This window comes from Telmatherina bonti, assembly GCF_933228915.1.
Source record: "Telmatherina bonti genome assembly, chromosome: 16".
NCBI lineage: Eukaryota > Metazoa > Chordata > Actinopteri > Atheriniformes > Telmatherinidae > Telmatherina > Telmatherina bonti.
Window position 1 is genome coordinate 35616661 of NC_136614.1, and position 53873 is coordinate 35670533.

At 44.5% G+C, this 53873-nt stretch overlaps 3 protein-coding genes across 4 annotated transcripts; 2 read left to right on the forward strand and 1 right to left on the reverse strand.

Moving 5' to 3' along the window:
* Nucleotides 1-4944: 4944 nt before the first annotated feature.
* znf292b (zinc finger protein 292b) lies at nucleotides 4945-34186 on the forward strand (the record flags this gene model as incomplete). The annotated part of the gene is made up of 8 exons (XM_079255435.1): nucleotides 4945-5103; nucleotides 9369-9523; nucleotides 11781-11856; nucleotides 15247-15382; nucleotides 17747-17949; nucleotides 21309-21445; nucleotides 26535-26676; nucleotides 26870-34186. The coding sequence occupies 8 exons, from the start codon at nucleotides 4945-4947 to the stop codon at nucleotides 33470-33472; spliced, it is 7611 nt and encodes a 2536-aa protein (XP_079111561.1). The 3' UTR covers nucleotides 33473-34186.
* Nucleotides 34187-36865: 2679 nt separating this feature from the next.
* LOC306767262 (THAP domain-containing protein 2-like) lies at nucleotides 36866-39381 on the forward strand (the record flags this gene model as incomplete). Its single annotated transcript, XM_079255183.1, is given in 8 exon segments — nucleotides 36866-36945; nucleotides 38117-38306; nucleotides 38474-38518; nucleotides 38809-38841; nucleotides 38845-38940; nucleotides 38943-39015; nucleotides 39207-39266; nucleotides 39371-39381. Coding segments are annotated over 8 exon segments (588 nt in total).
* A 3357-nt stretch (nucleotides 39382-42738) lies between these two features.
* ddx51 (DEAD (Asp-Glu-Ala-Asp) box polypeptide 51) lies at nucleotides 42739-53336 on the reverse strand. 2 transcript variants are annotated; one of them, XM_079255028.1, is made up of 16 exons: nucleotides 53138-53336; nucleotides 51861-52138; nucleotides 50123-50292; nucleotides 49883-50033; nucleotides 49666-49811; nucleotides 48510-48581; nucleotides 48103-48209; nucleotides 46133-46241; nucleotides 45901-46040; nucleotides 44428-44617; nucleotides 44223-44338; nucleotides 44030-44146; nucleotides 43351-43452; nucleotides 43203-43266; nucleotides 42986-43120; nucleotides 42739-42911 (listed from the first exon to the last, which is right to left on the reverse strand). In XM_079255028.1, exons 1-16 carry the CDS (start codon nucleotides 53161-53163, stop codon nucleotides 42891-42893), a joined length of 1944 nt encoding a protein of 647 aa, XP_079111154.1. In that variant the 5' UTR covers nucleotides 53164-53336; the 3' UTR covers nucleotides 42739-42890. The 2 variants fall into 2 exon arrangements, with proteins under 2 accessions (XP_079111154.1, XP_079111153.1); XM_079255027.1 differs by having other exon boundaries at nucleotides 51855-52138.
* Between the last annotated feature and the right edge of the window lie 537 nt (nucleotides 53337-53873).

Genomic DNA, 53873 nt, shown 5'->3' on the forward strand with positions numbered 1-53873 from the left:
ATTATTAAAAAGTCTTTTTAAAAAACGTCTTGTTTAATAACACATTATTATTTTTACTTGCTATTTTTGACTCTGTTCCTTCAGTTGCCACACCTACCTGCTCACGTAATCTGTTCTATGTTTGGACTGATGGTGATTAAGGTTGGCGCACTTTATCGTATCTTTACACCATCAGTAGAGGTAGAACTCTGCGGGGGGATCCCGAGGCGTTCCCAGGCCAGCCGAGAGATATAATCCCTCCAGCATGTCCTGGGTCTTCCCCGGGGTCTCCTCCCAGAGGGACGTGCCTGAAACACCTCACCAGGGAGGTCCAGGAGGCATCCTGACCAGATGCCTGAGCCACCTCAACTGGTTCCTCTCGATGCGAAGGAGCAGCGGCTCTACTCTGATCTCCTCCCGGATGACCGAGCTCCTCACCCTATCTCTAAGGGAGAGCCCGGCCACCCTGCGGAGGAAACCCATTTCAGCCTCCTGTATACGAGATCTGGTTCTTTCGGTCACGACCCACAGCTCATGACCATAGGTGAGGGTAGGAACGTAGATCGACTGTTAAATCGAGAGCTTCGCCTTCTGGCTCAGCTCCTTTCTTCACCACGACAGACCGGCGCAGAGTCCGCATTACTGCAGACGCCGCACCGATCCGTCTGTCGATCTCATGCTCCATCCTTCCCTCACTCGTGAACAAGACTCCGAGACTCCTCCACTTGAGGCAGGACCTGACTCCCGACCCTGAGAGGACAATCCACCCTATTCCGGCTGAGGACCATGGTCTCAGATTTAGAGGTTTACAGCTGCTTCAAACTCGGCCGCGAATCGCTCAAGTGCGAGCTGGAGATCACGACCAGATGAAGCCAACAGGACCACGTCATCTGCAAAAAGCAGAGACCCAATCCTGAGGCCACCAAGCCGGATCCCCTCAACACCTCGGCTGCGCCTAGAAACTCCAGGACTGTGGAAAAAGAAGTGAAGATTGTTTGACACCATTGTCAGAGTACCACATTCACTGCCTCTATCCGGCGTTGGGGTTGAATTTGATGTTAGAGAAGTTCACATTTCATGAATCTGAAGTAAGAATTTTCTGGATGGTTCTGCTGTCAGCAGACATGTGGTTGTTTACACCTTCACACACCCGAACTGTTCCTGACTGGACCATAAAAACGGGCCATCACTCCTTGGTAATTCATCACCACTTCTTCCAGAAAGCCGAGGTTTCAGACAGTTTAAATATCAAACTTATCATCTGTCGTGTTTAAAGAAAGGTTTTGCTTGAACATCACAAACTGAGACAGATGTTTAATGGAGAATCTCTGAGGAAGTAAAAGAGTTCCTGTTTTCCAAACAAACTGATCTTAGAAGGTGGTTTCCACATGGTTGCTGATGTGTCAGGACGCCTTCGTCATTCCACACTGAGCAGATGCGTTTGGCCTCGACAGCTGTTTCCTCACAGTTGCGAAATGAAACCCACAGTAGCTGGAGGTAATTTTCCCAGGATTTTTTCTTTATTTGTAAACTAAAAGTCACAGATTGTGGCGCTGTTCGGATTTCTAATGAATACTCAGTGACAATGTCAGATAACAGGAACAGTATTTATTCAGGAAGCATGTAGATCTGCACCTGATGTGAGTTTTTTTCACAGGGAGACTTTAGTTTGTATTTTCTTCAGTATTGAACGATGGGTGAATGTTCAGGTGGAACTAATGATGTTCTACACTTGGAGCTCCGACTGTTGTTCCATTCAAAAGACTTTATTTGTCCATGAAGGACAGTTTCTATGAAACACAGAGAAAACAATATGATGGCAGGAAGCTAGTTACAGATGGCTGAAAAAGACCTAGAATGCAAATCTAATAACCCATATTTTATTTCCAATGGAACTTAAACATCGTATCAGATGTTGAAATGGTTTTTTTCATCATTTCATGAAGAATCTGAAGGCAGCAACTCATCTGTAGAAAAAGTTGGAGCGGACTGTAAACATATTTTGTACAAACAAAACAAAACTTGGAGGAGTATTTTACAGCCAATCAGGTCAGTAACAACTCTGTATAAAAGGAGCATTTCAGAAAGCAGAGCCTCTCAGATGGAAAATGAAAGGGTCTAAAAACAATGAAAGAATTTCAGAAAAATGTCTTGATAAAGTAAAATTGTGAAGTCTGAATTTCCTAGGATCTACAGTTTACAATATCAAGCAATTAAAAGAATTTGAAGGAATCTCTGTGTGCTCGGGACAAAACTAGTGATATTGGTTCCTGGTTGGAGCTTTGTAAAATCATAGTGAATTTCGGTGCTGATTTTTAACCTTTCAAAGACAAAAACATCTGTTTTGTCGTCAGAAATTGCTTATTTAAAGCTAATTTTTGACCCTTTTTCTTTGTTGTTATTTAGTTTTCATGTAGACTGGTTGGGCAAACTCCCATGCCCCCTCCAGGTCCACAAAGAGGGAATAGAGCTGGTCCACTGTTCTGTGACCAGGACGAAAACCACACTGCTCCTCCTCAATCCCAGATTCGACTATCCGGCGGACCCTCCTCTCCAGGACCCCTGAATACACCTTATCAGGGAGGCTGAGGAGTGTGGTTCCCCTGTAATTGGAACACACCCCCCTTCTTAAAAAGGGGGACCACCACCCCAGTCTGCCAATCCAGCGGCACTGCCGCGATGCTGCAGAGGCGTGTCAGCCAGGACACGTATTAAGGCATCCAGAGCCTTAAGGAACTCCGGGCGGATCTCGTCCATCCCCGGGACCATGCCGCCAAGGAGTTTTTTAACCACCTCAGTGACTTCAGCCCCAGAGATAGGAGAGTCCACCCCTGAGTCCACCAGCTCTGCTTCCTCATCAGAAGACGTGTTGGTAGGACTGAGGAGGTCTTCAAAGTATTCCCTCCACCGACCCACAACGTTCCGAGTTGAGGTCAGCAGCTCCCCACCTCCACTGTACACAGTATTGATGGAGCACTGTTTCCCCCTCCTGAGCCGCTGGTGGACCAGAATTGCCTCGAAGCCGTCCGGAAGTCTTTCTCGCCAAACTCCTCCCATGCCCGTGTTTTTGCCTTGGCGACAACCGAAGCCACATGCCATTTAGCCTGTCGGTACCCATCAGCTGCCTCCAGAGTCCCACAGGCCAAGAAGGCCTGATAGGACTCCTTCTTCAGCTTGACGGCATCCCTCACTGCTGGTGTCCACCAACGAGTCCTGGGATTACCGCCACGACAGGAACCAACGACCTTACAGCCACAGCTCCAGCTGGCCGCCTCAACAATAGAGGCATGGAACACAGCCCATTCGGACTCAATGTCCCCCGCCTCACTCGGGACATGTTTGAAGCTCTGCCAGAGCTGACTGGCTTCCTCCCCCACCATCTGAGCCAACTCACCACCAGGTGGTGATAAGTTAACAGCTCCGCCCCTCTCTTCACCCGAGTGTCCAAGGCATGTGGCCGCAGGTCCGACGACACGACTACAAAATCGATCATCGAACTGCGGCCCAGGGAATCCTGTTGCCAGGTGTACATATGGACACTCTTATGTTGGAACATGGTGTTCGTTATGGACAATCCATGATGAGCACAGAAGTCCAATAACAAAACACCATTTGGGTTCAGAGAGGGGGGACCATGCCTCCCAATAACTCCTCTCAAGGTCTCACTGCCATTGCCCACGTGACCATTGAAGTCCCCCAGCAGAACAATGGAGTCCCCAGAAGGAGCACCCTCCAGCACTCCCTCCAAGGACTCCAGAAAGGGTGGGTACTCTGAACTGCTGTTTGGTGCATAAGCACAGACAACAGTGAGAACCTGTCCCCCCACCCAAAGGCGGGGGGAAACTACCCTTTCATCCACCGGGGTAAACCACAACGTGCAGGCACCAATCTGGGGGCTGATGAGAATGCCCACACCTGTTCGGCACCTCTCACAATGAGCAACTCCAGAGTGGAAGAAGGTCCAGCCCCTCTCGAGGGTACTGGTTCCAGAGCCCAAGCTATGCGTCGAGGTGAGTCAAACTATATCTATATATATGTATATATGGAACTGCTCAACCTCGCACACAAGCTCAGGCTCCTTCCCCACCAGAGAGGTGACATTCCATGTCCCTAGAGCCAGCTTCTGCAGCCGGGGATCGGACCACCAGGGGTCCCGCCTCTAGCTGCCACCCAGCTCACATTGCACCCGACCCCTATGACTTCTCCCGCAGATGGTGAGCCCCATAGGAGGTGGGGTCCATGTAACCCTTTCAGGCTGAGCCTGACCAGGCCCCATGGGCAAAGGCCCGGCCACCAGACGCTTGCTCTGGTACCCCAGGCCTGGCTCTAGAGGGGAGTCCCGGTAACCAACGTCCGGGCAAGGAAACATTTATGCTCAGGCTTGTCATCATCATAGAGGTCGATGAGCCGTGCTTGGTCTGGTCCCTCCTCTAGACACCTGTTTGCCATGGGTGACCCTACCAGGGGCATAAAGCCCCAGACAACACAGCTGCTAGGATCTTCGGGACACACAAACCCCTCCACCACAATAAAGTGATAGCTCAGGGAGGGCTAGTAATTCAATGGAAAAAGGCAAATTGATAATTCATGTTCACAATTGCTTGCTTTACTTACTGAATGGGAAAGTATGGCCAAACCTTTGACTGGTAGTGTATTTATTTATTTATTTATAGATGAAGTGGTTTAAAGGTAAATGGGAACAGATACCAGTAACCGGTGAATTGAACGATAAGCAAACTGAAATGTGTCAATCAGTCTAAATGAGCAATATAGTAGAAAAATAAATAAATAAATAACACAACAGCATATCAATGAATTAGTGTTAGGAAAAGGTTAAAGTGTTAAATTTGTGGCAGTGACAAGGGGTAGCCTTGCGTAGCAGACTGTGACGGCATCACGCTGGTGACGCGTCACGTTGCCTCTGTAATGACGTAGCAGTTGTACGCGCTGAAACTGGGTGTGAAGATGGCGGACGATGAGGCCGAGCAGGACCGTAGACCTGCTGATGGTATCAGTCAAACAATTGGAAAACTCAGACAGCGTTTGGAAATATTGCAGGAAGTTGTTACAGAAAACTCTACGATCCAGTCCTCTTCTGCTGAGTATTGCCAGGAGTTCTGTAGAGTAAGTTATTCACCAACCGGCTAGCATTATTAGCAACCAGTTAGCACCATTCACCAACCAGCTAGCGTTATTAGCAACAGGCTAGCATGATTAGCAACCGGTTAGTATTATTAGCAACCACCTAGCACTATTCACCAACCAGCTAGCATTATTAGCAACCAGTTAGCATTGTTAACAACCGTTAGCATTATTAGCAACCAGCTAACATTATGACTGATACTGCCGTGTCGCGGCTACTGGGTAATTTAGTGAAAAGTCTGCTTTCTAAACGCTAGAGACGAGTTAATTATTGTTTACATTCACACTGCGAGTATGAAACTATACACATATAATCTTGAGCTTACTACGGTTATTATGTTTTTACGTTGAGGATAATTTTAAACTGTTAAGCAGTGACATGTTGTTAGCATCCGCTAGCTAAATGCTAACGGTAAGGAACAATTAACCGTAACTTCTGTTTTGGATATGTGACTGGTTTACTACTAAAGACTGGGTTTATTATAATTGTACCTGCTTATTTACTTTGCGTTAGTCTATAAAAACTATATTTACAGCTACTTTGTTAGTTTACATCATGCTAACCCTAAGCTCTGCTTAGGGTTAGCATGTCCTAGCTGCGTACGCGTGCAAGCAAGATGTCTCCAGGTTTTATGTCGCCCTCAGGTTTTATGTCACAAACGAGTCTTTAGTTGAGTGTTGTTTGTTGGAGCCAAAGGTTAAGATTCAGCTTTACATAACATCCTAACCGTATTGTTTCTGTTTGGCGTTTAAATGGAATAGTGAAGGATTTGCTGGCGTTGGACGCTGGCTTTAAGTGTACGTGCAGAATGAAACGTACGACCTTTCATTATAGCTTCATACAAAATACAGCGGTGCATCAATTGTCTTTAATACCGCATGTGCAAACCTGGTGCAAACCTTTTGCGCATTACTGAAATATGTGCTTGGTCTTGCGTTTTAAAGGAACTGTGTGTTAGTATAAGCCGGTGGTTGTTATTAAAACATGCAATCCTTTGGAGGATGAGGAGGCATTTATTACTATTTAAACTTGGTAAATATTTTTACAGCTGTTTAAATTGTCAGTGATAAATATTTCTGAAGTATAAACAAATTAGTTTTAATTCCACTTTCAAATTAGAATTATATTTACTAACTTCAAAAATGTGCTCTTAAAATGTCTGATACACAGAGCAATATTGCGATTAGCTGGAAGACAAAGGTGATAAAACATTGTAAATAGTTTATGTCAGGGGTGGAACGCAATCTAAAAAAAATTAATTAATTACAGGCTTTGGAATGAATTGATCCTGATTAATTGCATTTCACATAATCACATAATATTTGCCCCAAAAAGCACAAATTTAAAACTAAAATCAGATTTAGTGGGCAACTACATCATAATACATACATACATTGCTTTTGTAAAGTCAGGCAATATTAATGTCTGGAAAAATGCATTTAATTACATTTAGAATAGAAAATATCCCAGGCCCAAACTGGATGATCTGAAGTGAAAGTGTCATTTCAATTACTTTCAACAGTTCCAACGGTCATTAGTCATTTTAACTTTTTACATGTTTTTATACACATTCTTTAATAATAGACATGAATATCTGCAAGAAAACCAGGGCAGTGGCAACTTTGTACGTTTCATTTTCAGTCTCATGCTGAAGAGACGGTCATGTCCTGCCCTGTCTTCAGCTTGAAGCTGGATGCTGCTTGTGGAGCCTCTTGTTGATGTTTTGGACAGAGAAGGGAGGAAAGAGGCTCCTGGAAGCACCTACAGTTCAGAGTAAATATGTGCTTTCGGTCCAAAAGTGTCCTATAATGCCAGGGAAAGTTGTTTGATTTCTTTGCTAGTTGCTCTAAAAATATATCCATTGTAGCTTAATTAATCTGAGAAATTGTTTAAAAATCAATCTGAACTCTCATAGGAAACTATGGACGCTGTGCGATGAGCAGAAAATCACTGCCTTCCTCCAGCCAAGCAACAGGCGACGTTCGTACACGGGAAATTTCACCCTCGTTCACATAGACATGCACGTGGAGGCTTATAAGACACGAGAAAGTGTTCAACAAGAAAATGCTCAACTTGTGTTGCTGCCGTGTGGAACTGCAACCACCGAGCGAGAGTTTCATTGACTGTTAAAGTGAAACATGAAGTTTTCTAGATCGGCCATGAGATCTGACATCACATGATGATATTCACCACAAATTAACTTGTTTTTAAAAAGGGATCAATCCAGTTTTTTTATTTTGTAAACTAGAGTTAACAGGAAGATTTCTGTCCGTTTGAGCCCACAACGATCCTGTTTGTTGTGTCACGTCTGTCGGGTTTCACTTGGGTGGCAATTAACTTCAATTGTCGCTGTTGTTACTCCCCTTGCGTTGAGCCCATAAGTGTGTTAATTTTTATTGCATTAATATTTCTGTAATTATTTGTGTGTGTGTGTATACACACACACACACACACACACACACACACATATATATATATATATATATATATATATATATATATATATTATTATTATTATTATTGCTCAAAATATAAAGGGAACACTAAAGTAACACGTTTTAGATCTAAATGAAAGATCTAAATACTTTGTTCTTTTATTAAATACTTTGTTCTTTCCATAGTTGAATGTGCTGACAACAAAATCACACAGAAATTATCAATGAAAAACAAACGTATCAACCAATGGAGGTCTGGATTTGGAGTTCTACTCCAAATGGAAGTGGAAAAACACACTACAGGCTGATCCAACTTTGATGTAATGTCCTTTAAACAAGTCAAAATGAGGCTCAGTAGTGTGTGTGGTCTCTGCGTGCCTGTATGACCTCCCTACAACACCTGGGCATGCTCCTGATGAGGCGGTGGATGTTCTCCTGAGGGATCTCCTCCCAGACCTGGACTAAAGCATCCGCCAACTCCTGGACAGTCGGTGGTGCAACTTGGCGTTGGTGGATGGAGCGAGACATGATGTCCCAGATGTGCTCAGCTGGATTCAGGTCTGGGGAACGGGCGGGCCAGTCCATAATATCAATGTCTTCGTGTTGCAGGAACTGCTGACACACTCCAGCCACATGAGGTCTAGGATTGTCTTGCATTAGGAGGAACCCAGGGCCAACCGCACCAGCATATGGTCCCACAAGGGGTCTGAGGATCTCATCTCGGTACCTAATGGCAGTCAGGCTACCTCTGGCCAGCACATGGAGGGCTGTGCGGCCCTCCAAAGAAATGCCCCCCAACACCATTACTGACCCACTGCCAAACCGGTCATACTGGAGGATGTTGCAGGCAGCAGAACGTTCTCCACGGCGTCTCCAGACTCTGTCATGTCTGCCACATGTGCTCAGTGTGAACCTGCTTCCATCTGTGAAGAGCTCAGGGCACCAGTGGAGAATATACCAATCTTGGTGTTCTCTGGCAAACGCCAAACGTCCTGCACGGTGTTAGGCTGTAAACACAACCCCCACCTGTGGACGTCGGGCCCTCATACCACCCTCATGGAGTCTGTTTCTGACTGTTGGAGCAGACACATGCACATTTGTGGCCTGCTGCAGGGCTCTGGCAGTTCCTCCTCCTGTTCCTTCTTGCACAAAGAAGGAGGTAGCGGTCCTGCTGCTGGGTTGTTGTCCTCCCACGGCCTCCTCCACGTCTCCTGATGTACTGGCCTGTTTCCTGGTAGCGCCTCCATGCTCTGGACACTACGCTGACAGACACAGCAAACCTTCTTGCCACAGCTGGCATTGATGTGCCATCCTGGATGAGCTGCACTACCTGAGCCACTTGTGTGGGTTGTAGACTCCGTCTCATGCTACCACTAGAGTGAAAGCACCGCCAGCATTCAGACCAAAACATCAGCCAGAAAGCATCGGAACTGAGAAGTGGTCTGTGGTCACCACCTGCAGAACCACTCCTTTATTGGGTGTGTCTTGCCAATTGCCTGTAATTTCCACTTGTTGTCTATTCCATTTGCACAACAACATGTGGAACTGTTTGTCAATCAGTGTTGCTTCCTAAGTGGACAGTTCCATTTCACAGAAGTCTGGTTGACTTGGAGTTACATCGTGTTGTTTAAGTGTTCCGTTTAGTTTTTTTGAGCAGTGAATATATAATGTATATGTGTTAGAATGATAGCTGTTGCAGCTTTTGTTTATTTCGATTTTAAGTTCATTTTGGGTTAAATCCACTAATTTTTATCTGAATATTTATTTAGTTATTATTTTTATTAATAAATGGCTGACTGTTTTCGCTTCAGACGCTGTTGGAGTTTGCAGGATGTTGGAAGATCGACGAGGAGCCCTTGCCACTGGTGCAAGTGTACATTATTGCCCTGTTGAGTTATGCCCAGGCTTCTCCATACCTCTCCCTGCAGTGTGAAAATGTTCCTCTTGTCATTGAGAGGTTGTCTCTGTAAGTAAAACCATTTTAATTTTACATTTACCACAGTTTTACATTGCCTGATCAGGAAACAAATAAAAAGCTTCAGCCTTGACTGTTGTGTCCATTTACATCCATAAATATATTAATTCTTTTTATGCAGAGACTTAAGTGATTGTAGAGTCTGAATGTCTCGTAAAGTCTTCTATAGATCCCAACAGTCAGGTTAAGATCCGGACTTGGTCGTGTTCAGTCCAAGTGTAAAAATTAGCTGTTTTGCTCCCTGGAATGTGTGCAGTGAAGCCCCATTTACACAGTGACAGTAAAATGCAAAAGTTAAAATTTTTATCTCTTATTTTCCAACGGCAAAAGTTTGAGAACGGGCTCCAGAGCAACTCTTTCTCTTTCTTTTTTCCCCCAAATGCAAGATGAATCCTGTTTGTGTAAACCAAGGTCTGAAGTTCTCTGCAGGATTGCAGGAATCGTTAATAAAGCTATCAGTTCCTGCAAACCTAACACTTATAATGCTGAATCTTTTTATGTTATTTGGTTCTCGTTCAACATCTATGCTGTGATTGAAGATGCATAGATTAGATGCACCATATTATCAATTAGGGCTGCAACTAACGATTATTTTAATAGTCGTTTTTAATTTTAATCTGTAAATAATTTTTTCGATTAGTCACCATTATTTCTGTCCCATCCACCATCTGTGCTTCCAGTTGACGCAGCTCTTTTTACAGGTTCCAGTATGTTTTAGCCCACTCTCTTCATTTGCATGATATGAATGTCCCCCTGATTCCCAGTCAGTCCCAACATAATGTCCTTTAGAAAGTTAAAAGAACGACTCCTGAACCAGTTTAATAATCAATTTTAAGCTGAATAGCTTACTACTGATTTATTCTGAAACATTCAAACTTAGCTATAGTGTCATATCCAAGCTGTACAGAATTTACCTCAAAGGGAAACAAAATAAAATAAATATTTTAACATCTTCATTTTTGTAGAATTGCATTGAAATGATTATTTACATCTTGAAAAAGCCTGTTTTGTAGGTAAACAAGAGCCAGAATCCTTTAAAACATTCCTGAATCCAAACGGTGATCCGGATTACCACCTAAATTAAATCACTTCTTCTTTCTCACATTTCCAAAAACTCCTGAAAGCTTTATGAAAATATATCCATAACTTTCTGAGTTATCTTGAACGCAAACAGATAAACGGCGGTAAAAACAGAAGCTCTTTGGCAGAGGTAACAACAGCACATCGCTACTCGCTAATGCTAACTTTAGCTAATGCTAACTTTGCTATCAGGAGCACTGGAAACCATGACTCCGGGGTGCTTTCCTTCCAGATGCTCATGCATGACTGTGTGCTGCCGTGGTACGCCAACTCTGCGTGGCAGACGACACGTTTCACATGTTTGACACTTTTAGCGTGAAATATCCCCAAACTTTGGAAAAAGGTTGTCAGTTTCTTCTTCGCTGTTTAAACAAAGACGCTGCACAAAATGACAACACAGCCCCCAGTACTTCCTGTGGTGCTTTGCGTCGAGCAGCGTTTTATTAGCAAAGCCGTGACGGCGTTTATAACGTGACGCGTTGACAATGAAAGCCTTATTATCAATACATATTTTTTATTGCACAAAGGGATAAATGATGATCCAGGACCCCTCTCTGAGCCAAGTAAAAACATGTTCCCTACAGCAGCAGTCAGACTTTGGGACAAACTTTACTATTAGATTTAATTTGAAGATGTCTTCAGTATGGGCTGTAATGGTTGGCTCTAACTCCAGCTGGAATTGAGCTCAGCTATTCTTAAAACCACATTTTTATGTCTATTGTTTAACAAAAAGAAGATAAAATCTGTTGATGATCAGCAGTAGATTTAGAGAGTCAGCTGACCATGTTTGTTTTTGGGTTTTTTTTTAGAGACTTCATGTTGTTTAACCTTGACATGAAGCCTGTTGGAGGAAGCTGGCACATGTTGGTCATCCCAGCTCAACTTATCTGTGATTCACAAAAATAGGATACGCGAGAGTGGGAGATGTGTTGACAAAAGTTACCATGGAGATTTATTCTGTGGGGCTAACCTGCTCCAGACCAGGCTAAGTTTTATGACTTATTAAATCTCATCCCTCACTGCAGTCATCGGGAAATGACGTGAAGAGAAAAGGCATGTCATATGTCCACCAGAATTCCCCAGTAAACACACCAAGAAGTCACCGTTACAACCTCATAAACGGGGATATTACTGACCTGAAAGAACTTTTCTTCCTTTTGTTTGACAGGAGCTTTCTGGAGCTTCTGCTCTCGGTGAAGGATGTACCAGACGAGTTATGGAAAGAAGTCAAGACCTCTGTGCAGGTAAGGTGCAAAGTTTAAAGTTTTGTCCCAGAAGAGACACCACATTATGAAGTATAGAAAGGCCATCTAGAGGGCCAACGTTTGTGTCGTTAGCAACTCAGATGTTGTGTTTACTGATACATTAAAAACAAACAGGACAGTGCAACATGATGTGCACTCAGACAGCATGGCTGGTAAAACGATGCTGCCTTTTAATATTGTTAAAAAGGCGCCATTTTGAACTAGAACAGCACTTGGAGAGCAGAAACCTCCGCCAAGCACAATATTACAGAATCCTTTAAAAAAGAGATTCTTTACAAATGGCAAGTCTGTAATTTTTTACAATCGTGAAAAATGACAGACTGAAGGCAAATACACTCAATTTTACCATTCCACCTCTGGTCAAGTCCAAACATTTCCTCTTTTATGAACTGACCATAGACTATGTAACTGTGTTACTTGGTGTTTAGAGACCAGATGTTCCAGTAACCATGTTGCCAAAACACCAGGAGAAATCCTGATCTGTTTCAGCAAACTGGGGAATGGATGAGTCTAGTCTGCACATCCAGCTAAATGTTCTTTTGAAGTTAATGTTGATCTATGAAAGGGTGTATTTGCATTATTATGGCATTATTGTTATTTTAGTTGAAAATGGTCTAAAATGACACCAATAATCACTCAATGCAATATTATTGTCTATTGCAATCATTTCTGAGACAATTAATCGCATGGCAACATTTGTTACCGTGACATGCCTAGGCACACACATTATTTCCATCGAAGTCCTCATCTTCTGTATCTGAATTAAACAGCTGGGTAAGCATGTGGGTTCTCTGTCGTCATTGTCCGAGTCTGTCTCTTTTCTGGGCGGCTGTTCAGTAATGATAGTGGCTTTAGCGAAAGCTTGGACATTCAAAGGAGATACCTTAGCCCAGTTGTCCACAATCCCATCACATATGGTGGCATAACTCGCCTGACGCTGCCTCCCAGTCATTATAAAGGTGCGTTCGCCATCTCTCATTGATCGCTCCCACAACGCTCGCAACTTCATCGCAACTCAGTGCACACATAACGCGCGCCAAGTATAAAGCGTCAATTTCAGGGAAAATGAAAGACTTTCAAGTGCAGAAAATACGGTACCTAAGTGCTTGTTATGAGTTTTTTTTGGGCCTGATAACTGTTCCCATTTGGGCTTATTTTGACATTTTGTTTTGGTACTTCTCTTATTAAGAGCATTAAATGTTCTGCCTCCTGTCTGAAATGACATTCCCAAAATAAAGTATATCTTCAGTACCACACGGCCTGAATCTTGGTCTCAAAAGAAATCTGACACATGCAAGACTACTACAGAAGTGTCAGAATCAATGCTTATGGCCTCCTAAATGATAAATATCATTACTCTGTAAGAAACAGAGATCACCAGGAATCATTGAATTCATCCTGGAATTTCTAGCAATGAGTAAACTGATGTCTGATGGGGAACTTTGCTTCAACACAAGATAAAAAATGTGAACCTGAGACCAAGTTAATGTCTAAGGTGGCCGTTGACAGATGTTGAGGACTAAATCCACAATCTATCATCAGTCCGGAGAATCCTGATACTCCACATATACAGACAGATCGGCCCGTTATGAACTGACTCTGGTCCAGTCCGGGGCGACGGGTCGGTCCGTTATGAACTGACTCTGGTCCAGTCCGGGGGGGCGGGTCGGTCCGTTATGAACTGACTCTGGTCCAGTCCGGGGGGGCGGGTCGGTCCGTTATGAACTGACTCTGGTCCAGTCCGGGGCGACGGGTCGGTCCGTTATGAACTGACTCTGGTCCAGTCCGGGGCGACGGGTCGGTCCGTTATGAACTGACTCTGGTCCAGTCCGGGGCGACGGGTCGGTCCGTTATGAACTGACTCTGGTCCAGTCGGGGGCGACGGGTCGGTCCGTTATGAACTGACTCTGGTCCAGTCCGGGGCGACGGGTCGGTCCGTTATGAACTGACTCTGGTCCAGTCCGGGGCGACGGGTCGGTCCGTTATGAACTGACTCTGGTCCAGTCCGGGGCGACGGGTCGGTCCGTTATGAACTGACTCTGGTCCAGTCCGGGGCGACGGGTCGGTCCGTTATGAACTGACTCTGGTCCAGTCCGGGGCGACGGGTCGGTCCGTTATGAACTGACTCTGGTCCAGTCCGGGGGGGTGGGTCGGTCCGTTATGAACTGACTCTGGTCCAGTCCGGGGCGACGGGTCGGTCCGTTATGAACTGACTCTGGTCCAGTCCGGGGCGACGGGTCGGTCCGTTATGAACTGACTCTGGTCCAGTCCGGGGCGACGGGTCGGTCCGTTATGAACTGACTCTGGTCCAGTCCGGGGCGACGGGTCGGTCCGTTATGAACTGACTCTGGTCCAGTCCGGGGCGACGGGTCGGTCCGTTATGAACTGACTCTGGTCCAGTCCGGGGCGACGGGTCGGTCCGTTATGAACTGACTCTGGTCCAGTCGGGGGCGACGGGTCGGTCCGTTATGAACTGACTCTGGTCCAGTCCGGGGCGACGGGTCGGTCCGTTATGAACTGACTCTGGTCCAGTCCGGGGCGACGGGTCGGTCCGTTATGAACTGACTCTGGTCCAGTCCGGGGCGACGGGTCGGTCCGTTATGAACTGACTCTGGTCCAGTCCGGGGCGACGGGTCGGTCCGTTATGAACTGACTCTGGTCCAGTCCGGGGCGACGGGTCGGTCCGTTATGAACTGACTCTGGTCCAGTCCGGGGCGACGGGTCGGTCCGTTATGAACTGACTCTGGTCCAGTCCGGGGCGACGGGTCGGTCCGTTATGAACTGACTCTGGTCCAGTCCGGGGCGACGGGTCGGTCCGTTATGAACTGACTCTGGTCCAGTCGGGGGCGACGGGTCGGTCCGTTATGAACTGACTCTGGTCCAGTCCGGGGCGACGGGTCGGTCCGTTATGAACTGACTCTGGTCCAGTCCGGGGGGGCGGGTCGGTCCGTTATAACCTGACTCTGGTCCAGTCCAGAGTGAAAGCGTTGTAGAGATTTTTATTGTTTTGCTTAGTTAAAAGTTTAATAAACCAACACAAATGACAAAGTGCTGCATTTCATGTTTTTTCTTAACCAAAAATACTTTGCAGTGGTTCGAGCATACGTGGAACGTAGAACCACTGCTCTAGTGGAACATCTTAGATTAACGATTTTTATGTCGTTTCGTACAGGAAAGGGAAAAATTAGGCCTTATCAAGAAAAGTATTGAATCAACCAAACAGGTTTCCTTTGTGCCAGTTTCAGACGTTTCTTTTGAAAGTTTATAAACATTAAAAAGTTGCTTTTCTCTTTACCAGAAACCCAAACCTCTCGAAACATTAAACATTAAAGACTGCTTTAATGTTGTTCATTATCCTGCTATGTGTAGTTTGCAGATGGCAAACTTCAGGAGAACGGCATCACCCTGCTCCCTCCGTTATCTGCTTTGAGCAAGTATGACGGTGTTTGGACTCACCGCGTTCTTCAAGGCCTTCTAACCAACAGCAGCCTTCAACCAGAACAAGGTAAATTTACTTCATAAATCCCAAGTTAGCTGATGCAAATTATGTATGAATAGTAGAGGTGGAGCCCAGCGGTAAAATGTTTTGTCTTCTATTTGTGTTCTGTATCACAAAATGATGATGTGTGATGGAGCAGGGAAACTGAGCCAGAACCCCGCTTTGGGCTGCTGTGTAGTTTCTTCCTTACACTCTTTTAGTGACATGAATCGAGTCCAACTGGGGTTTTGTTTACTATATTTATGAATTTAATTCCCTGTAGCTTATAACCTAATAATAAACTTTTTTTTCCTCCATTGTGTTCTTTACATTTGCACCATTTGCAAAAAAGTATTTAATAAAAATCAGGGGTCCAAACTGAGCTGAAACCTTTAATCATATTATTCTGTTTATTCGATCGCAAAAAAGTACAAATTAAAATGCTAGTAATCATTTTTAAGAAGAAAAGATAAATTAAATATGAAAATGCTCAGTTTAACACATCCCTACTGGCCTGTGTGATATACGTCCAGTATTACCTGCCAGTACATAAGAAGCGCACTTGTTTGTTTGATGACAGCAAGTCATGTAATAGATAGAGCAAAGTGAAGATCTTTGGAGTGAAGGAAAATACAGAACCAGCCAGAGAACATATCCGTGCCAAGTGTTGGGTCATTTCCATTCAAACCAATAAGAGAAGACTGGGAAACAGAGCTAACATTCATGTAGCAGCATCTCTGCACAAAGCACCATGAGGTTCAGGTACGAGCTGCTGACCTTAGTTCAGGTACGTGATTCAGAAGCTGAAAAGAAGCAGCGTGTTATGGATCATTTGCTGATACTGGTAACAACAAGCCAATTCAGTTTCTTTTTCCCCTCCGAGGGTTCATGTGGGTTCAGGCTAGTGCTCATTTTACATTCTCCTGTACCCTTTGAAAGCCTTCACCATTCACATGTTTACAACTTTTGAGACTGATTGTTGCATCCAAAATAAAACACATTCTGGTAACTCTTTGAGCGTTCATGTGACTGAACACGTTCCACAGGAACACATATACATTGCTGCACATATAAAAGCCGGGATGCGCAGCTTTAAACTGACAGAACGTAACATGTAGCGGCACTACAGAAGCGCAGCTTCATCTGGTTTAAAGGCTTCTGTGTCTTACAGAATGAATAAAAATGCCTAAGAGCAATATAAAATGGATAAAAAGTGGACAGATTGCTGAGCTGCTTAAAGACGAGCAGGATCAAGCTGAACATAATTATTAGTTTTGTTCATCAATTCAGGCTGCTGTCATTTTCTGTTTATCGACCAGTTTATTCTCACTCTGATGCTCCACCAGAAATGGATACAGCGCTTCCAGTTTTCCAAGAGCTGTGTTGGACTTCTTCCTTTTAAATTTAAAAAACATTTTATTTTACTGATTTAGTATTTTTCACAACTGAACCAGCGCTGACCTGGGCGAGAACTGGTCCTGGTCTGTTGGTAATATCACAGACAGGAGGCTGCAGCGGTCAGAACACATCCAGCTTTTCTGCTTTATTTTACTCAGACAGATGAAAAACTATTGAATTAATAAATAATGACGAGAATAGACTCATGTAGGAGGGCATTCTACCATATCGTCTGTGTCAGCCTCCACCTTACTGGTGGTCTAGTGTGCGCCTGTCTTCTTTTCAAACCAAAACCCGATATGCAAACGACTTCAGATCAGAGCCACCATGTCGGGGCTTTTTTCTTTATGGTGAGAACAGCTTGGGTCAGCTGGGGAGGAAACTCAGAATACGCTGACAGGCATTCAGAGAGATGATAAAAGTCCTTTACCTGGACCTGAGAAAAGTCTGGCTCACTGGTGCCGCCAAGAAAAAATTATTAATTTTTACTTTAATTTAAACTCAACATCGTTTTGGTCACGTTTGAAACCAAAATGAAGTCACTCTAAAGCTCTGCCCTGCAAGCTGAGTTAAATCATACTGTAAACCTGCACATTATAGTCTGACCAGACAGTGTAGAAATATCCGATGCAGAAGCTGGACCAGTCCGTGACGCTCAAGTTCAGAGTTATTTGGTTGTTTTTTTTGTGTAGAAAGAAAGCAAATAGAAACCTTTATTTACAAAGGTTGTTAACATGTTGAGCTTGACTGGCCTGGTGTCGGCTGCCAGGTAGTTGGACGCTTTCTTATTAAAGTACAAAACTGAGATAAAAAATATACGGAATCATGTTTGTGACAAAATTAATCATTCTCAGTCATCTGCTTGAGAAATGACTGATGCATTTTCAGCAACTGCGACATTTCCTCGCCTGAATTCTGCACTTTTATGTGGAAAAGTGACAGAGAAAGATCCAAAAAGGATGAAACATAACTGTACGGTGCTTGTTGTTTCAGTTGAGGAGTTTCTAGAGCAGGAAGGGGTGATCCTGCTGCAGATGAGAGTGAAACAGCTGATGAAGGACAAGGACTTGAGGAAGGCTGCACTTCTGGCGAAGGCCTGCTCTGATTGTTCTGTCTTCCAAGGCAAAGGAGCTTTCAAGCAGATGTATCTGGTCTGCCTCTGTGCGACTTCAGAACAGAATCAGCTTATGGATGAGGTGAGTAAGATGTGTTTTAATTCAGTTATGCAGTTATGAGTGTAACCAGAAGTTATTGAAGACTTGCGCTGCCATTTGGTGTCAGAAAAGCTGTTGTTCTTCCATTGAAATGTTTACATCTACATGATGTATAGTAGAAAAAAAAGTAAAAACAGCAATATGTATAACTGCAAGTATTTTTTGGTTCCTCCTAATCCCTAATAGCTAGAGGACGTCTGTAACACAAGTCAAACTGAAGCTCAGGTCTCAGGCCATTGAAGGCAAGGCAAAAATATCGCATGCGGTTTGTCTGTGCAGAGAGGAGAATATAAAACTAGAAAGTTTCTAGACATCCATCAAAAGAAGTGTTGGTGGCGCCGCTACAGCTATCCCACTTACATGTAGTGTATTATAAATGCACCATCTGACAGCCAAGCAGCTGCTGTATAACTGCCTGGTTTATTAATGACTGGAGATCTGCAAACATGTAGACACCGACTGTGTGAGAGAGGGAGAATAAGAAAACGAGTGTGTTGATGTGCACTTCTATATGTAGATACTGAATAACATCACTAATGGAGAATATAATGAGATTGTTTAGGAAATTCAGATTTTTCTGGCACGTATTACAATTTTACATTTTACAATTCATAATTTTCTTCAAATTAAGCTTTAATATAATATCCACAAAGTACAATGACATTTACAATATGTCCTTCAGAGCTTGAAAAGCTGTTATTCTACTGCAGAGGTGATGCAAGTCTGAACTGAAGAACTTAAAGAGCCATTGTCGACTAGATTAACTAAAAATAAGTAGTGCTGAGTCCTTTATTGTGTTACGCTAATGTTGAATAAAATGGGGAAAAAATAAACTATGGCAAAGAAGTAATAAATACAAAAACAAAATTCAACAATTTCACGTCATCGGCTGTGCAGCATGGGTCATCTCCGACATGTTGGTATCTGCGGTAACTTCCACCAGATTTAGTGATCCTTCTGTAATCATTGTTTGTTGTGGTGAGAATTATCAGGCGCTCTCATGAAAGAAAAGAGACCTGGAGTAACTTTTCACTGCTTTCCTACTTGAACGAAGACAAGGTCGCCACATACCAAACCTAAAGATAATAACCTGATAATATACCTGTGTGCAAAATGTTTACTCCACTGTAATATCTGAATTATACTTTGTGTTACTCATCTGAAGTTTAAGACAAGAACCTCAACAGAGTAGTTTTTATAATTAGGACACTTTAAACGTTCAGATTTTTTACCATTTTGTTTGTTTCCCTCACTTTGTTGTTACTGCTTTATATATAAACAAGAACTGCAAGCGTTCCGAGCCCAGAAGCAGCATCGTCTGCTTGATGCATGTGACCCTCCGTCCAGTCGCAGGCAGGGGTCATGACCTTTTCAGCCAGAAGCTGAGGACCAAGAGGCCATGTTGAGGGATTTCTCAGTGTAAAACATTACTAAAATTGTGTTTTAAGACACACAAAAGCTGTTTATATAGCTACATTGTACACACAAAAAAATAACAAAAAACTATCCATATTCTGTTTAAACGTAACCCTCCCTTCCTGACAGATCCTTTACAGATCAACGCCGTCAGTTTCTGGCTGATTTTTATATTTCATGACTCCTAATCAGTGGCTTCAGAAAGAGAGAATTCCCGGCACCGTGTCTGGCATGCTGGGAATTATGTTGAAATGTCTCCTTGCAATATTAGAGAAATTATAAATAAATGTGCTTTTTTTGCAACTTGTAGCTTAAAAATGTAAATATTCATTAAAAATCCGGAGTGTGTGTAAAATTCATGTCAATATCGGACATGTGTTTAAAGTTCTGTGGATTTTTGGGTGGTGCATCTGAGATTTTGCTATGAAAAAAATGGTTAAACATATTCTGCATTTTATGACTAAATGTAAAACAGTTCCAGCACACGGATACTTTGATGACTCCTGACCACAGTTCACACGCTTTACAAGAACGACCGGAGCATGTTTGGTGCAAACTGTGTAATCCGGTGAAAAGATACGCGCATGTTGAGCTCTTTTTTATACTTCAGACAAAGTAGAGTGCACAACATCCATGGAGACTGCAAGTTGCACTGAAGCAAATGTCTGCTTGATTCAAGGAATATATCTTCCATAGAACTTGGAAAATTTCTTTATAAAGTATATTGGAAGATGGAAATCTGGGAATGAATCAGAACTGATTTACTGAGTTTAAGGTTATATAAGGCACTGGTTTCCTGAATCAGGAATTATCTCTTCCAGTCCCATCTGGGGTGACATTTTTAAGTGACAGGTTTCTCCTGAAACATAAGATATATATATTTATCTTTTTCCTTATTGCTAGAACACCGGTGTCCCACACAAAGGAAGCGAGCATCAGAGCACTGAAACACCCCGCCTGCAAACAAACGTAAACCCAACTCTAGTTTCATGAGGAGAGAAATAACCTGCATGTTTAGCCACAATAAAACAAAAACAAAATGGAACTGCTTAAAAAAAGAAAACTTGTGTTAATTAAGCAACAAAATAAAACAACCCCTCATGTTCAGTTCATTTACAAAACTAAAGGAAATGGAAAGAAACATGACGGTCCAGTTCGGTTCAGTCAAAACAAAGAAAGTCTGCTCAAACCTTGGAAAAATACTGCAAAACAAGAAAACAGATAGACGGAAACAGAAATAAATCCTTTTTATTTCAGTTGCCGGTCCAAAACTGTGGAATGAGCTTCCCCTCCACATTAGACAAGCCTCCTCACTGTCCATTTTTAAAACTCATATTAAAACCCATTTATGTTCCTTGGCTTTTAGCCCAACGTAAGACAGCTTCTGGTCAGTGTGCTATAGTTTTTTATTATTGGTTTTGCTCACTATTTATTTAGTTTGTTTTGTTTTAATTATGTATTTTTGTATGACCTGTTGTTGTGGTTTTTTTTTGCCTTTTAACTGTTTAATTCTGTTTTTATTTTGACCGATTGTGTACAGCACTTTGCTCCGACTCTGGTTGTTTTAAAGGGCTTTATAAATAAAGTTGAGTTGAGTTGGATGCGTTTACAATACCAGTTTCCCACCAGTGCATCGCCAGAATCCAGAAGGAATCACGGTTTAAACCCAGACTGAGGGTCCCGACTTGGATGGTGAAATCCTGCTGAACAAAAACCCGATCACTGTTTTGTTTTTTCATAGTAAAATATCTTGCTTCTCCCCTTTACAGACTGGCATCCAATCAGACTGTTAAATTCTCAGCTTTTGCTTCTACCTAAGCCCTGTCAGCTACACAGGCCAACTCAGTTGTATTGATTTTAATACCAGGTTGTTTGTGTAAATAAATAGTGAGTAGTAGTTATGTTAACGGCATCTATCTGTACAGCTTTTAACGGAGGACTGCCGCGATGCGTTGGAGATGATCTGCAACCTGGAGTCAGATGGTGATGACAACGCAGCTTTCAGTTTATGCTCCGCTTTCCTGACCCGTCAGTTTCTCCAGGGAGACACTTACTGTGCTTGGTAAGAAAACATTAAACCTTATTAACGTGACTTTGGGAGCGCAGTGTGATGCGCTTCACCAAGATGTGAACACTTTCTGCACTCTGATGTGGCTGCACACTGCGTTAAGACCAGAAAGCTAAAGGGAGGGGAAACTACTGTCCTTTTTAACCACTGTTGGTGCCAGCTTCGACGTGCCACAGTAAAGGAAAGGGTCTGCGTCCCTTTTATCTACAGCAAGTTCAGCAGTATCTCTGATAACATTTCATATCAAACCCGCTGCATACTGATGCCACGGCTTTGTTGTGGCTCGGCGACGAACACTGTATACTAACACATTCATGGCTGTCTATGGAGACTTTGGCTGTCTATGGATAACTTATAAATGTGTTACTTTTTATTTGACATACTCAGGTCAAGCTAATGTCAAATTCAGATTTTTAATCACACTGCGTTTTGTTGCTCCTCTGCAGTCAGAGCAGCAGGTCTGCTGCAGAACCAGAGTCAAGTTTCCTCTGATTGATTCGTCCTGGTTTACTGGCAGATATTAATGTCTATTAATTAAGAGTGTGGATGAAATAATTGAACATTAGGAGTACTGTAACATGTTGTAGACTCAGAGAGACGCTGAAGCATGGCACTTAGGTCTGTTCAGGGTATTTTCTGTTTCTTTGTGACTGTTTTAAAAGCAAATGTATTTTTCCAGATCTTAATAGAGCTTGAGTTTAGAATATTATTGTCTGCATCTATTATTGACTTAAATCATCCACTAAATGGTCAGACTGTAACTATATGCTTTGTTCCTGATCCGATTAGATTTTTTAGGGGGCCAATTTGATTTAAATTGCGATTCTTACAATTCTTCAATATTGATTTTTGTATATTAAAAACAAAAAGAAATGTATAAAACTTTTTTTTTTTTTTGCTCTGCATTTTTCTTGATTTCAATTAGAAAAAAAAAAACCACAGTAGCCAGACCATCATTCTGCTGCAATAATGCCCAAGACGACAAGTAAAAGGATCAATAAAACCAATAAAAAGGACCAAAATTTTATGTTGGATTATCTTTATCTATTTGAAAAAAGAAATTAGCAAAAAAATAGATTTTAAAATTGTGAAGCATTTTTGACGCTCAAAACGCTGTAAACTCGCCACTGGTCTCTAAACTGTCACTTTTGTGTTCAATGCCCAAAACGCTTTTGCCCCTTGTCTGGAGCGAGCGGCAAACGCGGTGGAAAAGAGAGGGGAGAAAGGCGGAGCTTTCCTTCCGGTCAGTTTGAATGATGGTGGATGCAGTAGAGAGAGAGCGGCATGGCTTTATTTAATGAATAAAAACTACACCAGAGGTGTTTTTACACCCCCCCAGTCTGCTCCCCAGTCTTGAGGCCATTAAAAAAGAATTTCCCCCAGACTGGGAAACACTAGTTTAACCTGACTCCTAGTAATGCCTGTGGTGACCAGACCTCTCTCCATCCTCCAGTTCAGCCAGCTGTACCATAGCTACCTCAGGCTTTCTCCGATCAATAACTGGTCAATGGAGCATTAACACCTCACCGCAATCACAGCAAGGTAGACCGCAAGCTACAGTCGCAGCAAGGTAGACCGCAAGCTACAGTCGCAGCAAGGTAGACCGCAAGCTACAGTCGCAGCAAGGTAGACCGCAAGCTACAGTCGCAGCAAGGTAGACCGCAAGCTACAGTCGCAGCAAGGTTGACCGCAAGCTACAGTCGCAGCGAGGTAGGCCGCAAGCTACAGTCGCAGCGAGGTAGGCCGCAAGCTACAGTCGCAGCGAGGTTGACCGCAAGCTACAGTCGCAGCAAGGTAGACCGCAAGCTACAGTCGCAGCAAGGTTGACCGCAAGCTACAGTCGCAGCAAGGTAGACCGCAAGCTACAGTCGCAGCAAGGTAGACCGCAAGCTACAGTCGCAGCAAGGTAGACCGCAAGCTACAGTCGCAGCAAGGTAGACCGCAAGCTACAGTCGCAGCGAGGTTGACCGCAAGCTGCAGTCGCAGCAAGGTAGACCGCAAGCTACAGTCGCAGCAAGGTTGACCGCAAGCTACAGTCGCAGCGAGGTAGGCCGCAAGCTACAGTCGCAGCGAGGTTGACCGCAAGCTACAGTCGCAGCAAGGTAGACCGCAAGCTACAGTCGCAGCAAGGTAGACCGCAAGCTACAGTCGCAGCAAGGTAGACCGCAAGCTACAGTCGCAGCAAGGTAGACCGCAAGCTACAGTCGCAGCGAGGTAGGCCGCAAGCTACAGTCGCAGCAAGGTTGATCGCAAGCTGCAGTCGCAGCGAGGTAGACCGCAAGCTACAGTCGCAGCGAGGTAGGCCGCAAGCTACAGTCGCAGCGAGGTAGGCCGCAAGCTACAGTCGCAGCAAGGTAGACCGCAAGCTACAGTCGCAGCAAGGTAGACCGCAAGCTACAGTCGCAGCAAGGTAGACCGCAAGCTACAGTCGCAGCAAGGTAGACCGCAAGCTACAGTCGCAGCAAGGTAGACCGCAAGCTACAGTCGCAGCAAGGTAGACCGCAAGCTACAGTCGCAGCAAGGTAGACCGCAAGCTACAGTCGCAGCAAGGTAGACCGCAAGCTACAGTCGCAGCAAGGTAGACCGCAAGCTACAGTCGCAGCAAGGTTGACCGCAAGCTACAGTCGCAGCAAGGTTGACCGCAAGCTACAGTCGCAGCAAGGTTGACCGCAAGCTACAGTCGCAGCAAGGTTGACCGCAAGCTACAGTCGCAGCAAGGTTGACCGCAAGCTACAGTCGCAGCAAGGTAGACCGCAAGCTACAGTCGCAGCAAGGTAGACCGCAAGCTACAGTCGCAGCAAGGTAGACCGCAAGCTACAGTCGCTGCAAGGTTGACCGCAAGCTACAGTCGCAGCAAGGTTGACCGCAAGCTGCAGTCGCAGCAAGGTTGACCGCAAGCTGCAGTCGCAGCAAGGTTGACCGCAAGCTGCAGTCGCAGCAAGGTTGACCGCAAGCTACAGTCGCAGCAAGGTTGACCGCAAGCTACAGTCGCAGCAAGGTTGACCGCAAGCTACAGTCGCAGCAAGGTTGACCGCAAGCTACAGTCGCAGCGAGGTAGGCCGCAAGCTACAGTCGCAGCGAGGTAGGCCGCAAGCTACAGTCGCAGCGAGGTAGACCGCAAGCTACAGTCGCAGCAAGGTAGACCGCAAGCTACAGTCGCAGCAAGGTAGACCGCAAGCTACAGTCGCAGCAAGGTAGACCGCAAGCTACAGTCGCAGCAAGGTAGACCGCAAGCTACAGTCGCAGCAAGGTAGACCGCAAGCTACAGTCGCAGCAAGGTAGACCGCAAGCTACAGTCGCAGCAAGGTAGACCGCAAGCTACAGTCGCAGCAAGGTAGACCGCAAGCTACAGTCGCAGCAAGGTTGACCGCAAGCTACAGTCGCAGCAAGGTAGACCGCAAGCTACAGTCGCAGCAAGGTAGACCGCAAGCTACAGTCGCAGCAAGGTAGACCGCAAGCTACAGTCGCAGCAAGGTAGACCGCAAGCTACAGTCGCAGCAAGGTAGACCGCAAGCTACAGTCGCAGCAAGGTAGACCGCAAGCTACAGTCGCAGCAAGGTTGACCGCAAGCTACAGTCGCAGCAAGGTTGACCGCAAGCTACAGTCGCAGCAAGGTTGACCGCAAGCTACAGTCGCAGCAAGGTTGACCGCAAGCTACAGTCGCAGCAAGGTTGACCGCAAGCTACAGTCGCAGCAAGGTAGACCGCAAGCTACAGTCGCAGCAAGGTAGACCGCAAGCTACAGTCGCAGCAAGGTAGACCGCAAGCTACAGTCGCTGCAAGGTTGACCGCAAGCTACAGTCGCAGCAAGGTTGACCGCAAGCTGCAGTCGCAGCAAGGTTGACCGCAAGCTGCAGTCGCAGCAAGGTTGACCGCAAGCTGCAGTCGCAGCAAGGTTGACCGCAAGCTACAGTCGCAGCAAGGTTGACCGCAAGCTACAGTCGCAGCAAGGTTGACCGCAAGCTACAGTCGCAGCAAGGTTGACCGCAAGCTACAGTCGCAGCAAGGTAGACCGCAAGCTACAGTCGCAGCAAGGTAGACCGCAAGCTACAGTCGCAGCAAGGTAGACCGCAAGCTACAGTCGCAGCAAGGTAGACCGCAAGCTACAGTCGCAGCAAGGTAGACCGCAAGCTACAGTCGCAGCAAGGTAGACCGCAAGCTACAGTCACAATGGTTGGTTGGTTTAGAAGCGATGTTTCATTGATCAGTTATTGATCCAGAAAACCCAAATTTGTGATTATCTTTCTGACTTTACTGGTTATAAACGACGTAATTGGCTTGCGAGTGAGAGAGCGGCAGACGAGAAGCATCAGAGCGACTGGAGGAAAAGGGTGTGGTTAAGTTTAAAGGTAAATGTTGCTACTGGTTACTAGAAGTGGGAAAATTTAATCGAGAAATTGAATATTGGGATTTTTTGCTTCATAGTTTTAAAATCAATTTTTGTTTTTGTTTTGAATTTTTTTCCCCAAATAAAAATAATTTATTATAAAGTTTTTGTCATTTTTATTGTTTTTATTGATCTTTTAACTTGTCTTCTTGGACATTAAAGCAGCAGAATGAGGGTCTGGCTGCTGTGTTGTTTTTCCTCATTGAAATCAAGAAAAATGACGAGCAAAAAAAGTTTTGTACATCTTTTTTTTGTTTTTGATTACAAAAATGAGCAATATCAAAGAATTGTGAGAATCGCCATTTAAACCGAATCGTCACCCAAAAAATCTGAATCGAATCGGGACAAAAGCATCATCACAGCCTTACTGGTTACAGTTATCGTGGCTACTGGGACCATATTCAAAACATTGAGGCTGAGGCTTCAGGAAAATTGAGGCAAAAAACAATAAGCTTCATAGTGTGGCTGATGACTGACGTGCACGTTCAACACACATAAATCTGGGTCGGTACCAACTTTATTTATTTTTTTTTTTTTTTTTTTTAGAAGAACACTGGGCATCAAGGGGTTACAAGAAATAACTATTTCCTAGATTGGAGGGCCTGATATGTGAGAAGGATCTTTGAAGTACAAGCAGAAAATGTGTGTATTTTATGTACCAGTGCTTTTTCTCTAAAGTGTTCTTTCTTTAAAATAGGGAGCTAACTCTGTTATGGAGCAAACTCCTGAAGCGACTGGAGCCGTCAGACCAGGCTTTCATTGACAGATGCTGTCAAATGTCTCGCCTGGCCAAGTCTGTGTACCATGTCCTGTTCCTCATTAAGGTCATCCAGTCAGAGGTCAGTAGTCACCAGAAAAGAAATGTGAAATGTTGGAAAACCTCAACATGGCTTACCATCATGTAAAGTCTGAATGATAAAATACTATTTTTTTACAGTTTATGTCTGTAGTATGTAGACGTGAAAGAGTTTCAGGATAAGTTTGACTGTTGCAGAGTTAAATGACTGCTCCCTTTCTTTTTTTTAATCATAGATTGACCAAGTTGGCCTGCCAGTATGTATCGAAATGTGCATAAAGGCTCTACAGACTAAATCAGATGATGAAAAAACAAAGTCCACTGTATATAAAACCATTTCCTGTTTGCTTCCCACTGACCTGGAAGTGAAGCGAGCCTGTCAGCTTACAGAGTTCCTCCTGGAGCCCACAGTCGATGCATACTATGCTGTGGAGACTCTCTTCAATGAACCAGATCAGAAACTGGAGGAGGTGAATATGCATATTCCCAACTCACTACGTTGTGAGCTACTTTTAGTATTGAAAACCCAGTGGCCCTTTGACCCAGAATTCTGGGATTGGAAAACACTAAAACGTCATTGCCTGGAGCTAATGGGTGAAGAGGCATCAATAGTCTCATCTATTGACTCACTGAATGACACTGAGAACCCAGAGGAAGACGACATGAATCTAAAGGATTTAAATGATATCCCAGACCACATCATCAGCGGCACATATGAACTTCAAAATATCACAGACAGGAAACAGAAAAACAGAGAAATGAAGAAGCTGAGGGAAAAAGGTTTTATATCTGCCCGCTTCAGAAACTGGCAGGCCTATATGCAGTATTGTGTGCTCTGTGACAAAGAGTTTCTTGGGCACAGGATTGTACGTCATGCGCAGACTCATGTAATCCGTGGAAAATATACGTGCCCAATATGTGCTCAGACCTTCACCTCAAAAGACGCTTTGATTCCCCATGTAACGTCACATGTTAAGCAATCTTGTGAGGAAAGGCTGGCAGCAATGAAAACAAACAAAAATCTGGCCAGTCCTAAAATGACTGCCTCTGCCATCGCAGCTTTGAAAATCACACAGAAAACACAAAATAATCTTCATAAAAATGTCAATTCTTTGAGGCATAATCAAAATGGTCATGCTAAAGTGATCAGAGGAGGCTCCGAGATTTGTGAGGAGAACATGTGCCCTGTTGGAACATGCAGAAGGAGCTTCAAGTTCTTCAAAAACCTTATCGCACATGTTAAAGCTCACGGAGACGACGAGGAAGCGAAGACTTTCCTTGAAATGAGAAGCAAAAAGGTTGTTTGTCAGTACTGTCGCCGCCACTTTGTTAGTGTCACCCATCTTAATGATCATTTACAAGTCCACTGTGGAGCAAAGCCTTACATCTGTATACAGCTAAACTGCAAGGCCAGTTTTCTGTCAAACACTGAACTCCTAATACACAAGAAAACACACACTATTTTCAAGGCTAGATGCATGTTTCCAAACTGTGGAAAGGTTTTCAATGCTGCCTTCAAGCTGTACGACCACGAGGCGCAGCACTATAAAACTTTCACCTGTAAAACTGTGGACTGTGGGAAGGTGTTCCACTCACAACAGCAGCTGGATTTGCACCAGGAAAAACATGCTGCCTTAATGGAGGAAAGTCGATCTTCTGAACAGCTTCCGACTTCTAAACAGCCTTTACAAAAATCACAACCTGGTATGTCGCTGATTGAACAAATACTTTCCGATAAATCTCTGCTTAAACAAGAGCCTTCCCAAGAAAACGTAAACAGGGACAGTGCTTGTAATCCAAATCGTGGAAAGATCCCATTGTCTGACAGTTTGCTGAAATCTAAGCAACAGCCTGTTGTAATGTTGGGACATTGCCGAGTGAAAACTGATCTTAAAAGTTCAGCTTTTTCAACCAGCCAAGTGGGCTGCGTCAATAGTTCTGTCATTAAAACTGTACATTCCCCCTCACATGAACCAAACAGACAGAGCGATCACTTTGGAGATTATAAGATATCTCACAATCCTCCTGTGCCTCCATTTGAAGCCGGTGTTTTACAAAGCCAGCCAAAAATGTTCCCCAGTACGAATGCTAATGCAGTTCATTACATGGCTGACTGTGACTTACCATTGGCATCACAAAAAGGGCAAATGTCCAGTAATAACTTGCTACCAGTAGCGCTGTCACAGAGTTCTAGTGAACTGGCTATGTCGCAACCACTCCCACCAACCATTAACCCACAGCAACTAACTGAAAACAAACCAGCAAGTCCTGTAGCTGCCTCAAATAGTACAGGACCTCCTCCAGGACAAAGGGAGAGATTTCACTGTGCGTTTGCAACCTGCACAAGACACTACAGCTCCTACAGAAGTGTTGTCAAGCACATGAAGACAGTCCACCTAGATTTCTACGAGCAGTGGAACGTTGCTCGGACTAAAATCAAAACGACCTATGTTGCGGAACAGAGTACATCCTTTGTAGGGCATTTTAATTCAGTCTCCCCACATCAGAACCAACAGGCCCATGGCGTACCAGTTCATGAAGTTCAGAGGCAGAACGTTATCCAATCACCTCCTTACCTTAACAGGGAGACCAGCTCAAACTGTGCTACCCAACAACCACTTTCCCCACTTACCCACAGCCAAAACGGTGCATTGCTCATGGGAAATGTTTTGAACCCGATTGTTCTCTCTCAGTTAGGCACTGACAGAAATCCAGCAGCTACACCATCCCAGTTTACTGGCAGTCACAACTGGCCCACTGTTGATGGGAGCAAACAAAATCATAACTCTGAAGTTTTTCCGTCTAATCTGCAAGTGAGGCCACCAGTCAATTCTAGTAGTTGTGCTTCTCCTCCAGCTGTTTCATCTTGCTCTATGATGGGGTCAGTGATGAACAGACCAGAATCATTACAGTCTCACCTAATGAAAAGTAGGTCACAGTCCATTATTGCTTCAAACATGAACCATACAGCAGAAATACCCCAACAGGCTAAAGCTCTTACACCATGTGCGCCACAGATGCAGAATAGTTTTGGCTCTGCTTCAACAACTTCAGAAAAAATCAAGGCAATGGAAAGTCATGAACAATCCAGTTACTCCTCTCTGGACAGAACAAACTACAGAACTGAAAACAACCAACCGCAAAATGGCCCCGACATCTCTGAAAACAATCCTGGAAACCAGAAACAACCTCGAAAAAACAAAAGAGTCAAATGTCCAGCAATTGTTAGGGATGGCAAATTTTTTTGTCGGAGGTGTTTCAGACAATTTGACAGTCCCAGATCCCTTGGGGGCCATTTGTCCAAGCGCACAATTTGCAAACCATATCAAGAATCTGAGCTGAATGCAGACTTACCGAGGTCATTTCTGGGTCTTCTCAACTCAGAGAAAGTTGTTAGCACCTCCCAGTCACAGCTCTCTTACAACAGTGCTGTATATCAGAAGCCCAGCTACCCACAAGATAACTTGCCCGCATATGGGAATGGTCAGTCAAACGAGGACATCCTCAAGCAAATTATGGCCGAATCAAATATGTCTGATCTTTTTGTGCATGCATCTGTTCCCCAGCCATTGTTTCAAAGCTCCTGTGCTCCCTATGGGGGTATTGAGCGCTTACATGGCTCAGTTATACAACACACAGAAAATATTCAGCTGAATCACGAAAATATTCCATACAGTACATCCCATTATTCTCAGCCAAGTATGGATGCATGTCCTGGAAGTAAATTCCCTGACCTGCTTCTTTCACAGATACTCACAGATAACCCTTCTATTCCTACCCCAGATAGTGCTCCCACAAACACAACTCCTGGCAAACTTATCAGTGACGGACATTGCTCTGAAATGGCAGTTCTAACTCCTAATGTAGAGTCAAACTCGATATTAGTGCAACCGAACAGGCAGCTTAGTGAGGCAAGTTGCAAGGGAATTGAGACAGAAAGGAAGACTGTGGAAAAGGATATTAAAAAGCGTTTGCGTGAGCAGATTTTGGCGGGTGACTTTCAGCGCAGAAGCATGTGTCATACAGACAACAGTGATGCTAAAGCCAATCTCGCATCTTTGGCCCAAGTGTATAGTCCTCCCAGCGATTCAGAATCTAATAGATTGTGTCATGGTACAAACAACAATTCATTTGTACATGGTCAAGGTTCAATGATTACCCCAGGATCCTCTGCTGACATCAAAAAAGTATTAAACACACAAAGCTTTACTTGTTTCAGAGAGACATCCACAGTGCAGCAGAAGGTACCAAGCCCGACAGGTATTTTGGCAAGTGATCCAGATCCCGAACCCTCAGAGTTATCGCACAGCAAGCAACAATGCATGACAGAAATTCAGTGTGCGTTTGAGAGGCTAAATTTAGTTGAAGTAATGTCTGATCAGAAGTCGGCTTCAATGAAACAGAATATGGCGCATACGAGCGCCTGGACTCCCCCTTTAAAAGAGAAATCCACTAGTTTAGTTTCACCTACCTTCGTCAAACCTTTTGCTTGTGAGAACTGTACATTTAGTTCCATATCCTGTGAAGCACTTTGGAGACACCTCTCAAAAGTGCACTGCTACACACTCGAGATGGTTAACGCAGTCAAAAAGAGGTATGGCCAGTATGCCCCTTTTAAGTGTCAGAAATGCGGCAAAGCGTTTACTCGAAACTCAAACCTTCGCACTCACTACGTGTCATTACACAAACTATCGGCTGAAGAAATTTCACAGCTAGATATAAAACGCAAACTGGCTAATGCTGCTGGATCTCCTGGTATTCAGAAGTGGCCTTGTAGTGCAGGTGAAGCCCCAGTTAACTGCTCGCATGTTGCTAATACGAAGCATCCTAATACACTCCAAGATGCTGTAAAAAGTGAACCGTTTGTCCCTTGCATTAACACGGCTACACCTAACTATAAATCTCGAGATGACAGTCGCCCCTCAGTCCTTCATCCCTTGCACTATGTTCCCATGTACAACCAGGAAATGACCCCACCAGTGCGGGCTCAAACCTCTGCAGACTTTCTGTCAGTACAAGCAGGAATGACAGCACAACAGTGCTCACAAGAACAGCAAAGAAACTTGACTAGAGTGCACAATCAGCACTCTAGTCAGCTTTTCCCCAACGCTTCTCTCCCTGAAACCCAGGACTTGCACACAACACCTCACGCTCAAGGCCTGCTGACTCCCGAAAAAAGATCTTTTAGTAGAGAGGGTGCAGATAAGTCAAATATGGACATCACCATGAAAACGAGAGGGAAAAAGACTAAATCAGATGACCCCAATAGTCCCTACCGACCATATCGCTGCGTCCATCAAGGATGCATGGCTGCCTTTACCATCCAGCACAATCTAATCCTCCATTACAGATCAGTGCACCAGTCAGCTTTGTCAGCACTAGAGGTGAACAAAGAGCAAGACCACAGTGAAGGAATGGATGAAATGATTGATCCTGATGAAGAAGAGCCAGAAGCAGAGTTTCCTCAGGTTTCTGAATTCAGGTGCCAAGTTAAAGACTGCTGCTGTGTTTTCCAAGAAGTCCCAAACCTCTTCCAGCATTATTTCCAGCTACATGGATTCACTCTCGACAAGGTTGGCAGTCTCTTATCTGGCATCAAACTTGGTAGATTCGCTTGTGGTCACAAAGGATGTACAGAATCCTTCACTGCTTTAAGGAAGTATGTAGGTCATGTCAAAGAAGAGCATAAAGATCTAAACCTTACCAAACCAGAACATCTGAATGTTTCATTCAAGTGTGAAATTGAAGGCTGCGACCGTTCATACGCCACAAAGTCAAATCTGCTCAGACATGTCATGAAAAAGCATCAGGATCTCTACCAACATAAACTAAAAGATAAACAGGTTAAAGAGAATGGGATGAAACATAAGTCAAAGACTTTACATTACCAGATGACAAAGTCAAGTAACGGGAAAGAAAACATAGAGAGCAACAAAAAAGTCCTGAGAGCCCACACGAAGAGAGCGGGCAGGTCCAAGAATCACTGGGTTAAATATGGAAAGCCATCCTTAAAATCTAAACTTGAAGCCTCCGCAATGTGCACGAAGAAGTTCCCTCTGCAATATCCCTGCATGATCAAAGGGTGTGAGTTAGTTATGAAAACAGAGCGCAACATACTTAAACATTACATGGGCCATGGACTGTCTGAAAAGTACCTGGAACAGCACAGGAGTCACTTCATATTCTGCAGGAAGTTTGCCAGGCAGAAGTGTCACTCCATCAGGAGTGATGACTCCAAATCGGACAATACCTCGGACCAGTCGGATAGCGAAGGTACGCCCTCTGCTGCTGTACACACAGAGGATTTCGACAATTCCAAGCCTGTCCTGCGCAGGAGGATTGCACTATTTGACAGTAAATTATCAAACGATGACAGCTCGAATGGCTCTGTGGTGCTCAAAAGAAAACGAGGACGCCCACGAAAGTTCATTGAAAAAATAACAAAACGCAAGAAAATTTCGAACGTGCGAAAAACTGATATGATGTACAGCAAAGAGGACGAGTCGGAGTCCTCCTGCCATGCAGAGACCCAGGAGAAGACTGGGCAGAGCGCTCCTCTTGCCTCATTTAAACCAATGGGATTTGAAATGTCTTTCCTAAAATTCCTGGAGCAGTCGAACAAATCGGAACCCAACCGGATTGCCGTGACGGAAAGGACAAAGATTCACGCCGGCCTGAACACCAAAGACGCCTGTGTCAAGTTCAGCAACCGGCAGAACTTGACGTCACTTGGTCAACTAAAGATAAGCTTAGACTCTGCTTTTTCCGGCGTGTCTGGCCTCATGCTGAAGCAGCTGCAGGACATGCGTCCAATGGTAGTGTTAGAAAAATGTGATTAGCTGTTGGTTTTTTTCATTTGTTTTAGTCTTTTAGCAGGTTTTTCAGGACTTGAGGGAATAAAACCTGCTGCAGACTGGCTACCCACCCTCCCCTCTTTGAAGAAAGTTATACCTGTACAGTTTTTCCTTTTTATACAATAAAATTTAAAGCATGATTTGATTCACTTCTAATTAGATCTAACGCAGATGTTAAACTGGCATCAGCTGTGTCTTAATCATCCCTGTGGGACGTGGAGGCAAACGGACTAAGACTGAGTGTGTTGTGCGTAGCTTGTGAAGATGTTGGAAATGTGATTATGGTGTGTGTGTGTGTATATATATATATATATATATATATGAAATCATTCACTGCCACCAGCAGTCTTGTTATTAAATCGATTTTTGTTAAAGATAACACTTTAATTCAGGAATTCCTTTGGTTTAAAGTTTAGACATGTTACTTTAAAAGGTGGAAGGATTATTTACATGACAAAATGTTTTTAATTGTTCGGCATGTGAGCTTGTTGTATGCTCTGCAATCTTTTGTAAGTGATTTTGAATGTGTCCCAATTGTGTCACAATTTTTACTTAAAACTCACTGGTGGAAATCCAGTGTTTAACCTTCACTTGGTAGTCGCATACTGAATGCCAATAAATGACTAGTGCAGTGTTTTGGAAGTGCGCTTATTGGTGTCCAAAAGCACCTTAATATAGGTGTTCTTGTTCCGGTTCACATGTAGTATGGAAATTTGTGTTTGTGTGTTTGTGTGTGTGTGTGTGTGCGTGTGCGTGCGTGCGCATGTATGTTATGTATGTTATGCTACATGTATGTTATGCTAATCCCGGCTCCAGTTTCCCTGCAATGCACATGTCCAACTGTTAAATGTATCAATAAATTTTGCACAAGCTGCTGTTCTCTAACAAGGAGCTTAACGGCAAAAATCACAGCAGGTGTGTGATCCTTGAATTGACCAATAAATGTCCTGGTTCAATTAGAGCTGGTGTTTAAACAGTTGTCCTCATCATGCTGTTCACATTTTGACATCATGAGACCAAGACGACACCTAACAATGGAACAACAGTCCCTTGCCATTGCGATGCTTCAAACAGGACGTTCTCAGACAGAAGTGGCCACTGAGCTTGGAGTGTCACAGAGTGTCATCAGCAGGTTGCAACAGAGATATGGAGAGACTGGAAGAGTCACAGAAAGGCCTAGAAGTGGACGTCCTTTGGCCACATCCCGTGCTGATGACCGCTACATTGTGAACACTGCCCTGAGAAACCGGATGATGAATGCCACTCAACTCCAGGCACGTTTAAGAGAGGTGAGAGGCACCCAAGTGTCACGTCAGACCATTCCAAACCGTTTCCATCAGCGTGGTCTGCGTGCTAGACGACCTGCACGGGTACCTGACCACACCACCAGGCACAGGCATCATCGTCTCGCATGGGCCAGGGAGCATTTACGCTGGACGAGGAACCAGTGGGCCTCAGTGCTGTTCTCTGATGAAAGTCGATTCACACTGAGCAGAAATGATGGCCGGCAACCATGTTGGAGACGTCAGGGAGAGCGCTATGCATCAGCCACTGTTGTCACCAGGCCAGCTTTTGGTGGTGGCGGTGTTACAGTGTGGGCAGGGGTGTCCACTTGGTACAGAACTGCCCTACACTTTGTGAATGGTACAGTGACAAGCCCATACTACCTGAATAACATCATTAATCCAGTGATTGTGCCCCTACATGAACAGCACAGGCCTAATTTCATCTTCATGGACGACAATGCTCCTGCTCATCGAGGCCGCATCATCAGGGAACGGCTGTTGGAGACTGGTGTACCTCAAATGGAATGGCCTGCACTCTCTCCAGACCTGAATCCCATTGAAAACCTGTGGGATCAGCTGAGCCGTCGTGTAGAGGCTCGAAACCCTGCACCCCAGAACCTCAATGACCTGAGGGCTGCCCTTCAAGAAGAGTGGGATGCCATGCCTCAGCAGGCAATAAGTTGCCTTGTGAACAGCGTGAGACGTCGTTGTCAAGCTGTAATTGATGCTCAAGGGCACATGACCAGATATTGAGACGTTCACATTTCTTGTTGTGGTGTAACTACCATTGTTGTTACCTTTTGTGTTGAATGAATTTTTTGAGATGAGGAAATCAGTAGTGCATCCTTCTACTTGTCTTACTTTTATGATATATCACTGTAGCATGAACATATTGCATTTTCCATAAATTTCACCTGAAAGCCAAATATCCCTAACTTTTTGTGAGTAGTATATATATATATATATTATAGATATCTATATATTATACAGATATATATTATATATATAGATAGATATACATACATGCACACATATGAGTGTGTGTGTGATTGATTGATTGATTGATTATAGGCTGTTGAAGTTATCGCATTAATGATTAGTAACTCAAATTCCTTGTTGACCCACAAGTTTTATTTTTGTGTGCGTGTTTTATTTTGTTATGTTTGTCTTCAACCCACACAGCCTGTTTCAGGACATGATACCAAAATAGGGTTGTGGGTCTAAATCCTAAATGGACAGAATGGGTCTTTTACATGGTTTAAAGCTTCTCTGAACAAGACAAAGGTAGTTATTTTCCAATAACGCTGGAGAGTGAACCAGCGTCGCCGCCATATTGGACGGGTCGTCGCCATATTGGATGGGTCTCCGCTTTGGAGTCTTGCTGAAGAGTCAACGTAGTTTCTCCACATAACTGTTTTCTGTGGAACAACGCGTATATATTACACACAAAACACTTATATTTTATAAATAATGTTAACAGTGAATAATCTACTCAATGAAATGATAAATTTCACTCCTATGAGGTGTTAATAGAAAAATATTTTGATGCTTCACAGAGAGTTTTATATGGTAACTGAGTTTATTCCTGCTACTGTTTCTCTGGTGCAGAACATCCAGATGGATGCTTCTCTGTAACAGCCATAGACCGTATATGACAGCCAGCTCTCCAACTATTTCTGGTTACAGACTAGAAAAGCGGTCAAGAGAGCGCAAACCTCCGCCAAGCACAATGTTAGAGATTAATCAGTTCTTCCTTTTCACATTTCCAACAACTGCTGATAATTTCATGAAAATCTGTCCCTAACTTTTTAAGTTGTGTTGAACACAAACAGACCAACACCACCTCCTCCACTGATGTCCGGATGAAGGAGCCTGTCCATAAGGAGGCCGCCCTGCGGAGAAAACTCACTTTCTTTTCATTCTCTCTGTTTTTGTTCATGTTAACTTCTGAATTGTACAATTTTCATACAATACTTTTGTATTGTAAAAGTCAACTGTAGTGGAGACAGCATAGGTTGTAATAACTGTAGACATGAATAAAGAGTAGATCCGTAATGGCAGCTGGGGCGCAAGAAATGCGGTAGTAGTTACGATGCCTGAGCACTGTGAGGCGTGTTTTTGCTCTAATAGGTGGACTTTTGAGAGTAGGGAACGGGGGATTACTTTTCACAAGTAAGAATGAACATTTTTATTTGGTTGTATTTCATTCATTCATTAATTTTCTGAACCGCTTATTCCAATTCAGGGTCGTGGGGAAGCTGGAGCCTATCCCAGCCGGCTTTGGGCGACAGGCAGGGTACACCCTGGACAGCTCGCCAGTCCATCGCAGGGCCACACAGAGAGACGAACAACCACTCACACTCACTCCTAGGGGCAATTTAGAGTAACCAATTAACCTAACATGCATGTGTTTGGATGGTGGGAGGAAGCCAGAGAACCCAGAGAGAACCCACGCATACACGGGGAGAACATGCAAACTCCACACAGAAAGGCCACTGACCAAACCAGCCACTGACCAAACCAGCGACCTCCTTGCTGTGAGGCCACAGTGCTAACCACTGCGCCACCATGCAGCCCTGGTTGTATTTTATAAATATAAAATTATTGTTCTGTATTTATGTCCACCAGCGAAATCTTAGCCAGCTAACTACAGTGGGGCGGCTGTAGCTCAGGAGGAAGAGCAGTTGTCCTTCAACTGGAAAGTTGGGGGATTGATTCCAGGCTTCCCTAACAGGCCGAAGTGTCCTAGGGCAAGACGCTGAACCCCAAGCTGCCCCCCGATGTGCCTATCGGGGTATGAGTGTGTTGGATGAGTGTGTGCGTGAATGTGACAAGTAGTGTAAACCGCTTTGAGTGGTCTGCATGACTAGAAAAGCGCTAGAAGTACAAGTCCATTTACCATTTACAGTGCTGGTGTTTACTCGCCTATAAAGGCTAAATAAGACTTTATAAATAATATATTCCATAACGCACACTTAACGTTAGATTTACAACAACCCAAAAAGGCTACTGTAGAAATAAAATAAATATCACTGGTATAAGACATCTCTCATGTCTAAAACATTCCCCACCACAGAATGTCTGAGTGGAGAATAGTTTGCAAACAAACTTACTCACAATTTCAGCTTTGATTCATTATCAACAAAGAGCTTTTATTTATTTATTTATGTTTGTTAAAAAAAAAAAACAAAAACGGTTCTACGAAATTTAAAGGCAGAAGTAAACAGGAAAATATGAATAAAAATGGAAGATAAAAAAAGAATAAAATAGTGAGAAGAATGAAGAAAATAAGATTTACCTCCTTTGAGCAGACTCTCCCAAATCTCTTGTTTTGCTTTTGAAGGTTTCCCAAAACACCTGTGAGGATGAAGTGGGAAGAGTCCTTACGGAGGGAAGGCTTCACTGCCACAGACTCATCTGTACTTTGCAGTGAGCATTTTAAGCCGGATGATTTTGATAGAACCGGTCAGATTGTGAGACTCAGAGACGGTGTCATTCCACCCGTCTTCAGCTTCCCGGTTCACCTCCGGAGAGTAGGTCTACCATGAATAAGGCTATCAGCATTCATAAATGTAATCTAGATGTCATGTCTCAAAACTCAATTTCACGGACCACCAGGGGCCCCAGACCTCAACTGGGAACCGCTGTTGTACACTACATGCAGTATATTCTTTCCAGATATGATGCTTCTTCATTTTAGCCAGAAAAGAGCAGGGCTACATCTACCTCCAGAAGAGCTGAGTCTGTCTGTGTCCTTTCAGGATGCCCCAGTTTCAGCCTCACACCCACAACCTCAGCTTCATCATGTCAGGTTTTCTATTTTAAACATCAGATTGTAATGACCATGGACCAATTAAAATCTGACTTGTTTGCTGCCACTCATAAACAGACCCACAAATAAACCCATCCCCAGACACACACACACACACACAGTGCTGCTGCTATAACAAAGAATGTGGGCCACACTCTCGTGGTGTCCAAGGGAAATGTGTAAAGTGAAACCACTCAAACCATGTTCATCCCTCTGTGTACCAGGATCATGCCTTGCCTGCTTCTCCAACCTCTCTTTAGGCCAGACTCAATGAAGCCTCAGCCCAAGTGGAAAGCCTGGAACAAGAGAAGAATGCCATGGCCAGAGAAAAGAGGGCAAAGATCATGGTGCATGGTGGAGTATTTTGGGGGATTTGAGAGAAAATAAACTCATTAATGAAGAGCTCAATGAGAGGCTTGAATTCTACTCAAGTAAGACAAAATTAGAAATACATATACATCTTATTCTTACACTCTTCTTTAAAAACTCCTTAGTTATTATTTGAATGGGACTTATTAACTTTTGCTCTTAAAAATGTCAGATCTTCAGGTAGACTTTATGGCATGAGTACACAAAGGATAACAGGGAGTTTGCTCGCACACTCCATTTCCATGGTCCACAGGCATACAGATACCTCAGAGAGACAGCATTTTCCACTCCCACATCCACATACATTACAAAGGTATTTTTAACATTGTTAAATCCATTTTTGGAAATTACTGATACAAATATGTTAAATAACTACGCCTCAATTTTTTAAAGGTGGCCGTGTTCTGTGGATAACAGGCCTGGCCTGAACAAGATGATGCTGGATGGAGAGAAGATGCCAGGAAGACCAGGCTAGATATGCGTGTGTTGCTGTCATGTTGGATGCCATGGCCATCAGAAAACATGTGCAGTATAATCCACATACACAGTCAGTGTCTGGTTTTGTAGACCTGGGTGATGGGAGCAATGAGACTGATGTTGCTACTGAAGCTCTTGTGTTCATGGTGGTTGGCCTACAAGGACATTGGAAGGCTCCCATTGCATACTATCTGACAAAGTCTCTGTCACCAGACACGCAAAGGGTGTCACGCTTTGGAGGAGCTGCAAGCACGAGGCATTCCAGTGGTATGTGAAACAATGGATGGGCATGCCTCCACCGTCAGCATGTGCAACCAACTTGGGTGTGAGCTGAAGAGAAACCCACAAGAGCCCCTTCAAACCAGTTTCCCGCATCCAGTGACTGGTGAGAAAATATTTGTAATGATGGATGCATGCCACATGCTGAAGTTGGCACGTAACATGTTGCAGGTAAATGAAGACTGTTGTAGACCTATTTGAACAAGTTATGTCTCTGCTCCTCAAAGTTACATGTAAAAGTTGTCTGTTTATCTGCAGTTATGGCAGGATGTCATGATCAACATGTTGCTGTTTGTATTTGAGCAGTGACTGATTCTTACTCTGCAGGCATACAGTCCAGTTGCAACGACCGCTGGACAGATCAATTGGACGAACATCAATCATCTCAATTATGTGCTAAGAAAAAGATAGACTGCATGCTGCCAATAAAATTACAGACAAACATGTCTACTTTGAAAACCACAAGATGAGGGTGTCCCTGGCGGTACAAACACTGAGTCGCTCCGTGTCGGCGGCTCTCTGCACCATTAAAGCAGAACTATTCTGTGTATTTCAGGCTAATTTAGTTTTATTTCTGAGACCAGAAGGGCTGGGATTGATGGAGTTATTGTCACAAATGACTTTATTTACTTCAGACCGACCCTCTCCGTAGGCTGTCAGATCAGCCTGCGGGCAAAACGAGTGGATTGAGACTCTTCCGCATTAAGCCCCGCCTCCCGCCACTGCACTACATCGGGAGCGCGCACCGCACCTGCTTTCACCGTCATTGTAACGTCTCATAAACAGAAGGATTAGGCTCATATGAACTCAATAAAAAAAACAAACTACAATGTCAACACATAGCATCCAGCCCTACATGTTGGAACCTGAATCAGAGCCTGAAAACGAAGTGGAAAACAGCAACCCACAGCAACGAATGCAGCAGGATGTCTCTCTTTGGTAAACTCACCAGCCATCGTTGGAAATAACTTTATCCCACGTTTTCCACCCGCCTGATGTATTTGTACATGCCCTTGTTAACCAGTAGAAGGTAACCAATCACCGAACCTTATCCCCCGGGACGTCACAAAAAAAGTAGAAAAAAAACTCTCTAAAACGACACTTTTTTCGTCGCCATGGAAACCGAACGGAAAGCGTGCTGGAAATCAAACTCAAACTCAAACATGCGTTTAGGTGATAAAAAACAGTGCCGTTCACATGTCTGATGAGGATTCAACACTGTAGAAAGCTCAGAAAACTCCAAACACCAGAATAGCACCCCTTTAAGGATCTTGTTTAAAGGGGTGCTATTATAGTATTTGGAGTATTTGGATCTAAGGATCTCAGTTTAAAGACTGTGAGGCAACGGCAGAATTTATTGACATAATACAATTAGTGACAATAGAATCAAGTACATTTTTAAAAAGATAATTAATTAAATTCAGCAACTAAATATTGTCATAAACTGCATATTCTTCATTAATACAAAAGTTCATTGATAACCTTTACATTCCTTCACAAATTTTAGACTGTTAAAGCTCTGTGTGAAACTTGTTGTAGTACAAAGCAGACCAATGGAGAGAAGGAAGTCAGTAAGGTTTAGCAAGAAGTATTCCTTTCTCTGTATATTTTGAACAGATCAGTACTGATTTTAACTAATACCTAATGAAACTCTGTAATGATAGTTATTGTGATAGTAATAGTGATTTAGATGACACCATTTCTTTAAAGATCATTGACAGGCTGTTTGACACAATGAATGGACGCAATCCTCGTGCCAAAGGATTCAAAGCTCCCTTGGATGCTTTGAATTGGATGGAGAGGAAAGTATTTTTGCCAGGAACAGGGAGTACTTGCTCACTTTGATGACCAAAGATAGAACACCCCTTCACCGATCTAAAAGGTCTCTTCAAATAGTGCATGAAAGGTTCCTTACATGAGTTCAGCGTTCTGTCTGTTCCCTTTTGCTTCGAGTTCCTTAAGATGTTCTGGTTTCTGCATCACGTTCTTATGATGCTGCTGTTACAATGTTTTTTCCTTTAGTTTGTTCAGATTGTTTTGTATTCAGTCGCACACAAGTGTCGTATCAGTATGTATGTTAAAATGATGCTCTTTGGTTACCTCTGCGAAGTCGGTAAGGTTTTCAGTTCTCAGGTCAGGAATGACACAAGGAACAAGTGATTGCAAATGTTCAGTTTTGTTTCTGTTTGAATGGTCTTGTATTCAGTGTGTTTCAGGTCCAAGGTACTTCTAATTGTATTACACATCATGTAGGTGTCAAAATGGTATTTATTGCACGTGTTCTTCTTCTCAAGTTCTCACAGTTCTGCAATTACATGTTCATTTTTGCTTCATAGTGGCGCCAAGTTCTGTCCCAGTTCAAAGAACCAGAGGAGAGCTCGTCTAAACCGCCTCATGTTGCTCATTTACACACAAAGGAAAATTAAAAATCAAAGTTAAATTACTGGCACAATTTTCTGTCATTTTAAAAATATGTTCGTGTTTTTTGTGGAAGAATGGGATCAGTAATTAGATAAACTTGGTATATGTAGTTGCTAGGCAACGGAGGACTGGAGCACTATGGGTAATTCTCGTCCACTAGAGAGGCCAGTCTCATTTTACTGGCAGTAAGGCACTTTGTGTGCAGACGACGTAGAACACTTTGTACCCTACGCAGTGCAGACTGTGATTGGTCTCGAACCATTTACAAGCACTTCCTTTTCCGGCGTTACACATTTCAGAATAAAGGTTCCTCTGGGTGTGGTTGATGCAAATGTTCCATTTTCCAGAAGAAACGTCCTGATAAACGGCAACATTTCAGCAGCTGGTCTGGAGTAAGTTTGCATTTGGACTACTGGTGATAACTGTGTGAGTTACTGGGTTGCCAACACGTGAAGAGAGAAAATGACCAGCAGCTTTACGAAGCCATCGGCAGACAGATGAGGAGAAAAACCACCGAATGGGACTGATGACACTTTATGTTGTGTAAAAAGGTTTTGTAATTGAAAAGAGAAAATATATTTATGGAAGTAAAGGACAGATAAATGAAAACACGGACTAGAAATGACTTTAATACATTAAAATGGGTCTGATTGGTGTCAAGAGAATAAAACAATCCGAGTTCTCTGACAATGTTCTGTTTCCGGCTGGAGTCGGACTCGGCTGGACTCTGGGCACATGACCGACGTCTGCTCTGTGGATCTCACCGACTTGTCTTCTCATCCTGAGCAGAGAAGCACTGAGTGTTTCACCAGAGAACAACGTCATTGTTTGTAAAACGTTTAGTGGAGGCGGTACCTGGATGACTTCAGCCAGCTCTCGTAGTATCTGTTCATATCGGACTTCCATCCCCTTCAGGCTCTCTGGTTTAACAATCTGCTTTCGGATCCCAGGACTTCCTGCCTCCACCAGCATTTTAAGGAAGTTGTTTTCCTGAAAGAGACGACAGAAACCAGATCGTTGTTGTGCTCTTTGCCGTTTCTGTGTGTGTCCTACACACTGAAAGGCATTGCACCTGTACTCGCAGCAGAAAAGTGAAGGCCAGTCCTGCTTTTCCAGCTCTCGCTGTTCTTCCGACCCTGACGGGGAATCCAGGACAACGTGTCACATCACAGCAACAGCAACATGACAGAGCAGTAAAACAGGCTGAACGTTCGACCCACCGGTGAATATATGTCCTGATGTACTGCGGTGCATCGTAGTTGACGATGCATTTGATGCCATTGATGTCGATGCCTCGAGCGGCTGCGTCTGTGCTGACCAACCTGAAGGACGACACCTCGGGTTAAACAACCCGGAGATGAAAGGACCAGGCTGCGTTCGGACACAGTCACATCATGCAGAGAGGATTTTAAACAGGTGGCGACCTTCCCTGAAGCTTTAATGCTGGAGCATCTCCAGGTTGCGGGAACGTCTCCGTACCGCAGCCTACCCTACGATCCTTTGTCCTGCCTTTGGGGTCAGAGTTAAAGCTTCCTTATTCAGCTGCATCTGCCAGGTCTCTCAGAGCTCCCTCACCAAGAGACTTAACAAAGCCACGACACATCGTTTCAGGAAAGCTGTTTTAAGAAGTAAACTGAGGAACGCCTGATCTGGAGCAGTTTGGCTACTAAGGACCTTTTGTACTCCTCTGCCAGCAGGAAGCGCCATCTCTTTGCCGAAACAAACAGGCCCACGAACCTGAATGACGCCTGGCCGATGGCGCTGACCTCTCCGGTCATGAAGCAGTTACAGACGCTGGTTACAGCAGAACCTGGCATGACCTGCTGGTAAAAGATGCATTTTCTCTACATTTCCTCCCAACCAGCCAATCCCACGCAGCCGGCGTGGATCGGTACTCACAGCTGAATCTTTCCCTGCTCAAAGTCCTTCAGGGTCTTCTTTCTCTCCCCAGGAGAGAGTCGGGATGAAAACTCCGCAGCCTGAATTCCACCGAACAGCCGCACCAACAGGAAGAGTCTGTGGAGGGAAGACGTGGAGCTGAGCGCGTTTGACAGATGAATGCAGTGAAAGCGAGGCGGAGCCGCCCCCCCACCTGTGTGCCGTCTCTCTGGAGTTGGTGAAACAGAGGATGGGGAACAGCTTCATGTGGAGGATGAAGTGCAGCAGGAGGAGGGGCTTCTTGTTCATCGTGCAGGGCACATAATACTCCTAAACACACAGAGAAGAGGGATTCACCAAGTCACCTGACCTTTCTTCTTCACCTCCAGTTTCCATGAAGGTCAAAGGTCAAGCCTTACCGTGAGACTCTGAGGGAAGTCAAAGAGGTTTTGTGTGTGGGAGGGGTCTGCTGGTGTGTTGCTGGAGGGACTGTGGACGGAGCGGAAGAGTCTGGGGTGATGAAGACCCAGCTGCTGCAGCTTCTCTGGGTTCTGAGTCAGTGTGGCTGAAAACAGCAGCTTCTGCAACGGCATCTGAGGAGGAGACAGACTGGAGGGAGAAGCCAGAGGAGAGTTAAGGAGCTCTGCTCAGACCTAGCTGCTGTCACCGTCCTCTGACCAGCTGGCAGGAGCTAAAATCACTCCGTATGCTGAGACAAACCTTCAAGCGTCCAAAACAAACAGCAAGTTTTTATCTTTTTATCATATCAGACGTTGAAACTGGAAGATTTTACCATTTTTTTATTCTTCTCAAAGAAAGCAGCATCATGTGACCTCCTGGCCTTAAAAACATGCGTCTGACTCCGTCTGCATGACTTTACAGCAACATTTAGCTTCATGGCACCACCTCCATGCCAACACACTGCAGCTTTGACACAACATGTCGGTAACATCTGGGAAGTGAGGAGAGCAGTTCGTCCCGTTCTGGTCTGATGCAGGATCCCAGCTGCTCCACAGTCCTGGATCCTGGTTTGTACTGGTGGAACTGGACTGCAGCAGACCAGTTCTCCTGTTCCACCATCAGGATGTGGTCCAGCATGGTGGAAGGTCTTCCCTGAAAGAGACGTTGTCTGGATGGGAGCAGATGTTTCAGCATTGATGGAGCTTCCCAGATGTGGAAGCTGCCCACGCCATCGGCACTAATGCAACCTCATCCCATCAGAGATGCAGGCTGATAACAAGCTGGACGCTCCCTCTCCTCTTTAGTCTGCAGGACAAAGTGTCTAATATGTGACATCTGAGATACTCTACCTCTCTGAAATGCTCCTCTTGCTCATCAGAAAAACCTTCCATCAGAAAGTAAACACAAGGCACCACACATCATCTTTCAGCCATCAGATTAAAACTTCAAATCTTCCATGAAATGATAAAATGCCTCAGTTTCAACATCTGACATGTTGTTTACATGTTTCACTGGGAATAAAATGTGTTTTAAACCATTCATTTCTGTTTATCTCCATCCAGAGACCACTGGGGTTGGAGATGAAGCTGGATCCGGATGTAGGAACCGGCATGAAAGGCTTCGGACGTTGTCTCAGTCGCTGCCTTCCAGCCACAGTTTCAGAGATTATATCTTCATGAAAGCAGCTTTATCCGTTACTGCTGCTTGTGTTTCCGGTCTGGATCCATCAGGCTCGCTGAGCGTTTCCATGTGTCAGTGATTAGAGATGTATTGGTGATCTCATCCCAAAGGATTTATCTGGGTGTTCTCGTTCAGCTCTGAAACTTTGGTTACATCCATGTTTTAAGCATTTCATGGTCTGACAGACTCCCTCCTGAAGTTTGTTTTGGTATGAAGTGTAAAAAGGCTCCGTGAGCCCCTGCTGGTCTTACCTTGCTGCTGTGATGTTTTCTGGCTCTCTTCTCCTGAAGAGGGTGTCTGCTCCACCTCCTGGACTCAACACAGCCTTAACCACCTGGCCGAGCCACGACTGGTGCATGCTGTCAATCATCCTGTCAGCCTCATCAATAATCTAGGAGAAAAGATCAGTGAAGCTCGAAGTAAAGATGAAAAGACCATTTTCAGTATGCCATAAGTTCAGTTCTAAAGCTTTTACAAACTCACGAGAAACCTGAGGTTCTGCAGACATAAGCTGGAATTTTTGCTGATGTGATCAACCAGTCGACCTGGAGTAGCCACGACTATGTCCGCTGCACTCCGCCTCACACTCCCTCTGGAAGGCAAACCGTTCAGTCAGTCTGGCATTGTTTAGTCTGAAGGCTTCAGTAGCACAGCAGAGATGGAGATGTCCGGTCCTGAAGCAGCTTTTAGCAGATCGGGAGTCAGCAGGGTTCAAGTTATGCACAATTTTTCAGCCGCTCTGAAATATGAAATTAGTGAGAAAGCAAGAAACGGTGAGGCGACTGAGTCCACCTGACGGCTGCTGCCACGCATGCTGCTGCGCTGCTGCCACGCATGCTGCTGCTGCCACGCATGCTGCTGCACTGCTGCCACGCATGCTGCTGCTGCCACGCATGCTGCTGCTGCCACGCATGCTGCTGCGCTGCTGCCACGCATGCTGCTGCTGCCACGCATGCTGCTGCACTGCTGCCACGCATGCTGCTGCTGCCACGCATGCTGCTGCTGCCACGCATGCTGCTGCTGCTGCCACGCATGCTGCTGCTGCTGCTGCCACGCATGCTGCTGCTACTGCTGCTGCCACGCATGCTGCTGCTGCCACGCATGCTGCTGCTGCCACGCATGCTGCTGCTACTGCTGCTGCCACGCATGCTGCTGCTGCCACGCATGCTGCTACTGCTGCTGCTGCTGCCACGCATGCTGCTGCTGCCACGCATGCTGCTACTGCTGCTGCCACGCATGCTGCTGCTGCCACGCATGCTGCTGCTGCTGCTGCTGCCACGCATGCTGCTGCTGCTGCTGCCACGCATGCTGCTGCTGCCACGCATGCTGCTGCTGCTGCTGCCACGCATGCTGCTGCTGCCACGCATGCTGCTGCTGCTGCTGCCACGCATGCTGCTGCTGCCACGCATGCTGCTGCTGCTGCTGCCACGCATGCTGCGCTGCTGCCACGCATGCTACTGCTGCTACGCATGCTGCTGCACTGCTGCCACGCATGCTGCTGCTGCTGCCACGCATGCTGCTGCTGCTGCTGCCACGCATGCTGCTGCGCTTTTCTTTGCTTAAAACGTATTTCTTTACCGAAGCGTTCAACTCAGGCTAACAGAGACTCTTTATTAATTTAAGTCTAAACTGTTTATTGACTTTTAAATTCGTGGTTACAACACTGTATTACTGCACTGTTTCCTGTGTGTGTTTATATCGTTCAGCCCTTTGGGAGCCGTGTTACTGTTTGGAAATGGGCTGTATACAGAAAGTTGACCTTGGCACAACAGGCTGAACACACAGCAAATGTTCAGGTGACCTCGTAGATCCATCTGCCGAATGGGATCCTTGTCAGTCAAACTACATCAGAGGATTTTTATCATCCTGATCAGTTTTTTTAGGAGGTGTAGGTCAGGTTCTTATCTCCTGATTAACACCCCCGATCAACACAGATCTATTCTTTATTCAATATCACTCCATCATCGCTGCAATCTAAAGGATCCGGATATGTTCGGACACAGCAGGAGGTCGTTTACTTTCCTAACTTTGTCTTCAGCCACAGCGTGACACGGATGTTTGTCCAGATCCGACCAGACTGCAGGTCCAGGAGATACTTATGACCCGTTTGTACATAAAACTACTTCTACTGGTCTAGAACGTCACTGTGTGACTTTCTAACCAAATGGTCACTTTAAAAAGAGGGCAGTCAGGTTCTGTGCACATCTTACAGTTACTTGTTTTCATTCATTAATTTTTCATATTTTTTCTCATGTCTGCACACAACCCGTAATTCCTGACAGCTATGGACATTTTCAGGCATTCACCAGGAAGGAGGAAGGATGGGAACATTCTGCAGACTGCAAACACACTTGTGCCTCCGACAGAGCCGTCCCTAAAAACGTTATTCCAAACAAATTTAGAAAACTGGTGAGAAGGTAAAGACGAATGTTTTAGTTAGTTTTAATTCTCACCTGTTCTCTGACAGTAAAGCCTGCTCTGCAGAAAAGGACTTCTGACCAGCCAGCATCACCACCTTTAAAGCAGTTCCTTCTGCGTACGATGTAAACACTTTGTACACCTGCAGAACAGAACACGTCAGCAGAGCCATTTCCACTGCAGTCATGTTAGGGGTAAAGTCAGAGGTGCCCAGGTCCGTCCTGGACATCCACCAGCCTGTAACCTTTAGATAATACAGGTGGAGAGAGGGCGTCAGGCTTCTGCAGAGCTCAATGACGTGCCGATGAGGGAAGTCCGGCATTTGATTCAACATGTTGCAGAAGGGATGCATCTAAAAATGGCAGGAAAGGAGATCTCCAGGACCGGACTCGGGCGCCCTCATTTAAGTCTTTGTGCAAAAAAACCCCCCGAAGTTTCTGACCTGCTGGGCGAGCTCTTTGGTCGGCAACACAGCCAAAGCCCGGACTTCACATACTACTCGCTTCATTAGTACCTGAAAGTAAATCATATTTACTTCTTACATAATCTACCTCGTTTACACCCATTTACACCTGTTTACACCCATTTACACCCGTTTACACCCGTTTACACCCGTTTACACCCGTTTACACCTGTTTACACCCATTTACACCCGTTTACACCCGTTTACACCCGTTTACACCCGTTTACACCCGTTTACACCTGTTTACACCCGTTTACACCTGTTTACACCCGTTTACACCTGTTTACACCCATTTACACCCGTTTACACCCGTTTACACCCGTTTACACCCGTTTACACCCATTTACACCCGTTTACACCCGTTTACACCCATTTACACCCATTTACACCCGTTTACACCCGTTTACACCTGTTTACACCCGTTTACACCTGTTTACACCCGTTTACACCTGTACACCCATTTATACTTGTTTACACCCATTTACACCTGTTTACACCCGTTTACACCCGTTTACACCCGTTTACACCCGTTTACACCCATTTACACCCGTTTACACCCGTTTACACCCATTTACACCCATTTACACCTGTTTACACCTGTACACCCATTTATACTTGTTTACACCCGTTTACACCCGTTTACACCCATTTACACCCATTTACACCTGTTTACACCTGTACACCCATTTACACCCATTTACACCTGTTTACACCTGTACACCCATTTACACCTGTTTACACCCGTTTACACCTATTTACACCTGTACACCCATTTATACTTGTTTACACCCATTTACACCCGTTTACACCTGTTTACACTTGTTTACACTTGTTTACACCTGTTTACACCTATTTACACCTGTACACCCATTTATACTTGTTTACACCCATTTACACCCGTTTACACCCGTTTACACCTGTTTACACCCGTTTACACCTGTTTACACCCGTTTACACCTGTTTACACCCGTTTACACCTGTTTACACCCGTTTACACCCGTTTACACCTGTTTACACCCGTTTACACCTGTTTACACCTGTTTACACCCATTTACACCTGTTTACACTTGTTTACACCTGTTTACACCTATTTACACCTGTACCAGGGCCTGCACTGGCGACGGCAGCATCTCACCTGTATGACAGGTATGACAAATGAAAGGGTCTTGCCGCTGCCTGTTGGTGAAGATACACAGAAGTCTCTGGGTCTGTAGCCGCCTCTACCGATAAGCAGTCCATGCCGTGAACTTTCCAAGATGGCGGGGATGACCTCTGCTTGCACTGTGAAAAGATCCAGCAACATCTTGTGAAACATTTCCGCTCCATTCCTGGAAAACACCAACATTTCTTACCTGGAAAGAAGTGCTGAATTCCATTCATCTGCAGCTTCTTCAGCATCTGAGCAGAAAGTCCAGGAACATCGGAAACAGGAACCAAGTTGCTTTTAATTTCTCTGGGAATCGCATCCGGCTCAGCGAGCCACTGAGGCAGGACTCTGTGCACCTGGGAGCAGGAAAATGAATAACGGCCAACGGGATTGTGATTATTACTGCTGCCTCCTGGATCTACTGAGTACTTTTACTTCACAGTACCTTTCCAACGGGTTTACTTTCAAATCCTCCCAGAAGAGTAAATCCAGCTGGGACAGAAGTGTTTCCTGAACCTGGTTGAGACGAGTCCTGTCCTGTCTCTGCAGACTCGTGCCCGTCTTTGTTCTTCTGTCCATGCCTTTGCCTCGCAGGAGAAACTCCAGATGACTCACCTGAAATATAAAAAAAAGGCTGAACTCTGAGACACGTTCTGTTATTCAAGGGAAACAGATGACGAAGCCGTTTGCTGCAACGCTAATTGTGTCACAAATCGACGATGATTTCCACACGTCATCCTCAACATAAAATTGTGATGAATTAAAAGATCCACAACATCATCAAAAGATTTAGAGAATCTGAACAATCACTGAGCAGAAGGGACCAGGCTGAAGGCCGAGCTGGGGATCTAGGAGTCCTCAGACTAAAGAGGAGAGGGAGCATCCAGCTTGTTATCAGCCTGCATCTCTGATGGGATGGGGTTGCATTAGTGCCGATGGCGTGGGCAGCTTCCACATCTGGGAAGCTCCATCAATGCTGAAACATCTGCTCCCATCCAGACAACGTCTCTTTCAGGGAAGACCTTCCACCATGCTGGACCACATCCTGATGGTGGAACAGGAGAACTGGTCTGCTGCAGTCCAGTTCCACCAGTACAAACCAGGATCCAGGACTGTGGAGCAGCTGGGATCCTGCATCAGACCAGAACGGGATAACTGCTCTCCTCACTTCCCAGATGTTACAGGCGGATGTGAACAGAAGAGATGCTAAATATCATCCTGGAACTACAAAACAGCTCTTTAAAGACGCATTACGTCTTTCTGACCTTAAAAGTCCCGGACATGTTCGATGACACAGTGAGATCTATCATGTGTATGTCTATAGGGACCCAGCAGCGTCCCAAGGCCGAGGAACCGACACTACACAACGTTTGTGTGACGTTGGAGTTTTGCTTCACATTATAATAAGGAACTGGCTATTCTAAACACACAACGTCGCTGATTCAGCAAAGAAACACAAGAAGATTAAAAGAGAGAAAAAGACAAAACAAGAGTCATGGAGTCTCTTCTGCTGGCTGGAGAGAGCTAACAGGTCAGGTAGGATGCAGGATGGAGGCTGATTAGCCGTCGATGGGAGGCGCGTGGCGGGAAATGGCTTGTCTGTGGAGTGGCTTTCAGCTGCTTTTTGTTCCCAGTTATTTTTTACTGAAACTGAAAATGACTAAAATATTCTGATCCTTCAACAATGATGATTAATTATTGTTTTAGTTTTATTTGCTGGAAATATTTTTGTCACTTTTAAGTTGGAACCAAACTGTGAAAAGGTTATCTGGGAGGAAAAACAGTATGGAAGTGTAGTAAAACATTTCTGCATGCAGTCTGAGGCTTTCTGAGTGTAAAGGTAAAAGATTTTCACAGACCAATGAATCCTGCTTTCATATAAGATACAATAACTGTGTAGAGTAATGTACTCTAAAACCCGCCATGCAAATCATCCGGGTGAAAAAAATTACACACTGGAACAAAACAAAAAAACTGAAAATTTGCATATTTTCTATAAGGAAAATAAAAGAAGGAAGAATAAAGACCAAGTATTTTTAATGACTACTTGTTGTTTGAAAACTATGAGGCATCTTTTAGAAACGCAGATGTGCAGATAATGATGAACGTTTATCTCGTGAAATATTTCTGCATATAAAAGTACCGTAACACAGCTGACTGGTCATTCTGTTTCTCACCTGTACCTTTGTTCTTCTTTTGCTTCTCAGCAGGCTCATCGCGCCTGTCAGAGTCAGAATCACAGCTTATCACTTCAGATTTCCTCTTCTGAATCGTGACTTTGTCTGTGTCGCTTTTCTTTCTGACGTCCTGTTTCTCAGTTTGTCGTTCATTCAGACGTGTTCTCTGTTCTTTCAAACTCTCTTTCTGCTTCTGTTTGGCCTTGTGTTGTAGTTTAGCCAGCAAAGCCTGGGATTGGGACTCTTTTGAGGTGTGTCCATCCTCCTCCTCCTCTCCAAGATACCTGTGAGCACCCAAAAAATATTTCAGATTTACTACAGAGTTCATTCATACATTCATTATTCTAACCGCTTAGTCCGATGGAGGGACACAGGGAAGCTGGAGCCTATCCCAGCAGCCTGTGGGTGAAAGGCGTGGTACACCCCGGACAGCTCGCCAGTCCATCACAGGGCCACACGGAGACAAACAACCACTCACTCCTATGAGGAATTTAGAGTAACCAGTTCACCCAACATGCATGTCTTTGGACGGTGGGAGGAAGCCTCACTACAGAGTTAATATTGTAAAATAGAACCAGAACCAGAATGTCCAAACTACTTTACCACAGTGATAGTCGCGACAGCTGTGCTGAAAACTGAAAATTCAACCACAGCTCACTAAATGATTCCCAACATTTTCATTTCTGAACATATCTAACTCAGACCATCCAGACTATTACAACTAGATATCAGCAGATCTCACCTGGGATCAGCTGATCGCACCTGACCTCAGCTGACCTCAGCAGATCTCACCTGGGATCAGCTGACCTCAGCAGATCTCACCTGGGATCAGCTGATCGCACCTGACCTCAGCAGATCTCACCTGGGATCAGCTGACCTCAGCAGATCTCACCTGGGATCAGCTGATCGCACCTGACCTCAGCTGATCTCACCTGGGATCAGCTGACCTCAGCTGATCTCACCTGGGATCAGCTGACCTCAGCTGATCTCACCTGGGATCAGCTGATCTCACCAGATCTCACCTGGGATCAGCTGACCTCAGCAGATCTCACCTGGGATCAGCTGATCGCACCTGACCTCAGCTGATCTCACCTGGGATCAGCTGATCGCACCTGACCTCAGCTGATCTCACCTGGGATCAGGTTCTGCTTCTGCTAGATGATATTTCGTCCCATTTAAATTTCTAGCATCAAACAAAACTTTAGTTTTATTCAAGCATCTGGGGAGATAACCAGTATCCTAAAAGAGACCAAAGATAATCCGCTGCTGAACAAAATGTTTACCTGTTCACCAGAAAGAGAGACATCATAACTTTCAGATGAAGTCGCTCCTCTTAACACGTTTTTCCCTGCGAAAAGGAAAATCAAAGCTAGATAAAAAAAAAATAATCACGTCCAAATCGTTAAATGGTTATTTTCCCTTTGAACTGAGCTTTTTCCTTTAAGTTACTAATTTATTGTCTAAAAAAAAATCATTCTCGTGCTCCACATGATGCTTGACGCAGAAATATGACGCATTCCGCCTAGTCGCGCCTCGATGACGACACTATTCACGCTGCCTTTCCGGCTCAACAGAAACCCCAGATTACAGCCCTGTCATCAGCTAAATGTTCCCATTATGTCTCATCATGATGATTGTTATTTGTTACACCACTACAATGACAAGAATAAAGATTTTTTTTAAAAACAAAAAAAAAACCAGATACCCCAGACTGTAAACTTTGCTTGAGAATTTGAAGTAAACCATTGCAGTCTCTGTAGTTGTCCAAAAGTGGCTATGCAAAGTCAAATATTAAACAAATTTTAATCATATTAGTGACGTTTTGTCTTTTCTACACCACTGGATCACTTGACTCTAATCGCCTCTTTTTTTTTTGTCAATACAACTTTATTTCAAACCATAGAGTTAAAAAACATGTCATTACAGTGAACAATTGTTCTGAGACACTGGAACATACCATTGAATGCACATATACATGTAACTTAAATTATGACAGGAAAAACAAACAAACAAAAAAAA

Coding starts and splice junctions, on each gene's coding strand:
- ddx51 (XM_079255027.1), bottom strand. CDS start 53,163: ATGATGTCTCTCTTTCTGGTGAACAG. Junction 50,034..50,122: donor AAAGTAAACCCGTTGGAAAG/GTACTGTGAAGT, acceptor TCCTGCTCCCAG/GTGCACAGAGTCCTGCCTCA. Junction 43,121..43,202: donor CTTTTCTGCTGCGAGTACAG/GTGCAATGCCTT, acceptor CGTCTCTTTCAG/GAAAACAACTTCCTTAAAAT.